Here is a 71,701-nt window from a genome sequence, read left to right as displayed (position 1 = left end):
CGCTCCGTCAGCTAAGCTGAAGAGCTAGGGCGCTTACGGTGGGCGTATTCCTCACTGCTTTAGATTTATTCAAATTTATTTTTAGTCCCACTGCCATGCTTTTTGATTGCAGTTCCTCTAGCATTTTTTTCAGGTGTTCTATAGTCTCACTCAGCAATACTATGTCGTCTGCAAACCTCAAATGACTCAAGTATTCTCCGTTTATTCTTAATCCTGTATTTTCCTACTCAAGCTTTCTGAATACCTCCTCCAGACATGCTGTGAGCAGTTTTGACGAAATAGTGTCTCCCTGACTCGCCTCCAGACATGCTGTGAACAGTTTTGACAAAATAGTATCTCCCTGACTTACTCCCTTTTGGATGCGGAATTACTTTGCTTGTGAAGTTTTATCCTGCCCGTACACCCCTTATACATGTCGTATAAGGGGTGTACTGTAGGTCTCTTCTACTTATTGGTTTGTGCTGCGGTTTGTGCTGAGTCAAACACTTCCCCGTGTTCTATAGGCGCCCTGTAATAAAGAGGTTTAGTGTATTCTGCGGATTTTTCTATCACTTGAATGACAGTTACGTGACCCACGGTTGAGTGCCCTTTCCTAAACCCAGCCTGCTCTCTGGGTTGTTGGGAATCCAGGCTGTCACCTATGCGGCTAACTATAACTTTGGTAAACAGCTTGTAAACAACTGAGAGTAGGCTGATGGGTCTGTAATTCTTCAGGTCCTTGGCATGTCTCTTATTACGAATCAGAATAACGTTGCTATTTTTCCAGGCTATGAACACATTTTGAGTCTTCGAGCATTCCGAAAATAGTTCAGCAAGATTTCCCACTACTATATCTCCTACCTCCTTCAAGAAATCCACGGCATCGCCATCGTCGCCTGCAGATTTTCCTCTTTTCATGTCCTTAAGAGCCTTTCCTACTTTCTCTTTAGTAACTAGTGGTACATCGCAAGTAAAACTTGTACTCTCAGTAGTGTCCCCCGATCTAAAGTCGCTTCCGTATACAGTCTGGTGTAGAGTCGTTCTGCTACCTTTGTTATCTCGTCTATATGTTGTGTGTAATGTTATCCTTCTCGTCTCTGAGTGCGTGCATTCTGTCTTTGCCGATGGTAAGCTTCCTCTTCGTTGCTTTCAAACTTCCTCCAGTTTCCTCGATGAGTGCCATGTTATGTGCATGAATGTCGTTTGTTTTACTTTTGTTAATTTAGACAGCTCTGTTAACTCAACTTGATCCACCGCTATTTAAATCTTCATGTTCTTACGTTTCGCAAATTAGTTCTTTCGTTTCCTTAGTCATTTTTACCGCTTCTTTCGTACATGCTGTTTCTCCCACAGCTTCTGCAGATTCTCTGAGTGACGTTGTTAGGTTGTCATTTAGCATGTCGACACTGTCCTCCTTCTCACCGTAAAGAAGCGCAAGTTTGTTTTGCGGGGTTACCTTAAAATCATCTGCCCTGGCTCTGACTGTCTCCAAGCAGGGTTTCTTCCTTTTAACGAGTTTCGTTCTTTCTCTCTGGAGATTCAGGCTTACCTTGCATCTAACCATCCTGTGGTCGCTGCTACGAACCTTACTTAGAACCTCTGCGTACTGCCCAATACCTGGGCTGTCCCTTAAAATGAAGTCGATTTCGTTTTTTGTTGTACCATCAATATACTTTTCCAAGTCCACTTCCTATTATTTCGTCTGTAGAAGAATGCCTTTATCAACCGCAGGTTATTTCCCCCTGCAAATCCAAGCAGTGTATCTCCTCGACTGTTGCGATTGTCTATTGCAAAGCTTCCCACTGACCTTTCTCCCAGTTGCTTCTTACCGACTTTTGCGTTAAAGTCAGCCACCACATACATGAGCTGTGTTGCTCCCTTCTTCCTTGCTGATTCCACGTTCTCTTAGAAAATGTCTGCTGCTTCACCATCGCAACTAGTTGTTGGCGCATAGGCCTGCACTATCTTTAACCTGTGACGCTTATTTAACTTGGTCACAACGGCTGCGACTCTTTCGTTAATTCTGAAGAATTCTTCAACCTTGCCTGCTAATTCTTTATGGATTAAGAATCCCACTCCATGTTCTTTCTTCTCGTGGAGTGCTCTGTAGCACAAAATATGGCCGGTAGTGAGTTCTATCGAGCCTTCTCCCGTCCTTCTAACTTCGCTTAACCCTATAACATTCCACTTAATCTCCGAGAGTTCCTCTAGCAGTACAGCTAAGCTCCCATCGCTAGACCGGGTTCGTGCGTTAAACGTTGCTCGATTGAGTTCCAGAGGCGGCCTGTTCGGACCCAGAGATTCTTAGCACCCTCTCCCTGGCCTGACCGCCGCCATGGTCGGGTGCTGTACAGCTGCTGGGAGCTGAGGGCCGAAGTTTGCTTTGGCAAGACAGAAGGAGGTTGGGGCCAACTACTACACCAGGGTGGTCAGATCCTTTTCTGATCAGGGAGTGCAGCTTATGACCCCAAGAGCCTTCCTAGCATGGTTGAACCTTCCTAGTGTAGCTAGCCCCTTAGGTATCCGGGATGATGGTTACTTCCGGAGCAGGCAGCACTCCGTTGGTTAGGCTCAGGGAGCCAACCGTAGGTGAAGTTACACCTGGAAGAACTTGAGTTCCCGTACTGTGGTGGCGGTCGTCTGGGGACGAACGCGTGACGCCTGCCCGCCCGCCCTCGAAGCCCCGATTTATCTGTACATGCGCTGGCCGCTGCATCTGACACTGTTTACATTTGAACTTTTGGCTTTAAATTTACCAAAACTGCGTCTAGCGAGCTGATTTAACTTGTCAAACTACCGGAACAGCAACGCTATAACGCGACTATGGCCTTTAAGGGGTCAGTCACCCTTTCGCGGAAGTTAGGTATGTTAGTTGTGCTTGCATGTGACTCAGCGCGCGCTGCTGCCCCGCCGCCGAGGACGAATAAAACATTTATAGCTGTAAACATATTCCTGCTACCAGGCTCAAATTTGGTACAAAGGTGCTTTAGAATTTCGTGAAAGAGGAGTGCGAAAGGATTAGAGCTTAGAACTTAGTAGCCGTATAAGCTTCGCTTAAAAAGTTCTGCCGCCACGGATGCTCGATCCCAGTTGCGGTCATTCTATTGGTATATTGACGATATGGTTGGCTTAGTGCATACTCAACGATAATGGGCACTTCGTCGTGAAAAGGTCATTATAAAGATAGTGACGATGAGTCCTAACATGCTCACGTGCGTAATATGTGAACATACGTAAGTACGTTTGTAGAAGATTGGTACAGCTGTCGCTTCAGACCTAAAAAGAGAACGTAGAAGGAAATAAAATTGCCTCTCATGTGATATAAACAAGAACAGCGGATGTAAGCTCCACGCAAGGCTCATGAAGCGTATCCTGAAAAGATATATACTTACCTCGGCAAAGTCAGTTGCTGCCGTTTTGCATGTCTGAAATAGCACACCACTGAGAAAAATGTAGTCTTGCCCGCCGTGCATAGCTATCGCAACAGCGCGCAGCTGGAACCGAAGTAACGTATATACTTCCCGAATAACAGGTCTCATGTGTGCCGTGTCTTTATTTCTAAATTGAAATGCGGAAAACGATTTCAATGTACGTTTATCTATTTTGGCGCGCAATCCTTGGCTTGTGCGTCTTGAGCCCAGAAACGCTGGTCGTTTGTCAGATGAAAAAGAGTCTTCGGTCTGTTGCTCCCGTGCCGGGAATACCTGCGGCACCCTAGCCGAAGGGGTCGTAACAAACGGTTTTTCCTTTGTGCAAACGTGGTTACGCGGACTTAGGGTTCAGTCAGGCGAGTTTCATAAAGGCATCGCTTCGATGAAACCAACGTTCATTAGGAACATTAAGTTCACAAGTGATGCCTTTACCCGAGACATCGCAATTTGTGGCGTGCCATTGCTATACTGTTTGTCTAACTGTAGTGTAGATGAGTGGATGTTATAGTATGAGTTGCTTGCACACGTTTTCAATGCGCTGAACACCTGCAAACGTGCAGGCCTGCGCGGCTCCGTCGAGCTGTTTTTCCTCAGCTTTTTCTGCAGGCGTCCAGCAATGTGCCCCTCGCGATGCAAAATAAGCGATTTTATTCTATTCTATTCCATTCTATTCTATCCTAAAACCAGCTCCGTCTTTGCCCCGCGACCACCGCAGTACAGTCGAACACGGATATATCGAATTATTGTCTATATCGAACTGTCTGAACATCCCCTTGGAAATCCTTTGCAAAAGTATAGCGCTGTTGTACGCGTATATCGAACCCTCGATCACGGGCAAAATCGATATATCGAACGCTGCGCCCCAGTTGCCCCTGAAAGTGCGCTTCTCCTGATGCGGTGGACGTGATGATGACGGCGACTTCTCCTGCCGCGTTCGGTTTCTGGCATGTTTTCTGCATGCTCGAGCGGTTTTCAGTGGTTGATCGCGCAGGGGGACCCATGTGGCATGTTACGTGTTTTTGTCCACGGCCCACGTTTCGGAGCCATGGTCACGGAAAAGCGGAAGACTGGATTTGTGAACTTATGACGCAGAAAAAGAAGCAAGCGAAGGTTACAGATTTTGTTTTTTTGTGTGTTAAATTGTCGTTATGTTAGCGGTGGGGCTTTGAATTTACAGGGGTAGAGGAAAAAATCCGTAAGGTACCGCTTGTAGCGACTTTGAAAAGCTCTGAGTGCTGTGCGGAGTTTTCAGATACGCTTCATATAGCCATATTTCATATTTCGAATTATCGATATATCGAACTATTTTATGATCCCCTTGGAGTTCGATATATCCGTGTTCGACTGTATGTTCTCTACGGCCGCCGCTCGGGAATTCGGCATCAACACATTATTGCGCCCGCAAGAATGTGCGATAACAGTTTAGCCGCCTTATTTGCGAGCCTGTATACGCTGCCACTGCAGACGCCCATGAGGGGAATTGTGAATCTCTCTTTATGTGGCCGCAGCCTACTGCAGGGTGGCTGCGCTGCCTGCTTCCGCTGCTGCTGCTGCTGTTGCTGCTTCCACGGCTGTTGGAGTTTTTCCTCGCCTGCACACCGCGGGGCCCGGGCGAGGCCGAGGAAAACGGATTTGTGTTCCGCTGCTCCTCCTGGCCGGACACGTCAAACGATTCAGAGAAGCCCACATGTCGCCAAGGTGCCGTGAATCATTCTAACGCGGTTTCTAAAGTGCAGACGTTCCCGCCGCACCTAACAAGTGCGGCTATGAGCAAGGACTACGAAACACAACATATGGCCGTCCAGCAGGTGTTGGACGCCCTCAAACGTCAGCGCCCCGAAAGTGCTGTCTCCACCGGAGGCGTTGCATGAGTAGGTGACTGACAACGAGCGGCAGTCCGACACGACGTAAGGCAGCGTCCAAGTTGCAGGACAAATAAAGATGTTTTCTCTCTCTCCCGGCCGGGATCATGAGAGCGGAGGCGCGCGCCTCTCCCCTAGCCCGGCCGCGCCTTCCTGAGCGATTTTATCGCTTTCTTTGGCTGTCGTACAAAGAAAAAAAAAGAGAGAGAGAGAGAACACTCCGACGTGTACTATTAATTAAGAGAATGGTGGTTTTGTCGGTTATATACTGACACCTCGGCTCAGGCACGCCTGAGGTGTTCATGACACTGCATAAATGGAACATATACGACCTAGGGGTCCCAGTAATCTGGAACGCTCTCGGTAAAGAATGTTGTCCACTTTTGGCCGGCCGGTTGAATCGAGGGACAGGGTTAACGTAGCCTAAGAAAGGTTCGTCTTTGAAAGGAATGAATTGCTTCGCGTTGTCACTGCTCGCATGAGGAATGCACGTTGCCGGCGTGAATGGGTCATATCAACGATGGGTACGTCACGCCATTGTCCGGTTTAAGAAGCTCTGGTCACTCCACGGTTGGATGGGCCTCTCCTCAATCGAGTGACTCCTCCGGAAAAGCTAGAAGGACACTGACGTGATTTGCAAACATTGGGAGTTACTTGCGCAAATTGTAGTCTGGAGCCCCTATATCCATGCTTCCGCCACTCTCGCTGTGTTTACGCGACTTAATTTATAATAATAGAACAACTAATTCGAAAGTGCTGCCCTCCTCTCTGCATTTTCCTTGCCGATTTCCTAGGACGTTTCGTATGACGCTAGGCTCGAGATTGCTTGTCTTGACTGCGCTGCTGCGTGGTTCGCCAACCCCTCCCACAGAGTCAGTCGGCCGGACGCTAGCCGGTCGTCGCAATTCGTTCGCTCAGTTGAAACAAAGCCACAACGCGATTTGTTGCTGGGAAGAATGTGCCTTTAGTTTGTTAGTTCAAACTAAGATATTATTTCCTCAGAAGTGCGAGGAGGTAGGCAGGGACTTAAAGCTACAAAAGCCTGGCAGAGGTGTACAGTACAATGAATAACCAAAATTGACAAGCTGGAAAATCTAATGTTTGGGTAATAAAAAATACAAGCGACATGTAGAGCACCAGACAATAAAGACAAATAAGTGAAAGGTACAATAAGGTACATCAGAGTAAAGTGAAATAAATTACAATTAAGCAATCAGACAAGAACTATGCGTGCGTTTTGAAGGTAAACACAACTACAAAACCAGCGCATTAAACGACAAGTCTAAACAACATCCACACTTCCAGCCATTGAAGTAGAAATTATGACTCGTTCACCTGTGTTTTAAATTTGTTTCTACTCTATTTGAAATCAATCCCGTCTCCAACTTTGTTTGGTATGTCGGTGTGTCGAAACATAAAAGCCTGCCTGCCATAGTTTGTTCGTAATTTCGGAGTATGTATTTTGGGATATCTGAAAGATTATATACTGCTAGTGTCGTTATATTTTCTATGAAGTTTTTCTTTGTGTATACCTTGTAAAAGCTTCATATTGTTCCGTGGCAGTAGAACAGATGACGCGAACCATGGTTGATTATCAAGCGATCAGATTTAGAGGGCGAGATGGTCTATTTGCATTATTTACAAGACAGCCGTTACAGAGCGTTCGCCCAGGCAGCACGCAGCTTCGTCGTCGTTGATCGTCGGGCCCACAGCCGCATGCCCTACTGCGGCCTTTTTGGTCTTCTCGTAACATAACCACCGCGTCGAAGTCGACCGTCCTGGTCGAGGTCACAGTAAATGTTCGGGTGCGGTAAGGATGGTAATGAGAGAAGAAAAGAGTGATGGTGGCAGGTCACGGCAGGTGGCAGGTCACGGCGAGTGGCAGGTCACGGCGAGTCACTGGCTGGAAAAACGGGAAATGCCCCGAAATGTTACTCAAGATCACTTACAGACGATGTCTTTATGCAATTCATTTATTGCATACTTGGCCTCCCAGTATGTACTCCGGAGATGGGATGCTTTAACTTCGTTTTTCAGTACGGTTCAGTTAAGACTCAAATTGCAGTCGCACACACAGCCTGGTCTGACGAACTCGCTACCTGCTCATATTGGCGCTTGCTAAAAAAGGAGATAGAGAGAGAGAAACAACTTTTATTGAACCGAGCTACTACGACGTCTTCTTAGACGCCGTCGATGGAAGTGGTTCCCTCTTCACGGGACCCATATGCTTCTCTAGCCGCCTGGCCCCTGGAGATCAGGACGAGCTGGTCTTCCAGGGCGGGGCTGGTTAACAAGGTCTCCCATCGCTCGGTTAGGGTGGATGATGGATGGGGTGGGGTAGTGGGAAAGGTAAGAAGTGGGGGGTTGGCTTGTAGAAATCGCCTCCAATGACGTGTTGGAGCGTGCCTAACTGAATCTTGCAGAAATTGCATTCCTTGTCGTACCTTTCCGGGTACATCTTGTTTTGAAGGTAAGGGTGCGGGAAGGATCCTGCTTGCATCTGCCTGTAAATCGCTTGCTGTTCTCTGCTAAGCGATTTGTGAGGATCGGGGTAACGTCGCCTCTCCGTCCTGTAGTGGTTCGTAATGTCCTTATAACTAATTATGGACTGTGGCTCACCTTCCTCTACCCGGTGTTCCATCTCTCGGGCGAACTGGTGGGAAAGTTCGTTGCCCTCCAGCCCAGAGTGAGCCGGCGTCCATATCAATTCAACTTTCCTTCCAGATACGTCGCATTTACTGTTGAGAATACCTAGTGCCGCAAGAGGCACCCACCCTTTTCTATAGCTGTTATACGCCTTTTGGGAGTCGGTGACAATTCTTCCTACGTTGGGCTGCGCGAGCGCCAGCGCTATTGCGGCCTCTTCTGCCACCTCCGGAAATGACGTCTTGATGGAGGCGCAGTTTACGGGCACATCCCGCGTCGTAACTGTCAGCGTGGCTTTCGAGGAAAACTTGGGTAACGAAGCGTCTGTGAAGAAAGTGACCCCCTCTTGCTCTTCTTCTATTTGACCCAGGGTCTCCGTCGAGGCCGCTATCCGAGATGTTCTGCGGCCGTCGTTATTACCCGGCCTCATGTTTCGAGGCAGAGGCTTACTATTGATTTTATGCGCTCATAACCTGGGTAACGGCCCAGTTTTCTTCCGGTCTGCCTCTTGCCAGCCCAACTTGGCAAGAACACGACGTCCCGCCGACGTTTGAGAGAGCCTCTTTGATTAAACAAATGAGCTTCTATCAACTTGTGTTTGTGTTGTGCTTCGCCATGCCGAGAAGCTTGTCGGTCGACGAATGCTTCGGCATGCCCAGCGCCATCTTGGTTGCCTTGCGTATTATGACGTTCAACTGGTCCCTGTCTTTTTTGAGTAGATTGAGGTACGGCGCAGCGTAAACGATGCGCGACGTCACGAAGGCCTGGACAAGCGTCAATGCATCGTCCTCCTTCAATCCTCGCCTTCTGTTCGTGACTCTTTTGATCATATTCGAAATTTGTTCCGTAGAAACCTTGATTTTGGTGATCGACGCCCCCCCCCCCTTGCCGTTGTTCTGGAAGATGACACCCAGGATACGTGCTTGCGTGGTTGGCGTTATGTTCGTCCCGTCGATGGTGATGCGGACGTTCTCTTGTTCCCCTTTCTTTCTTCTTGGCTTGATGACGAGCAACTCCGACTTCTGTGGCGAGCAACTGAGGCCGCACGATTTAGCGAACTCGTGCACGGCCTCTGCCGCTCTCTGTAGGGTCTCCTACATCCAACTCTCCGACCCTGCCCTCGACGTCCACACAGTGATATCGTCGGCGTATAGAGCGTGATCTGTGCCCTCTATGCCTTGAAGCAAGGCCGGGAGCGGGAGGAGTGCCAGGTTGAAGAGAAGCGGCGAAAGAACCGACCCTTGGGGGGTGCCTCTGGCTCCCAGGGCTATCGGTTGGGACGTCTCTTCTCCAATTTTGATTGTTGCTGTTCTATCACTTAAGAAGTCCTGTACATACTTGAATGTTCGCTTACCGCATCCAGTTTGACGCAGGTTACGGAGAATGCTTTCGTGTGTGACGTTGTCGAAGGCACCCTTGAGATCGAGTGCCAGGATAGCTCTTGGCGTAGGGGTCTTAGCTTTCTTGATTACCAGCTTATATAGTTGCACCAAGATGTCTTGCGTGCTTAGGTGCGCCCGGAACTCGTACATGGTTGGTGGCATTTGATCGGTGACGTCCAAATATCTCTGTAGTCTCTTGTAAACCATACGCTCGACCACCTTCCCCACACATGACGTGAGGGAGATGGGGCGCAGGTTGTCTACGTGGGGTGGTTTTCCTGGCTTCGGAATGAAACTCACCTCCGCTTCTTTCCATTCTTTGGGTAACGAACCCTTCTCCCAGGCCGCGTTGGCGAGGTTGAGCAGTTCCGCTCGGTTTTGGTCCCTCATATTTTTAAGCATCTTGTATGTGACGGCGTCAATGCCCGGTGCGCTGCCTTGATTACTTTCGTCGATGGCCGCAACCAGCTCTAGTTCCGTGAAGACTTCGTCTAGCTCGACGTTGCTATCCCCTTCGTACTCGAGAGTCGGGTTACCGCTCTTCTCAGTCTTGAGATACTTACTTGTGAGTTCACGAATGAACTTCGCCCCGTCCCCGTCGTAACTGTTGATCGTTCTTGTGATGTCTCGAGCGCTTACACCCTTGCTTTTCAACGGATCTATGAGGTGGCACAACAGCTTCCAGGCCTTCTTCGTAGACAGTGTGCCTTGTAGGTTGTCACACATCTTCATCCAATTTTCCCTGCATAGCTGCTCCGCATACTCGGCCGCCTGCTTGTTAAGCGCATGTATACGTCTGCGAAGCTTCTTGTTATGTCTTTGTCTCTTCCACCTTCGAGTAAGACCATGCCTGGCCGCCCACATGTGGCTAAGCCTGCTGTCTACGAAGGGAACTTGCGTAGTCGTAGCAATCGTCTGCGTAAATTTCTTGACAAACTCGCGTTGCTTCTTGGCCCACGCCCCATACGTCTTGCTGTCTTGGTCCTCGTCTTCGCCTTCACTGTCTGCGTGTCTACATAACCGGTCCCAGTCTGTGATGTTGGATTGACTCAATTTCGCCTTGATGGTGGTCCCCCCGAGGGTGACACAAATGATATCGTGATCTGAGCCAAGATTCTCCCCCGTGTTACGCCAAGTAACGTCGAGGTTCCCCCGAACTAACGTCAGATCAGGAGTGCTGTCTCTGGCCGTGCTAGTGCCTGTCCTGGTCGGTACGCCCGGCTCGTTAACCACCTCCATGCCGTGATTCTCTATGGCTTTTACCAATTGATTTCCTCTTTTGGACGAATATTTGTAACCCCACATCTTGTGGGCCGCGTTGAAATCTCCTAGCATTAAAATCGGTCTTGTTCTTGCTTCGTTGATGCAGTCCAATAGGGTGCCTTCAAAGTCAATGATCCTGCTGGACGGTCGACAATACGCATTCAGGATGAAAATGTTCTTGTCACCCCCCACTCTTCTGCTGTGAATTTCGACGAGGGTATGCTCGCAGCCTCGCTGAGCGGTCACGTGCTGTGTGGCCACCACGTTGCTGCGGACCAAGATCGCAGTACCCTTTTCGCCAGGGTCCGTATACGTAATGTATCCCGCGAGTTTGGCGCGGCCGTTGGTCTCTTGTAACGCTACGATATCCGGTTTCTGGTCCAATTTAGAAACGTAAAGTTGTAACTCCCCTATTGTTTCTAATACTCCTACAGTTCCATTGAAGCACCGTCGCAGTCTATTTCCGGTTTCCTTTAGTCTTCATTTTCTACTTTTTTGGGCGGTAGAACTGCGCGCGGAACCAACTTGTCGCGGCCTGACCTGTAGAGCAACTCGTGATGACTTCACCTTAGCAACCTTGTGATGCTTAATCCAACGTCATGACTCTAACGGAGAGTTGGCTACATTTGGCCTCCACATTATCCATTCTTGCTGTTAGACTGTTCACTTGCTCAGACAATTGAGAAACGTGGCTTGAGATTTGCATAAGCATGCTCATGACCGTCTCCATTGTCGGAGGAACGGCGGCCTCAGCCTTCTCTTCCTCCATGGCAACAACTGCCGTTTGTATATTTAGAGCTTGCGTCACTGGCTGTGTCAAAGCCGGTGGCGGGATCAGCGCTGGTGGCATGATGGGGTTCGGTGCGACCGGAGCAGCACAGGTGGTGTCTCTCTTGGCTACTTTCCTTTTAGCTACACTGACGTCATTACCGTTGTTCTTAGTTTTACTGGGCGCCTCAATACGCTCCATAATTGCCCCTATCTGATTGTTTTGCTTCTTGATTTGATTGTTCTGCTTATCTATCATTTGCTTGAGTTCCAAACAGTGTCTGCACTCTTTGTCTTTGGAAGAGGAGGAGGAGGGAAGGGAAGGGAAATTGCTATTGTTGAGAGCGACGGGAGACCCCGCTGCCCCGCCCACCTGTTTCTCGGCACCGTTGCCCTGCCGGGTCTTCGACTTGGGCCTCGGACGAGATTCACGCCTGCGAGCACCAGCTGCCGATGGTGACCTGGTAGCGCTCTTGCTTCTCCCTCTCTTTGTCTGGGAGCGGCTGCGACGTCCGTCCGGCGTCTGCCACGCTGTCTGCTGCCACGTTGACCCCCTCGGTTGCTGCTGCGGCTGCTGCTGCTGCTGCTGCTGCTGCTGCTGCTGCTGCACCTCTTGTCGTTGATGACGTTCCCAACGCCGTTTGCGAACGACGTATGGCGTCTTGAACCTTGCTTTGCACTTCTTGTCCGCGGTGAGGTAAAAAGGAGCCACAGCACTGTTGCGCTATACTCGGTGACAACTTAAGAACGGCACCGGAAGCTGCCGCTGTGCCTTATCACCATAGCAGGATGTTTCTCCGCGCGGCTCAAGTAGGGCGTTACTGGGAATATTTTGAACATGACGTGAGCCGTTCCCGTGATTTTTTGGACTTAATATGCGTATAAATGACTCCAGTGACGACAAGCAAACTGCATAAGACAAGGCAGACGATATCACGCATTCATAGCAAACCCCTTCCAAAACGCGCGCACACTGACGTCACGGGTCCGGCGCTTTGGCGGAGTGATACACTACATGAGGTGGTGCCGTTCTTGAGTTGTAACCGAGTATAGCAGTGTACGATGTGGTATCTCTTGACAACACTTCGACTGGAACGAGAAACAACATTTCGCGCCTTCGCCTTCGGCAGTTTAAAGCAGCTTCGCATGTTAGAATAGTTTTTCTAGTGAGGTCGTACTTCATTGAAGCATTCACCTTCACGTGCGCCGTAGGTCCGACGGCGGAGCTGGTGGTCTGCTCGAATTGTTCGGCGAGTCATGGAGCACGGGCAGCGAGAAGGCCGCTGGTCGGTCGCCTGGAGTGGCGCACGGTGCAGAACTCCTCCTCCTCCCCCTCCGGCGACGACGCCCTGTGGACGTACCCGGACCTGTGGTTCGACGCACTGGCTATGCGGAAGCCCTGTCCGAAACTCACCGTCCTGGTCACCAGTGCGCCGGGCCGGAAGGACTGGCGGGACGCCATCCGCCAGACATGGGGCAGAGCGAGCCACTACCCCAACTGCACACTGCGCGTCATCTTCTTCATGAGCATGGCCAGGCAATACCCGAAGCGACAAGTCATCAAAGTGAGCGCTGCGCCACTCCTCGCCCGGCGATGTCCGTAACCGCTTGCGCGGCTGCAGAGCGCGATTCGCTTATAAACAAGGCCTCGGGAATACACGCTCTAGAGAACGGCCGCGAATATCATTCGCTACAATGCGAAGAGAAGGCCGATCACTGCGGTCAACACTCTGAAATAGGCAAGCGGTGACACCCAGCAAAAAGGTTTGGCTTGAAAAGTGTGGCCTGCCCTGTGACGTCGTGCAATGCAAGCATGACGCGATTTGAATGGCGTGGTGTCACAACGCAGATCACATCTCTGAATCAAATCTTATGGCCGGCCTCGATATTTGCCAAATTGGTTCTTGCGGACGCCCCGATTGGTCATTCAGGTTCATTGTGACAAAGACGGCCCCCGAACATTTTTTTTTATAAAATGTAGGGTTTGTGCGCTAACATACAGGATAGCAGAGGACCCCGGCTAGCTTCGCTAGAGAAAGTGCTACGCGCCGTACACTAGCCGCTGCGGAATCCCAAGGCTCACGCACCGGTTCGGGTACTCACATGCGGTAGACAGACCCAATCAATCCAAAGTGAGGCTCTATTACCTGGCAGATACAGGGCATATACCAGACAACACGGCTATCGCTTGAAGGGAGACAGTGGCTCCGTTCGCTCGCTCAATCCGCGGCATCAGACCTCGATATCCGTCATCACGGCAGCGGGAGCAGGGGAGGCATCCCTTGCAACCGATTAGGGCAGAATCTCTCAGCAGAGTCTCGTGGAGCCAACTGGGTTCACCGTCATCGGGGCATTCGGAGTAGGCACTACCGAGCCAACCGACTCCGACCAAATCGCCCAGTCGACTCCCGGCGGAATGCTCGTTCGTCCTCAAGCTCGGCGTGGGGGAATTGGAGTTTTCCCCGTGGTCGGAGAGAGGGTGGCGCGTAGGAAGGCGGCACGCTGGTCCTCCTTCCCCCGCGCCCTCGCGCACACGTTCGCGGCGAGTCGGTTCGGCGCGTCGCATGGGGTCACGAAGAGGTCACGACTCACGTGACGCGCCGGCTGCCCAAAATGGCGGCTCCCAGCTCGCGAAAACATGTGCAGGCGAGGCGTAGGGAAACAAGGGTCCCCACAGGTTTGTGAAGTGAAAGTTGTACTAGGCCTATATCTATTTCCTTTATTGCTGCTTTCATGCCTACCTTAATGTGACGCCTGACTCAAAATTCATACATCTATACATGCGATTATTGTTTATGCAATCAATTGTTCCCTAAAAGCATGCTCCAAGCCAGCCAAATCAAGAAAATTCCCTTTCACGGGGAATATTATTAACCATGCCTAAGAAGCGCGCCCCATTTCTGGCCAGGCGGCAACGACATGGACGGCGGAGGCCCATTTAGGAAAAAACAATAGAAGCTTAGGGACTTTTGTTAGTGATAAATTTAGTGGGTCGCATAATGCGAACCTACATCTGCATTACTGCGTACTCGATCTACCCCCGATATTTCTGACTGGGGAGCTCGATACTGCTCTTTGTTGGGCTTCACCTCAGAATTACAGAGCCATCAGGCCATCAGGCTCCACCAGGCTCCGGGAAAAAGTACGGACAAATATTTTCGAGGAAAAATGGGTTGGGGCGAAATGATCATTGGACAATTCGGTTCGGGATGATGGAGGTGCGAAGTAGGATTCTAGGATACCTCTATATATGAGCTCACAATGCCAGTGTTGCTACCCGGTGTCCCTAAACAAGGTTTTAGCGACACAATTTAGTGACGCTAGTGCTACTACCTACGAAGTCCATGGGAGAGATCAACGCAGAAGCATTCATCACCTTGTTATGGCCTTCCGGCCAATTTGCCAGCGCGGAACTTTGTTACCGCAATTGCAATGTTTCGGGCGCTCTGTTTGCTTCAGATGCTATTCCCGATCCGTGATATGGTTGTACGAGGAGTATAAACCGAGCTCGAGCCTCCGAACAACGAACCACACAGGTCCATGCATTTCTTCTCCGAAGCAGTATGCGGGGGGCAACCAGGCCGTAACCACGCTCAGCCAGCAGAGTGTCCGAGACATACCGGCGTATCTCTATTTCTGCACTAATTAGTGCGAATATTCGTGGCAAGCACCCAAGGCATGCCACATGATTTTCTCGTGCACGGGTTTGTTCTCTCTGTCTCCAGAATCGTGTGTGGATTGACGCAAGGAGATGGAGAGAATTTTCATTTGGTTGGAACCTATGTCAAAAGGACTGCTTTGCTTCTGGTACCCGTATACGGGGAGTTATCTAGACCCGGCGTACTTCCGGTGGGAATTAGTCGTGTGGTCCTCTTGAACTTCCTTTTAAAGCGCGAGACACATGGATGACTGGTACATGTGATTCGCATGCGACTGATCGTTACGACTGTCGCCACGACTCGTCGTATACGCGTGAATTTCGGACACATGCATGGTCCGATGCGCGCGTGCGACGTGTCGCCAGCGCCGCTCCGCCCACTGTTTTTGCCCCATGGTTGGCAAGAGATATGGGCAGGAGAAATCCGAGCAGGAAAAGAAAAAAAATGTATCAACTTGTTCGTAATTTGAAGAAAATGAATAGTTTTTTCCTTACACATTGCATTTTTATACTTTCAGTACAGCTGTGTGGAACATTTAGCACCCATGCTTCTGCTCGTCCATGCTATAGGCATAGAGATAACTATAGGTACCGCTGGCAGCATGTGTGTCTGTGTGTGCCAGGCGGAGAGCCCACGGGACGGCGGCGGCGGCGGCCCAGAGCGGGCTCCCAGATAATACTCGGAATTACCACTGGTGCCTCCTCTGGGTTTGGAAAGAAACTTTCTCAGCGGGCTCTCATTGACTGGGGCCGCACGACGATCGCAACGATGCCACGACTGCATCTGGCTTGCCAGTTGCACGTCGTGACTCGTGAGCCTCCTCCGACTTTACCTCCGACCAGCGAACGCCGCCAAAACCGGTCCTAACGATCAGACCTAAAGCATGAACCGCATGGAGCGTTTTCTGCCCTCGAAAACGCGCCGCGCACGCCACAGGCGCGCTGACGCCGCCGCGGAAACCACCGGCTCTAGTACACTCTACCTAGAGCCACTAAATAAGCTCATCTAGTGGCTCTAACTGCTCTAACTCTACCCGCGCGGTGTGCGCTGCGCGGCAGCCGGCGGCAACATGGCGGCGGCTTCGGCCGCGAAGTGGTGTCGGGAGCTCGAGCGACCGCTTCTAAGCGCTCTCTAAAATGCCGCGCAAGGAACGCACGAAGTTGCTTGTGCGGTAAAGGAGCTTATAATGTGGGCGAAAACGGTACTATAAAACATTATCCGCGCCGCTAGTGAAAGCGCCCATGCAATATCTGCTGGGGTGGTAAGCCTAAACATCCCCGGCGGGGCCAGCCGGCTGCCTCGAGAGCTTCGAAACCGCCGCCATGAGGCGCGCGCCTCCCCATCGGCGCAAGTCGCCAGGCTCCTCCCACTGCCGAGAAGCTGCCGCGCGGCCGCGCGCGCGGAATCGTCGACGCGGGCGTCAAAAAATCGCACGCGCAACGCCGACGCGCACGAATCGCGGGAAAAAACGCGCCATGCGATTCCCGCTTAACGATCAGTCGCATGCGAACCACATACACCAGTCGTCCATTTGTCTCGCACTTAAGGGCATAGAGTTTCATACTAATATATAGAGTCTATTCACAAGCGGCTCAGCCGCGATGCCGCAAGGCCTTATGGGAAGGGCGATTTGGCGATCCGCCATAACTGTGGCGGTAGTGGCAGTTCGCTGCAGCGTTACCCGCACCGTGTGCGTAGCGGTTTAATCATGGTACACTGCGCTGTGTACGGCTGCTACAACTCGTCAACGAATGCTGCAGGCGGGTGTGAAAATGCTCAGAAGGTGCGCTTCTTTGCGGTGCCTACCGTGCACATGCAGCAAGACGCAAGAAATGTCAACAAAGCGTCGCGCCGAGTGGTTTCGCCGGATCAACCGTGGGGACATCAACAAAGAAGCCACGCATTACAAGGTGTGCAGCGCACATTTCGTTTCTGGTAAGCAAATTTCGAGCTTTACATAACTGTGCGCGGTTTTGTGGGCGTCGGATGCGCTGGTTGGCGTGTGAAGCAGGCTCACTTCGTCGAGCTTGCAATTTTCTGTCTAGGTCGGATTCTGGCGTGTCTAACAAAAAATGCACCTGAATGTGCGAACCTATGCGTATGTGCGCTTTTGTTTTTTCTTTGTGTGATCCGGCAGTGTTGTCCTTGGCCGTGATCTTTGCTTTATCAACCTCGCTTTTCGTAAGCAAAGTGCAAAGCTACGGCAGCATGCATGTTTTCGTAACAAGGTTTCACGAGCGAACGTTTTGGTGTTTTCGAATGAATTGTACGGCTCGGCGGTTAGAGAATGAAATGGCTGGGCGTCGTAGTTGCTCTTCCTTCTACTATCGCCGTCAACTTTTCTTTGTTTATTTGAATTTTTCAGGGAAACCATGCTACCTCATGGACGACACAAACCCTGACTGGGCTCCAAGCCTTGACCTAGGCCACAACATAAAGGCTGCTTCGAATGAAAGGTGAGATGTTATCCATACTTTTTGGAGCGCAAGCCTTGACGCATAGTATCGTTGTTTGCTTAATGGTTGTGAGATCAGTGCAGTAGATAAGGTACAGCGATAGTACATCTCGTAAATCTTCAAATTTTTGTTTTCATTGGCTGACATGCAACAGCAGCCATGACTACAGAAAGTTGGTGTGTCTTAATTCAGTGGGGGCATTTTTCTGAATGCTGCCTTGGGAAAATGTCACCACCATTCCTGGTAATTGTCACCATGTTGAGGTCTTCCTTTTTTTTTTTGTTCCTTGTGCCAACGCAGGAAGTTGTTTTCGCCCTGCCGCTGTAAATTAAGCCACCATAGAAAGTTGTGTGAAGCGCTTCCAAGCTTCATATATGAAGCTAGCATAGTTTAGCACCTTTAATGGACATTTCACGTCCCTTACTCCCAGCAAATGTCTTTAGAGAAACTAGTTGTTAGCCCATCACCCAGTTGCAATCAGAATCTACCATGCTTAATGAAATTCCGTTGTGCCACAAGTATTCTAATTGCCCTTGCATATGGTGCAAGGTGATAAAGGTTCTTACACTTGTTTCAGGCACAAACGGCGCTCTGCGAGAGCTGACGCAAAGAAGCACCATGAACCTGCAAGCCCTAGTTCAGTGCTGCAACCTCTCGATATGAATACCCCAGTTACCAGTAGGGGAAGATGTGCTGATGGTAGTGACACAGGTAAATTTCATATTTTTTATTACATTCCACAGGTGCAATGCTGTTTTTCATTACATGGCCTTTTATTACAGGGGGCTTCGTCCGAGCTGCAACACCCCAACATGATGCCGAAGGTCAGGCTTCCGAGCCTTCAAGCATTGGAACAAACGCTGGTTTCACAAACAGCGATTCAGGTTAACATTGTTTTGTTTTCTACCTAAGAAACTCATAGTTGCACAAATTTTGAAATACATAGGTGCTACTGTTCATGTATTTTGCACTGGTGTTTGGATGCTTTTCCATGTAGTCGCAAAAGAATGAATAGCTAATGCTCATGGAAGGCCCAGGTGCTCTCATGATTAGTAATGGTGCAACTGTTGACCCCAACACTTCTAGAAGTTCAAAATGCAACGAAGTCCACGGACCCTTTGGAGGTGCCTGTTCCCCACGTGGTGGATGCTGGTAACACAGAACCATGTAAGTGTAACACTGCACGTACATGTATATTAGATAGGTTGGGCAAATTCTTTATCCTGGAAAATTCAACATCCCAGGTTCCAGAAAAAGTGCTGCTGCTGATCAATCTTCGGTTTGCCACATTGATGCTGCTGTCAACGCTGCCCCTTGTAAGTCTACCATTTTACACAAAATTTCATGCAGTGCGCTAAGTTTAAGTACAATGCAAAATATGAAGGTCTTAAAATTTGCTCCTTTACTTATGTTCATGTTCCAGCATTACAGGATAGCACTACCCAAACAGAGGAGAGTTCAAGCATTGTTGAGTGCCTGAAAAAAGACAACGCTGCCCTCAGAACACAGTTGCAGGAAGCAAAGGAGAAACTACAAAGGCTCGAGATCACGCAAGCCATGTTTGAACAGGACCGCAATCGGGTGAAATTTTACACGGGGCTCCCAAGTTTTGCCATGTTACTCGCACTTTTCAACCTGCTTGAGAAAAGTATTCCATCCGGACCAAGGAATGTGCTCACAAGGTTTCAAGAAATGCTCCTGACGCTCATGAGGCTCCGGCTTGGTGTACCACTGCAAGACCTGGCTTATCGGTTCAATGTAAGTGGTGTACACGCATAGCAGGAATTTAAAAACAAAGCTTCGTTGGGTGCAGTTGTTACCTAAAGACAAGAAATGTGAATGTCATTATTCATACAGTTCTTTCTTTCTGCAGGTCAGCCAAGCAACAGCAACGAGGGTTGTGGAACGATGGCTCTCCGTAATGCACGTGCGCCTAAACAAACTTGTGAAGTGGCCGGAACGGGAACACCTGCAACGCACCATGCCGATGTGCTTCCGACAGGCATTCGGAACAAGGGTAGCAGTTATCATTGACTGCTTTGAAGTGTTCATCAATAGGCCATCCTCCACACTTCCAAGAGCACAGACATGGTCCCGTTACAAGAACCACAATACTGTGAAGTTTTTAATAGGTATAGCCCCCCAGGGAGTCATAACTTTCATCTCTGAAGGCTGGGGAGGCAGGACAAGTGACAGGAAGGTGACAGAATCTTGCGGAATACTGGACAACCTGTTACCAGGGGATAACGTGCTAGCTGACCGAGGCTTTACCATTGGCGATGCAGTAGGCTTGCATTGTGCAAAACTAGAAGTGCCAGCGTTCACCAGAGGTAAGCCTCAGCTATCTGCCTGGGAGGTAGAGAGGACGCGCAAGCTGGCGAATGTCCGCATTCATGTTGGGCGTGTGATTGGTGTGCTGCGCCAGAAGTACGCAATCCTTTCCAGCACCATTCCCACAGATATGCTTGTGGTGCGAAATGGGAACGAGATCCCGCAGCTGGACAAAACAGTGGCTGTGTGCTCTGCATTAACAAATTTGAGCAAGTCCGTTGTGCCCTTTGAATAATGGTGCCATTGAGGGCAGACTGTCCTAGAAATCGAGGGATGGATATCTAGTCTTTATTTATAGGGACTGTGCAATAAGACTGCAGCACTGACTTGTGGGTGCTTCTCAAACTACAGCGCAGGCAGCAAAGCAGACAATGCTGGTGTAGGTATGCTGCGACAATGACTTCGGGGTGTGTGCAAGAAGTGTTATGTTGTGAACTGTGCAAACACTTTAATTCTCCTCTAGAAAGAAAGTTATTGCAATTTTTACCATGTTTGTCCCTTCATAACCAGTGAACAAGACGGATATGCAGTGTGCAGCGCGCTAAGGAGTGCTTGTTTACATTTCGTCGTATGTCCGCGTACGGGAGACGGTTTTGTGTGTATGTTTTACTTTGTGCCTCTGGAATGGAGCGGTAGCTGGCAAAGGCTAAGAATATGCAGTGCTCTTTCTTTGGTGGCAAATCGTGTACAGATCCAAGATCTCAGTCATGCGTGCCTACCCGCCGCGGTGGCACAGTGGCTAAGGCCTTGAGCGTGAGGACGCGGGTTCGATTCCCAGCCACTGTTCAGATGGAGGCGAAAAGCAAAAAAGCTCGTGTACGAGGTTTCGGCGCACCTTAAAGATCCCCAAATGGTCAAAATTAATCCGGAGCCCTCCGCTACGGCGCACCTCATTGCCTGCGTTGCATCGGCGCTTTAAACCCTACAATCATACGTGCCTGCAGTTTTCCCCATGACCTGTCGGCAAACACCCAGGATAGCGGAAGACAAACTTTGGTTATGAGCTGCCAGTCTGTTTTTTGTAGTTGCTGGTATCATGTAATTCCTTTATGCCTTGGCATCATGTGAGCCATGCGAACAGGGTAAACGAGAGAGCATTTTGTTAATGACTACGAACATTGATGTCACCTTCTGTTTTCGTGCACTGAGGGGCACAGCAGCCTTTTTAGGTGTCACCATTCTCTAGGTGTCACATGCTTCCCTATTGAAACTTGTACATATGCTTTTGCTCTGTTGCTTTCTTGTGATTGAAATTTACTATTGTAATAAACATTTCCTCCTCTCACACCTTTTTGTGTAGCTTTAACTGAAGATACACTTTTTACGCATGCAATAGGACTGGCACTGAATAGGTTGCTTCAATATGTGCAAAACAAGAAATCTATAAATAATAGAAACAACCTGAACCCTGCTACACACATTTATGAAAACGAGTGCCAAGAGAAGGAACTAGAACACCTGACTGGTTCAGGGCACAGCGCTCAATACAAGACTTCCTTCCAGTGGAAACTCTGGTGTTGACAGTTGCTGCCTTTTATTTACTCAATGAGGGCAAATTCCTGCTTTAAATACAAAACTGCTCACAAAAGGGCAATTCACTTTACAAACAGCAAGTTCACACCATCCTCGTGCTAAAATGTCAACAAAGAATATGCATCAAAGTGCCCTTCCAAACGTGCAGCAGTACACCTGCACCTGTTACAGCACACCGTCTATAACAAGTATGTCCTCCTGAAGGAAAAAAAAAGCTTCAGTAAAATTATAACAATGAGCACCACAAAACTATTCCACAGTAGTTGCACAATTGTATACTGATAACGCTGCAATTCCTAAAAATATTAAACTAAGCGTAGTTACCTGTAGCAGCAGTTATTTTGTTTTCCGGGGCTTGCAGTCTCTGCAGTGCCACACCTCAGCTTTTGGTGCCCGTTTTAGTTTCACACATGAAAAATGGAACCATTTGCCTATGCAGTCTTTGCCACTGCACTCAACCATGTCTCCATATTCTTCACCGCCACAGTAGCAGTATTGCGCAACACCCCCATCACCCTCCTCCTCCTCATCTACATCACTGGCTGTTGATTGGACAGGAAGTGCAGTCCAATGTTTGAACATCAGCTCTGGGAGCAGAACTTTTTCAAAAAAGCTCTTGCATGTTTGCACTACCTCCATGCAATACGCATAGTCAAAAAGAATGCGCTCTACGTGCCAGTCTTGTGGGGTCCACACCATGAAATCGCAAAAGGTGCGTTGGCATGCCAGCATCTGCACTTGCACCTGGCAAAAGTAAGCATGTGACCTTTTCAGATTAACTGCACCACTGTTTGGGCATTCTAAGCATCCATCTTTCTTGTTCAAAACATTCTGTACTGAGCCTGCTGAATAAGGGCACTTAATTTCAAGCAGCCCCTTACCACAACAATCACATGAAATGAGACCATCAGGGCTCGCCGCTATGTAAGGGTATTCTGTGGAAATGTGCACACCAGCAGCCTCACACTTAAAAGAACTGTGATGCTTTGAGATTTGAGCCACATATGCTTGTCTGGCGACATCCTCCTTGCGGCGTCCCCAGTCCGTGGAAGGAGAAAAAAAGCTGCTCTCCTCCGGGTAACAAATCCGCTTCACAATGGAGACGGATGGACGAGTCAAACTTGTCCGGCAGACAGCATGCACCATCGATGCAGTGATTCGCCCTGCTCTGAATCTGAACCACAATGCTGAGGCAGCCTGCTGCTTTGTCGCCTTCTCAACAGCAATGATTGCCTGCGTTGTAAAAAAGCAAATCAAGCATGGTCACAAAGCAGATAAGTTCACTCTGGGCGGCTGCACATCAACAGTGAAAAAGAAAATGATTTGGGAAAAAAAGACCACGGCGGCTGGCATAATTACACACAAATGTGCAAACAACAAGTGAGGTGGAAACACCCCCAAGACTCGGCACTTTAGGCTCCTTCAAATTGGAGCCTAAACACATGGTGCACCTGCAGACACTATTCATGTGTTTATTCAACCTTTGTGCACCCTTTGCGCATTACCTTCCAGAGGCACTACTAGGTGTAGGTTGAGCCTAATCTTTGCGTAATATACTCTGGCCATTAATGAGCTTGTAGAAGTTCAAAAGTACTAAAGCTCATCGCGATAACATTTTAGCAGGCACATTGATAAAGAGCAATGTGGGCTAACATTGCCACTGACACAGTATGCACCTCACTACCCTGCAATGTTGCACACACGTGAAGATGGGAGATGTGCCTAGCTTCTGACTGAAATCCAAAAGGTATTCCCAACGATGCACTTTTCCGACATGTTTCAAAACCCCTCTATTCAAGCCGTCCAACCTTCCGCGATAAGAAAGCTGGCTCTACTGCATACCTCTGTTTCCACCTTGAAAGCTTGTGCGAACATCCGACTCTCCTCCTGCACCTCATCCCACGTTGCAGGCTTATTCCTTGTGAGGTTTCCAAGGATGGCCGATGAGTATTTCACCGCAACAGGTATAAATTCATCACAGTAACCTTCTGTGACAGAAAGTATGGCAGGCTGTGTCCCGGAATCTTTGATTTCATCCAGGAATGCCTTCCACTCTTCGGCTGAGGGTTTATCAATCGGTGCTTTTGCCTTTTTTCTTGTTGTTTTGCTAGCTCCGTCAAGCCTTCGCTTCTTCATGGCTGCCGATGAAAAATCAATCTCTGAAAGCTTCGCAGGAGGCACATTACTTAAATATGGTGGAAGCCATCCGTTTTCCTTGTCAGTACATGCTTGGCCATCTCGATGCCTGACAGCTGCCTCCAAGTAGTACAGAACAGCACTGACATGAGAGCAGGCTTCCCCAAGTCCCGCCATGCAAGTGCAGTGGCCCACCTCTACTTTTCCATCTTTTTTCAGAAGCACCCATGGCTCCAGTGGCTCCGTAGACAGGGCCTGGGAGTGATTCACCTGCGAATGTAGATGTCGTGAAAACAGTGATGGAATCACATGTTTAGCTCAGTGCAGACAAACCCATCAACACTAGTGGCAGTTGTATCAATAACAAAACTTGTGTGAAGGCTACTACAGTCACTCAGACTGATGTTGATGGCATTAAGTTTCTTGGAGCTAGTAGGGAAAGCCAATGTTGGAGAAGGATAACGTGTACATTGTGCTCCATGCAAATTGTCGAATATTGATTTACCTAGCTGCCATCTTACTGTACTTTTTCCACTACAAAACATTTCAGTTGTGGTGCTGTGTTAAGAGAGTTCCCGTTTAACTGCGGTGTCATACTCGATCGCGGAAAACATAACACAGCTTCGTGGTGAAGTTCATTCGGGAATTTCGATGCTGTGGTTCGAGAACGCACGATTTTGAGCTTAAGGAGCATTTAACGTTTGAAACAGCGCTGAAACGTGTCAAAGCAAACAAGTTTAAACCGGCGTCGCTCCTCGCCCGGTACGGGGCGAGGAGCAACGGCGCTCTAAACTTACGCATGTCTCACACGTTTTAGAATTACAGCATCTCTACTTTAGAGGACCGGTGTTTCTGTCGTACGAAATTACAAAGGTAGTCGCAGCGGTTAGTCCAAGGTGACATTGGCAAGGCCACTTTAAAACTTAACAAAAGTGCGTACCTTTCCGCGCACAATGACGCGGTCGCCAACTTGCTTCAACCGCGGCTGCTGAACGAAGCCACTGGTCACATAATTGTGCGCCGCTAGCGACTTAGTGGCCTTAAATTGTTCGTGTGTCACGAAACTTGTCCCGTGAACGAGGTAGTCCTTTATGTCCGAGTCTTCCAATGTAGGCAGAAGCGTAGCGTCGGTACACAGGTCGGAGTCTCCAAGCAGCAACGGATCCACGCCGCCGCACATCGCTACTTTTTCTTCGTAACGCTTTTTGGCGCCTGGCCCCAAATTCAAGGCATAAGCACTCAAGCTCAACGAAGGCCCATCATCCATGATCAGACAACCGTCAATGCCGCGCACGAAAACAACAATGCTCGCGCATTTACACCACTTACACTATTTGGCTGTGGCTCGGCCGGCCCGGCTGTGCGCCCCTGCGAGTGCCGCCAACGTTATGGCGTCGGCCGCCCGGGAGCGTCGAACCTGGGTTGCCAACATGCTTTTTGGCCTGCTGTGACGTCATGTGAATAGACTCTATACTAGAGGGAAGTCTGTCGCTGCAGTCGCGGGCCGCCCTGGGCGACGCCATTGCCGCTAGCCACGTTCCTCGCCTACTTGGCTTAGCTAGCTATATGACCTCTTTTTTGTCTCAAAGCCAAAATCAACGAATAGGGGTAACATTTTTTCTTGTTCAGCGTGCATGAAGCTTCTACATAATCACTGACTGATTAATCTTTTTGGAGGTTCAATTTTGCGGTAACAAAGCAATTTTGATGAACCTTCTGCGGTAATATTGACGGTTTTTTGCAGCCAGAGACAATTTTTCAGCCTGTTCATGAGCCATGTCAAGGACAAGTGGAACGTGCCTGCCCGGTACATGACGCAACGCTCGCTGAAGCGCGGGCTCCCCTAGACAGTGGTGCCAGATTTCCCTCTAGTGCATATTAGTATGAAACTCTATGCTTACGGGGTGTGACCCATGCCTCCCCTCCCTGTTCGAAGAGCGGGTTTTCGCAGGGATTGGGTGGAGGGAAGATCTCAGGTTGTCTTGTATGCCCGGGGATATACAGTGCTGGCGACGGCCGCCATTTGCACGCTTGGCGCGAACACCGAGCACGTTCCGACCACAGTGCGCGCGTGGCTGCTCTGCAGAAGGAGCACGCAATTCACCGGGACACAGTGGCCCAGGTGGCACTGCCGCACGAGCCGACCTCGTCGATGGCCGCGCTGCTCGCCGAGTGGGTCGGGTCGCACGCGAGCGGCTCTCAGTTCGTGCTGCGCGTGACAGACGACGCGTACGTGGACGTGCCCGCTCTGCTGGCCCGCATAGACGCCTGGACGGGGCCGCCGTCGGCGCCGTACCTCATCGGCCGCGTCGTCTCCGAGGGCCGCCGGCGACACCTGGAGGGCTGCGCCTACATGGCCGAGCCGCAGGTCTTCCAGCGCCTGCAGCCTGCGTTCGCCGACGAAAGCCTGAGTCTAGACGAGGCCTCACTCCTAACGGGACGCCTGGCGACCAAGGCGGGGGTGGCGCTGCTCCACGCCGAATGGATCGGACCGTGCCACGACGACGGCGGCAGCGCGTATTCAGCGCATTTGGCAGCGGGCAACTCGTCTTTGGGACACGTGACGATGCGCCATCTCTCACCGCAGATGATGAGGGAGATCCACCGCAGCATCTCGGAGAAGTGATGAGCGGCATTATATTGCCGTGATTCGGTCTTGACGCCTGTTGCAGTTATCCACAAGCCATCTTGTGCTTATCAGTTCCTTACATGTGGAGTTATTTTAAGCGTAACTCTTTTTATTGTTTCATCTTTCAACGTCTCCACCCCCTATTCGGTTGTGATTCCCATGGACAGATTCGCCATGCATGTCCATGTTTGAAACGGGGTCGTGGGGTTAGCAAGCGTTGGTTTTCTGCCACTCTATGTTATGTTTACCACTTCTTGTTTAGCCTATTTTTGTGCCCTCAACATTAAAGAGAATTATACAGCTGACTAGTTTAAATATTAAAAAGTAGAAAAGCTTAATGTATTGATCAGTATACCTAGTAGTTGCAACCTTGCCGATGAACGAGAGGTAACTTTTTTCCCTTTCGTTTGGGCTAACAGAGAAATAAAAGCACTGGTTTATTGGCGGCGTCTGAAATTGGGCCGGGTTTTCTCTCACCTATGGTAGAAGTGTTAGAGAAAAGGAAAATTTCTCCTACAGTGTGAGGTAAGGAGCTGCCCCGTTGTAGTGACGCAACCTTAGCTAGACTCTTTACTTGGTTTCCTGTCGTCCTCGAAGCAGCCATGAAGACAAAACACAACTTGGGTCACTTTGAAATAAACAGCCTTCAGTAACTCACTCAGCTTCGTTACAGCCACGAAATAGGTTTTTTGAAGCAAAAAACCCAAGCAATAATAAAATCATTCATATTTCGCGCTACAGCGACGCAATATGGACAGGAGTGACATAACATGGGCAAGCACTAAAACTTAGTGATCAGTGTGTAAATGCAAGTTGGCATTCAAGTTATAGGATCAAACAACCAACGGCCCTCCTAAAATCGCCCAGGCGCGTCTCCAATTGTTGTCGTGGCAGCTGGCACTTATGTGTCTGTTTTATTTAATAACTCGTTTATTGTAGCGAAAGCTACAGTATGCTAACTCGGGCTGTCTTCGCGGGGTGACCAGTTTTGACCTTGAGAGCTAGAGGTCAAACCACGCCCCCTTCCGCAGAAGCCCGGACTGGAGCAGCGCTCGATGGCGGGGAGAGATAGGCGAGAAGGGAACGGAGAAGCGCGGGGTACCCGTGTCGCCACCTGGCGAAGGAAGACGAGGACGCTGCCGCCGCAGCGATAAGTGCGCGCGGCATGGAAGAACAGAATCTTCCCTCCGTGGCGCGCGGCAAAGGAACGTGACGTGCGCGCAGAGCCTTGTGTGATGGAGTAGGACGAACAACCAGCTGTGGTTGCTCGTACAGCGGCGACGCTTAAACAACGCCGTGAGGCGAAAAAGAGGAAACACGCTTCGTACCCGCTTCGCGTCCAGCTTCGTATACCTTCAATTCTTACGCGTTAATGTGAGCTTCCTTCATTTTTTGTTTGAAGTTTGCGATAAAATTTGTGTCGTCATTACCGGGACAAAACTATTTTTAACGACCCAAACTTGTATTTTGTCTTCATGGCGCATTTAATTGAACGTAGCGCATTTTCGTGCGATGAAAAATGCACTGTATGCAATAACCTTTTAACCTTTACCAGAGGCATGTGAGCACTGAGCAATTCATACTGGGCGATTTTGCAGTGATAGACGTTGATGGTAGGCGGCCGAGGATTTTTCACCGGCATATGCCGATGCCGTAAAGAAAGCTTCATAGCAGGAACTTAAAGGGACCATGCAGACAAAATACAAGTTTGCTTTATTCGAAAGATTTTGTGTTTTAGAGTGCCCGCAACGCTTGTCCGGCAGCAAACGATGGCGTGTTCACGGAGAAATTAATCAATTAATGTTGAAATTTGGTCCTCCCGCCAAATCATGTTTTCCGGACGTAAGCAATGCAGTCATAAGTGTGCGTTTTCAAACGCACTTCCACTGCGTCATTCGGCTGTGCAGCCATGCTTACCGTCAGTATTCCCAGATGGCGCTACCGTGTCAGCCGCGGACTGTTGTCCGCCGTTGCTTTGTATTTGACCGTATTTGCTCCTGGCTTGTTTTTGTTACGGTAGAAATAATCGTTTCTTGAAACATGGAGTATGGTCGACAAACAGGGTCAGGTAAGACAACGTCGCTTACGCCAATCGGCCAGTGTCGTGTAAGACAACTCCAAAGCGGCGGCCTGCTGTGCAGCTAAAAAAAAAGCATAGTGCGTCCAGTATCAACAGCAGTGCGCGTCGGTACTTACGTTTACGTGTATTTTCGTAACTTCAATTGTTTACCCCATCATTCTTACTGCTGCAAGATGAATATGCATTACATTTAAGCGCAAATAGCTCCTTTGGCAAGCTTATAAGCCCCGCTAAATTTGCGTTTGCTTTGGCGGCCTCAGCTAATCGCACAGTTGGGCATATGACGTCATAGGTTCTGCTGCGGTAAATGAGCTAGTGGGTCGCATGGCCGTTCCCTTTTTTCCCAATTATATAGCTTATTTCATCGAATTGTGTGTTAAAAATGGTATCAGTATGAATCTTAAGAGGCAATCTTTGGAATGATCCAAACTTGTGTTTTGTCTGCGCAGGCCTTTTAAGTATTAAAAGAAAACCGACTTAGTCAAGCAGGACACGATAGGGTCATCATCATCATCATCACCATCACCATCAGCCTATCTACGCCCAGCACGCGTATTTCCAAACGCTTCGCTGCACAGAGCGCCCACGTGACATGTCTGTTCGCTCTATGGAGAACGGTAATTCAACGTAGTGATTGGTTGCGTCCTGAACCTAAAGCGACCTAAAACATACCAAATAGCCATTATTGACAAAAACAAAGGGTAGATTTGAGTTTAGGAAAAAAAATTATGCTCAGGAAAATAATTAGGCAACGAAAAAATGAAGTTGCAGAGACATCTCCGTTTGCATCCTAAGATGTAAGGCGCGATAGGGATACTTCGACTGTCACGGAGCGTGTTCGTATGCAGCTGCGGCATTTGCGATCTATGCTTCACGAGCACGAAAAGTTGTCGAAGAGAGAAGGAGTAGCAACGAGGGTTTTTAATCACCGTGTCCCAAGAGAGGCAAAGAGTCTCAGCGCTTCTGTGGCCTAAAATGTGAACGTGAAAGGTTGCGAATGCGAGGTGTTGGTCTGTTTTAGCGAGTAGGAGTGAGTGTCCGTGCATCAAAACGTTTATTATGTGATGCCTAGGCCGGGCTGAACAATTTTGCTTTTTTCGAAGAGAGAGAGAGAGAGAGAGAGAGATCTTTGTTCAGGAATGAATAGTTGTGGTTAACGAAAAGGGGGTAAAGAGATGGCAGGGAGCTCAAAGGTGGATACTGAGCCTACGGCACCAGATGCAGCAGCTTCTTCCCTTGCCTTCTTAATCAGCTCGCGCTGATCTTGAGGTAACGAGTTGGTCAAATCTGCCTCCCATGTCTCAAAGAAGTGGAATATGTTATGTTTGAATTGTTCTCCCCTGGCTACCCCTGATATTTCCCATTATTTAGCAGGGTTCGAAGTTGATGTCTGATGTGCATGCCCACCGAACACCTAAACGCACAGGGATTTCCAGATAACTGTGTTGGTTTTTCGTCCACAGAGTTTGTGATTCTTCGGCATTGAGACCTCGTTTTACCAAGGGGAAAGTTTCTGTTACCAGGCATGGGTTGATGATTCGTTCTTAATGTTTTTCGACGGGGGCAATGTGGTAGTCGTGGTCAGAAGGAGCACGGTAGGCGAGTTCGTGTGCCTCTTGCATAGTGCGTCGTTAGCTTACAGACCATTGGATCCGCCTGTCCACGTGACGTTAACTTCCTGAATTATGGATAGGAATATCTTATACCCAAGCGCTTCGTATTCTGCCTCCAGAAAACTGTGTTATGTCCTTTGTGAGTCTGTAGTGACGTTACGCTTCTATTTGATACTTTCGCTATTCGGATTGCCAGAAGGATGGTTCCAACTTCGACTGCTTTGTTTATGTATGTTGGAGGGTCAATCAGTCACAAAGATTGCCAGAGTAGTCAACTACGACAATTGGGGCCTCGTGCTTTCGTACATCCTGGAGTCGGTGTATACTGTGGTCTCATGATATTGAAACTTTCCCTGAATGTATTTGAGCCTGCGATACCGTCTCTTCTTGTGTAGGATTGTATCCATATTTTTGGTAAAGGAGAGTTTTTATGCGGGGTCGCTGGATCGGTGCCATGTGTATCATGGCGTGCAGTTGTGTGCTTTCAAAAGGGCGGGGGGAGGGGGCGGGGCGGGGGTGCCTGTCTTTTCTTTCCTGTTTGGGAGTGCCTGTTTCTTTTCATTTCAAAGGATGTTTGATGGCCCCTCCCGATTTTGTTTTTACACCCGCTTTCTTGTTGCTAGGCGAGCGGTTTCTCCTATTTCTTGAAATGCGTTAGAAAGACACAACTTGAGGACCTATTCATCGTTATTACCATCGACATCCTATTCAGGACGAACGCAACGTGAAGGCCTCTCCTATTGACCTTCACCCGCTGTTGTCCTGCGCTTCCAGAGTCCATTTTTTGTTCCGAATACTGTTATTTCATCCCTCCATCTAGTAAATCGCCATCCCCTAATTCTTCTAGAACCGTCTATGCATGTCCATTCTGCTACCCTGGTGGTCCACCCTTCGTTAGTTCGTCTCACGGTCAAAACTGCGAGGTTCCGAACTGCCTTATACGCTGTGGTAATAATGGTGTTATTTTCACTTTCGTTGGTGCGGGTAAATTTGTGGTACGGGAGGCTCTGCAATATACTGGTCGTCATCTTATTGTTTCTTTTCTCTTTTTCTTGTTCTTTTCGTGGTTTTACGTTTTGCTTGCGAGCAATAATTGGTTAAAGATTTTCTCTTTGGCGATTGTGAGTTGGGAACTACCCACTCGTCTAGAACCCCGCCGGATATTTTTACGCGGCTGTTGTCTGGGAGGATATTCGTGCCTACTTTTAGGGTGATTTTTAGCTTGGCCGCGTGGCGCCATTGGTCGCTTACCAAACCGATCTTGCAGCGGAGACATAACCGTGGGAATGCTCAAAAGTATTTTGAAAACTAATGTGATTAGACGCTCGACAGTGCACGCTTTATCTTAGCTATTTTCAGATTACAATCTTGATTGCTGAGCCACCGGCCTAATCCTTTGTCCCCTGTTTTAATTAGGTCACCCACTGTTGGTGTCGCCTCGTTGGAAAACAGCGCAGTGGCTCAGTGGGTAAGGCGTTGCGCTGCTGAGTCCAAGGACGCTGGTTCAATTCTCGTACGCGGCGGTCGCTTTTCTGGTGGTGGCAGAAAAGAAAAAAAATTCCCGCGCCTTCCCGCGAGGGGAACACGAGTAAATGCAGAGCATTGGGGGTCGTTAATGCCGCGTAAAGTCGCGTTAGGGTGGGTAGTTGGGTCGTAGTTGTGTTGGTGTTGGTTTGGGGTAGAGAGAGGAGAGTAAAGTCGCAGTAGGGTGGAGCGAGCGTCAACCAAGGAGGGAAGGAGCAACGCAGTGACTGAAGCACGAGCGACCGCTAGCCGCTTTATATTTGCAGCGCGTGCAGTAGAGGGAGAGCAGTACGGGGGGGAGAGCGCGCATGCGCAAGCAGCGCGCGCCCTTCCACGCCCAACCGCGCTGCTATCACGCACCTGTTACGCCGAGACCGCGACGGAGCGAATGGGCTGACTACGACGCATGCGCGCGCCAGCTGCTGTTGAGAGAGAGGAGGGAAGGAGGAGAGGCGCACCTGCTGCGGACGCGGAGCTGTGGACGCCGTCCGACGCAGGAAGAGGCGAGGCTAAGAAATGCTCTGCATTTAAAACGCCAGTCAGTACTTGGAGATTTCGGCTCACGTTAAAGATACTAAAGTGGTCAAAATTCTTCCGGAGGATTAGACTACGACATGCGTCATAGCCCACGAGTAGCTTCGGGGCATGAATTACCGGAAATTTATATTTTTTATCCTCTGGTGGAAATACGCTTTGGTGTGATGGCGTAAGTTGCGGGCGCGGCTGGAGACCGTGCCTGCCGAGCATTCTACCACCGACTGGGCATAGCGCAAACTTCACCGCGCAGGCGCGGCACCTGGTGAAAGCGCGTGTCCTTTCTTTCATATCCGACGTTCTATCATTGTCCTCCTTTCCAAAATTTGGTTGCCGTAGCGCCACATTACAGCTGTTCAGCAGAGTCCTCGACTATGCTGCTTCAGTCGTAGCTTCCGGGCGGCAGCGGTGACGTATTTCCGTGGACGCCTGATGAGCATGGCTGATAGAGGACGGCTAGGAGCCACGGGGAATAAAAAAATGAGCCTAATAACGCTATCGCGTAAAAAAACTAGCAGAGACCTGCTAGGGATCGAACCCAACTTCGCCAGCGCCACTACTTAGCATTCCACATCATGTCCACAAAGCCTGAACGGTGGGCACGGTTTAGCAGATGCTCAAAAGAATAGCGCGTGCAGCGAGATCCATGTCACGTGGGTCCTCTGTGCAGCGAAGCGTTTGGAAACACGCCCACTGCAGGGCAAAGGCCTCTCCCATAGATCTCCAATTATCCCGGTCCTGTGCTAACTGCGACCAATACATCCCCGCGAACTTCTTGATTTCATCTGCCCATCTGACTATAGGGTAGCCACCGACTAAAAAACTCCTAGAGAGCATTGCGGTGGCACATACCTTTGCAAGAGATTGGCCAGAGATGCTGGGGATAAGCCAAAACCGAGAGCTATGAGCGAATTCTATAATGAAGGGTTATAAAGGCATCAGGATGCTACGGACGTGAAGCCGTGTCCCAGCGCGCGCGCACACGCGCACACACGCACACACACACGCACACACACGCACACACACGCACACGCACGCACACGCACACGCACACACGCACGCACACACGCACGCGCACACACACAGATTGCGAAACGAGTAGTTTCGGCTTTGTTAAGTCCGAAGGGATGGAGGGAAGTTAATCAGGGAAGCTATCTGTTGGCTACCCTAACAAGAGGGAAGGAGTAAGGGGGAGGGAAAAGATAAGGCGTATAAAAAAATGTATCAGGGCGAAAAATGGAAGGTAAACGGTAATTACATACGAAGACAAAATAACGGACAAACAGCTCTAAAACAGAGCGCGTAAACCGACCAAATGAGCGAACGAAGAACGATGCACCCCTCTAACTTCATACAACCGCTCTGACAAGCCTGTGACCTTCGAAAAGCGAAGAGACGCTGTTGTGGCTTCTTGGGAGAGCGACGCCTCCGTCACAAAAACGCTTGTGCTCAGAACAGGTGGTTCTCAAGTTAGCAGAGCGCGGCCGGGGGTTGCTGGGTCTGCATTATGAACCGCGTCCGGTTGCACAAGAGGTGTTCGAGTCTTCCTTCAGTACCACACACGTAACACGCAGGTAACGGAGGAGCAAGCGTTCGGGAAGGCAACTCCCAGCCACAAGCGACCAGGTATTCCGTGACGTGCGAGCGCGGCACGTTAAAAAAATTTGTTCTGCGGGGTGATGGGCGAAGGCAGCCGAAGGCGCAGGTAACCAGAAATCGCCGAACACAGTTGTAGCTGGGAATATGGTCATTGCCCCCCACAAGCGATTGCCTCAATTTCTTTTTATTTGCTAGGAATACTCGTACCTTTAGCGGCTCTTTTTTTTTAAATTAGTGTCCTCACAGATGCCGTTGTATGCCGATACGCCTTGCGGGAAAGCCAACTTTCTCTGACGATGTTGAATGATCGCGGGTGAAGTAAAAGAAAAAAAAAGGAAGCTTTGCATTCAACCATCGTCGTCGTTAGACAGTGTTGTGCACGATGTTTTTTAAGTGCGAATGCACTTCTTAAGCGAGCCTGAATCGTCCGCCGCCGTAGTCCGCATAGCAACAGCTGCGGGTGCGCGCGCTCCTCGTCTTCCCTAGCAACGGGGGGAGATGGGCGCGCGCTGCCTGGCCGCGTCCCCATGGCTCATTCTTGTTGTTCCTGCTGACATGGCACATACCCACGTGGGGGATTGGCCAGGAATCGGGCGTGAGAAGGGCTGATGCACCCGCTTAAAGGAGTACTGACACGAAATTTCAAAGCTGAGATCCGCTCTAGCAATCAAGTACAACGACAACACAAATAGGTGTCTGTGAATAAATGCATCTTTCTTTCTTTGTAGTTGTGTGTGTGTGTGTGATCTCTCTTTCGCGAACATTACCGAACCGCGCAAATTCAACTCGTGCATTCGCACTTTCACATTCTTCCCCTCGGGGAAATGCGGGGAATTTTTTTTTCAAGCTAACAGAGACCAATGCAAGCGAAACGTGCGTCACCATGGGGTCTAGTAACACCAAGTGTTCATACGCACCGGGGATAGGAATACAATTACAGCTTTCTCAACTACTCCGATAATTTATTCCCGCATGTCAACATTGTTCAGCGCAAGCGAAACCTTGGGCACGTTTCAGGCCAAGCATGCGCAAAAAGCAGAGGCTAGACTTTCAAACGAGTTTTAACGTAAAAGCCTCAGATTCGTGCGTTTTAAGCACGCGCGTTGTGTGGTACAGAAAACCTTGAGATACAAAAAATAGGAGCGGGAGCCGGAGATCACGTGCAGGGAAAGGGAAACAGCAGCCTTGGATAATGGTCGGAGGAAGGCTCTGAGAAAGGGCGACGGGGTGCAGCGTAGGAGGCTGCAGCAGGCTGCTGTCGCACGTGCAGTACGAGTACCCTTGTGAGGGTGAAGGTCCCATGGGGCGAACGGGAGCATTCTGGCAATGGCGAGCGACCGGAACGAGCTTCGGCGAGTGCTGTCTAGTGTTGATGGGTGCGGCCAAAAAATTTAAGGAAAAGTTCAGCAGCAGATCAACGGGACGTTCAACTAGGCTTTCGCATTCTAATTCTTACTAAGCATTACCAGGGTTCTTCGAAAGCATTGAAGGACTCTGGCATTGCCCTTAAGTTCTCGTTTGAAACAGGCGTAGGCGATCTCTTTCAGTTCTAGGCGTTCATACTTAGCCCGTAGTTAAGAGGGAACTCTAAGAGAATGCAGCGTACTTCAGAGTAACTCTCACAGATTTGTGGAAAGCCTTTATTCGAAGGTTACTGCCCGACGCACGCGGCGCTGCCTGTTTCGTCGCTGTTGTCCCCACAGTGGTTGACGCCGTCGCACGTCAAGTTGCTCGAGATGCAGAAGCTGTTGCCGCACTTGAACTCCCGGCACGGAAGCTCCTGCTCGGTATCTGCAAGCATAATTCGTTACGATACGAGCCGTTGAAATGAGCACTTTATCTAAATGTTTTTTTTAGAGCGAAGCTGTATAAGGCCAGGCTCCAGTAGATCGTCCCCGTAGACAGACCGAGTGTAGACCAACTATTTTCAGCGCGGGTACTACGGTGCTATGACGGTTTATATTTGTCCGTAAAAAAATGTCTTCGCAGCAAAGCACTAGAGCGTAGAGGTGAAGCCGACTTTTAAAAAAATCAATGTAAGCTCGGTTTTTGTAAGCAGGCTTTCCAACATTGTGTATTGCGCAGTGCAGCATGCCCATCTATGGAGGGAGCATGGTTACAGCCCCACTTAAACTCCTCTCCACTGCCGCCGCCTGTTCCCGGCGACCCCACGTGTGGCGTCTTTCTCCAACCTGCCATTGCGCAATGCCGTGCGCTCTTCAGTGGCCATGTGTGGGGCGCACCAGAGCCTGCGCCGTGATTGCCACCAATCGTGTGCGTCCTTTGTTTGTGACGTAAAGATCGGGCCACTGTCCTTACAATTCAACATAGCGAATCCCCAATGTAGCTAAATCCCCATATGGCAAATCTCACCAGAGCTCCAGCTTCGCTCTACTTCCCTTTTGACATGGTCGAAGAGCTCAGATTTTTCGTACATCCAGCAACCTGTTTATTTCGGGGGAGAAGAACAGGGCAAGTGGAAACTGTGGGGACCACATTCGCGTCACATGCACGCGTCGTGGATATATGTCGTCGGGCACCGTCGGGGTGGTCACTGCTGTCTCGTTTCTTCCGGACATCAGCGTTTACCCCAATAAATGTCCAATCTCTCTCTCTCTCTCTCTCTCTCTCTCTCTCTCTCTGGCGGCCCTCCTACGTCACATGTTCTAATGCGCCGGCGGAATTAGCTACTACTGTTCCCCACCGCGGGTTGTTAAGAGTCGTGTAGCATCCACAGCACTGCGCTCAGCTTGTCAAATGGACTATAGTGATCATATCGAACAAGCAGCGCGAAAGAGACTTGACAAAAGGATTATGAACGACGACACAGCGCTTAACTCTCAACTGGATTTCACTAGAAAATACAGACGTATATATACTACACTTTGAAGAGCCACGTGGCTTCATATCTTGGCAACCGCGATTACAACACAAGTTACGTCATTGACAGACTGCGCGTGCCAAGTACCACACTATGCGCACCGCGTCCAGAGAGGAAAACGAAATTCACTATCAGCTAATGACACTGAAGGAACACTGACGCTCTTGTCTCTATTTTTTTAAAGACAAGCTTTACAATTTCCTGTACACTTTCAAATTACCACAGGGCCTTCAAAGACAGGGACACACACCCACACTTCGCACAATGCTGAGCAACATGGGAAGGATAATTGTCCCCTTGCAACGAGCGCTTGTGTTCCATGAGTGTTTAGGCAGCGGCTCGTTTGTACGATATGCACGTTTTCGTAGCACGAAAACGGTGTACCAAACACACTACTGCCACACTGCAAGGAACTAACGGCGACACGTGTTTGACCTCGCACCCTATATACTAAGCGGCTCCTGATGTCTTCTTGTCAACGGTGTTGAACACTCGACCTAACTTGTTCGGCGCAAAAACAATGTCCATCCCATACCTCTTGGCTACATTTTTTAATCCATGTGACAATCTGTGTACCTTTGTTGTGTTGGAGAGAACCTCGGCCACGAGGACCACTCGGGACGTGTGCTGGAAAGCGAGCGTATATTGCACTCAATACGTTGGCGGGAGAGAAGAGAAAATGAGATACACGTGATCACCAGACGACGTGAGACGAAGTCGCCCGCCTGAGCGACGCCTAGCCCAGCATTTGTACGTTGGTTTAGCCGGGCAGCCGCGTTTGCCCGATATTAAAGACGGCAGTCATTCACTGCTACTAAACCCAGAAATTTTGTTCTGTCTGTCTGTCTGTCTGTGACTCGATTCAGCCGCCCGGCCAAAGTAAAACAAGGCCTTAGTGACAGCTAAATCTACCAGTCTAAGTCCGGCGTAATGTTCATACTTGTCAGCATTGTTGAAGAAAAACAAGACATTACGCAAATATACGACAACAAATTAATACGGAAGTGATATTAGCAGAGTTCTTTTATAAAAAATCATACATGCTTGATTTTTGCGAAATTAAGTACTTCATCAACTGCAGAAAAAAATTCACTCTGCCGTCGCCTGCGGTCGCCCGCGCCAATATAGCTTCTGGCGCCATTTGAAGAAATCAACCGGCAACAGTTACGAAAGGTTTCGCTAGATAGGTTCCACGTTCTGCTTGGAACGCACGTGGAGGAGTAGGGCAACGTGGTTCTATCAACGTCGAAGTAGGGCGCCTCGATTCAAGCGCGTCTCCGCCGTACGGCTGCAGAGTTGGCATCGAGACACCCGGCCTGGAGCAGTGGAACGAGGGAAATTTAAAATCATTTAAGCAAACCTTTGGCGTCTTTATCTTGGGAGGAGCGCGACGCAAGAGGAACAACATGAGAGTTGAGCGGGGCAGCAAAGGGAGGCATTTACTTGGCAAAAGTCGATAAAGACTATCGTCTTTTGTCGACATTTGCAACGAAAGGAGCAGATACGCGGCCAATTTTTTTTAAACGGATCTTGTCGCTTCTGAAGGGGGCTTCGTTCGCGGCGGCTTGATGGGGTTTGGGCGTGAGGTGGTAGGTGGGCACACCGGGTGCTCGGGCGTTTAAAAGATTTTCTCGTCCCGCGGGTCCAAGTCCAAGCCAGCCTTCTCGGCCAGGAAGGAAGGAATACATGTTTTTCGTCCATCGGGATCAGGTATTGGGGGTGGAGGAGGCCCACAGGGCCGCCGCGACCGCCAGGGCCCGGGAGGTGGGCAGGACTTGGACTGACTCCCCCGGGTCGCGCAACATCTGCTCCCAGAGGCGAGGGGAGGGAACGGGGGGCTACGGGTCTGGGGGGCATTCGCAGAGGGAATGGTAGTGAGTGTCGAGTGCCCCGCAGTCTGGACAGGTAGGGTCAGGGAAGAGGTGTGGATGACTGTGTATCAAATGGGTTTTGTGTGGGAAGGTGTGTGTTTGTAGGATGCGCAGCATGTGGCCTGCCTCCGGAGAGAGGTGTGGGTGCGGCGGTGGGTATCGGCGGCGGAGAAGGCGGTAGTGCAGGGCAATATTCCGTATTGAGAAACCAGAAGAACGTTCTCGGCGGGCGGCCACATACTAGGAGACGTAAAAGCTACCGCTGCCAGCGTGAGAGCGCCTAGCGCCATAGAGTTTCTCACTAGCTTACTATATGCCTAGCGCCAACCGTTTACACCCTAGGCCACACCGGTGCCTCGCTTCCTACTTTCTGACGCGACGGCTAGTACTTCATGAAAACATTAGTCGGAAAGGGAAGCGGGAGAAAAATTCCAGCTTTGTTTACTTATTTCTCAGCAAATAACGCATCGTTGCTCGTCGAACAAAAGCTGAGAGTGATACGAAACGTAGGATTTTTTAGCTAAAACGAAATTTTATTCAGCCTTTAGTGTCCCTTCGAGTAGGCGGCCGCCAGTCGCACGAACAAGATTCTGTGAGGTCATGCAGAAATCGCCACAAGGTGGCTGGGGAGTCGCCAGTGCTTTACATGTTTTCCCTAATATCTAGATCGTTTTTTTAAGTTTGTGATAAAATTTGTATTATCGTCATCGCTAGAAAGCGGTCTTTTTAATGAACCCAACGTGTTTTGACTGCTCATATGGCACTTCGCATAAGGTTATAAAGAAGCAATGGCATTACTCACGATGAAGCTGGCCCTCCTTGATGGCTGTTATGATCAGCTTGAACCCCCGATCTTGCGTAAGCGTGCTCGACTGATCCGAGGTATACTTGAGGGTCACGTAGTTCGACTGAGTGAGGAGGGTTCCCACGTCGGAGATCGGGGTCTCGCAGGTCAGGTCCGCCTGTAGGCACCAAGGAAATGTGAGCGCCCCGGTTAAAAGAAACGCCACCAACCAGTGCACCCACTGCACGCCTGCATATTCCCTACTGAGCAGTTGTTCTCAACCACGAGTATGCCAGGGACTCATTTCGTGCTGGCAAAAGTGGTGGGGGAACCCATGATTCGTGTTAAAATGTCAACCAGTTTGCCCTTCGAGCAAAAGTCGTCCACATACTTATTCAATTGGTACCTTTTGTGTAAGACGTTTTTCATTATGAGTGTCTAATGTCAAGCAATTTGCTCTTGCAGCTGAAAGTCACCAAACCTATATGCAGCCGTTTTTGTGTCCGGCTTTTTTGCGTATCTGCCGTGTTGCGCGAGAAGCCAACCCTGAAAAATTTGCTGCGTGGAGAAATTAAACGTACAAGGCATGCAGCGAGGCCACATTTTTGCTTACCCAGCAAGGTTTTGCAAAAAAGAAGAAAATTATTGGGGGAAGGGGGAAAGGAGACTTTTTAAGAGGGCTTCGCGGATCCCTAAAATCGCCTCGCGGTTCCCCTGGGGTCCGCGGACCCTCATTTGAGAACCATTGCTCTACTACATTCAGCCGTGAAGAAAGATTAGATTAGAAACAAAGGTTATTCTCTTTCATCCCCACAACAAAAAGCTTCACTAGATTTTCAAGTAATAATAATTTCTTATTACCAACGGTTCGCACTAATTACGGTAAAAAAACCTCTTGTTTCGCAGCTGTCACATTGTGGAATAATTTGCCTGTCACTGTCCAATCATCGTCATCTATTACGTGCTTCAAAAAAGTCTTAGAGAGTTTTTTTATTTAATTATGATCATGTTTTGTTCGTATTTATGATGGTTGTTCTCTTATGTTGTCTTATGCTTTTATTTCCTTTGTGTTCTTCAAATTGTTTGTATAACTTTTGGTATTTATTTTAGGATTACTTTTTGAGTGTATGTACATTATAGATTTATTTCACTTGTCTTTTATACCGCGTTCATTATATGATGAGCTCTCACGTCCATTTGCTGCTATTACGAATTTGTTTGTGCATTTATAATCGAGGGTCCCCTTAAGTATGTTGACTCTGGGACCCTCGTCTGTATATCAACATGTTTGTACTGTTTTTTATGAAATACCCCCCCCCCCCTTTTAAAAAAAGAATTGAGCTACTTCCAGTTAAATTAAGCGACACAGAAATCGAAGTGTTCAAATCTTTTTAAACACTTGTGGTATACTTTAATGAAAATATGATGTGGGATAACCATATTGCATATATTATTAGCAAATTGTCTACAGCGAACGGCATTATATGCCGCCACTGTTTTTATCTAATATCAAACAACATGCTTCTATATAATTCATTATTTCTGTCTTTGATTAACTATGGAATTCTCGTTTGGAGTACTACCAGTAATTAAAACTTGCACAAGCTCACAGTTCTGCAAAAACAGGTCAATAGTTTGTGCTGTAACCTTCCTCATCTCTCGCTGACTGCTGATGCTTTTCAAATATTTGACCTTGTTTTAATTAATTTATTGTATATCTATAAGTTATGTCGTTCTTGTAAATTGAAATTAATGAGTAATGACGACGCACTAACCAGGCTTGCCGGATACAAAAAGAACATTGGAGTCTATATAATACCCGTGAACCAGAAACTTGGAGCGTAATGAAGTGCCGCACAAACTACGGGACACAGATGGCCAGGTACTTATTGCATGCAATGTTAAATACTGTTTTCATTAACAGACAAGTCGCCGTTTCAGAGATTTCATTCAGACAGTTGCGTGCTATGATTTGTAAGCCCAATGCACCGTAGTGAGATTTGTTTTCCGGCTCTACCTGACATTTCTAATTGCTCTGATTTGTATCGAGAATTGCGCTGCATTTGTTTTGTACTTCGCTTGTTTCTGTACTAGTGGACTAGTTTTCGACTTGTTTTGTAACTAGCTTTGTAATTCCTCTCGTCGTGCTTGACTTGCTGCTCTTTGTCCAAGGTGGCCAGTGCCCTTCAAGCAGCTTCAATAGCTTTTTTCCTGGTCTTCCTGTGGCAGGGTTGTGAAATAGACTCAATTCAAGTCAACTGCCGCAGGTTCAGAAGAAAGCACTATTTTTCGTACTGACGTGACATGCATACATTACGCCGAAAATCTGTATTGTTGTAAATCCCCCCTCGTCAAGGAAGTTTATACGACAACGAAGCATCAGGCATGCTTAATGGTACGATAAGCATTACATTTACCGCTTATAAAACCCCGGTAATGTACTTTTACTGCTTAACTGGGCAAAAATGCGACACGTCGTAAATATGGCACGCATGGTTTGCATGTCCCTTCATCGCATGGTGAGAATGGTATCCTAGCACTTGATATTTTATCGTATAGATTTATTCATCGTTAATAGAATTCATGCAATTAGCAAAAAAGCTAAAGACAGTGCATAGGGATAGTGCGTTGGTTGTCTTTCAACACCTTAACGATTGTTTTCTTTCACTACTACCAATACTGGCTACTGCCGATTACATTTACGAGAAGAGATTAAAAAAAAAAAAAAAAAAACAAGTGCCAGAGCGGCCATTAACATCACCGTTTTCAGCATCAGTATTTGACAATTGGATATTTTGCAGTGCTCCTTCCCTATTTACTGCGACCATACAAGGTTTTCTTGGGAGAAAATGTCACTCGATCCTCGAAAAAACACTGTGACGGAACGCGAACTTTAAATCAACGCCAGCGTTGTCGGCTGGCTGGGGATTATTCTGAAGCAGCCGTCCATTCCTCCTCCTCCTCGCGCCAGAGATGGCACCTTTGAAGGGGACGCACGAGAGCGACTGAGAGGGTCACGTGAACCCTTCCCGTCACATGGCAGGTAGCGCTCGCTGCTCCCAGCCGGTGCGGGGCGAGGTGTTACGCCACGCGGCTTTGATCTTTCGATCACCCTGGCAGCGCGGATTGACAATGAATAAATGAATACAAGAATGGCATTCTGGCCTGCTGGGGAAACAGGGGAAGAGTAAGGGAAGTAGTAGTGCCGGCGTAACGTGTTCGTCTAGCGAGATGGGTCGGCCTGGCGATATGCCTGGGCAAGTGCGGCCGCTTTGTCCCGTTAACACTGCTACCACCGTTAACGCCCGTTAACTCCGTAGTTGCGCTGTCATTTCTCAACATGGTGTGTGATAGTAGCGCATTTTTAACTAAGACAACAGGAAAACAGCGTATAATGGTGCTGCAAGCGGCAGTGAAAGTGTTTCACGCTAACTTCTTCTTAGGCCTTCTCTCCGCCACTGCCTCAGTGGAGATGAAAAAGACTATGTTTATTTTTATTTCTATTCTTTGCATTTGTGTTTCACGCTAACTTCTTCTTAGGCCTTCTCTCCGCCACTGCCTCATTGGAGATGAAAAAGACTATTTTTATTTTTATTTCTCTTCTTTGCGTTTGGCAGGTAACTGGTGCGAAAGGCTGCAGCTGGGCGCACTTCGCTTACTCAATTTGTGCAGTTATTGGTCATTTACAGGTTTTTGAACTGTGACGTCAAAACAAACTCGTGGGCGGAATTTGAGCAGGCGCTAGGTCGCCTATTACATCAGGAACATCAGTGCACTGAATGTCGTGTGTCTAATTATAGGTGCAAGATATCGCGAATTGTTTTCTTAAGTTACGTCCACATCTGTAGGGATGACTTAGAAAGAACCCCTTAAAATGGACAGACATGTCGTGCTTCCGGCGTAAGAGGTCGTTGAATTTGCCTGCAAAAAAAATTGTTGGCAGCAATTGCGTTATAAATGTGAGAAATTAAGTGCAAACAGCATTAATGCCGGATCAGAGACTGCCGGGCTAGGGCTTTAGAAGTTTTCGAGATACAAAAGCTCTTATTTTGGCAGAACCCCACGCACTTTCAGACACGGAATGCTCATTTTTCACTCAACTGAGAGCGCTTGTTGTGATGACAAGTGAACCTGAACTAAACCATTCTCTTTCTCGTTAACGCAATAGAACTGAATGCGCCTTTTTACAATAGCCAGATTTTCAAAGTTTAGCGCAACAGCCCTTTTCGCACACCTTCTGTTCGTTTCAGTGGCACTTATAGCAGTTAGAAAAATTCATTCAAGGATTAACATTTTGTAGTAACTTTAAACACACCGAGCAGTTCTAGTATTACCCGCCGATCATTCGTACTCGTTACACTGAATGCTTTAACCTGTTAAGGCAACGCAAATATTTCTTTGTACTCTCCTCGCAAAAAAAAACCAAAAAAAAAACCACGTGTTCCAGTCAAGCTAGAGGTTGATTGTACCACGTGATTGGGTTGTGTCTTTAATACAAAGTTACTTGCTTAAATAAATCACCTGTTGGGAACTTCGAAGGCTGAAGCGCGAACAAAGGGAATCGCGTATAGGTGCCGCTAAACTGGCTTTCTTCTCGCAAAAAAACAAGTCAGCCCAGCTTCACTGACTTAACGTCGCGAATGCTGATGTTAACAGCGAAGCTGCCTGGCGTTCCCTAATCGCAAGGCTAAGCTTCATAGAACTTCTTCATAGAGAGCGATTCTTCATAAGCTTCACACATTGGCGGATCCAGAGGGGGGGTCCAGATGTCCTGACCCCCCCCCCTTAATATTTGAATTTATACTCCCAAGATGATGTCAGTTATGAAGATGTCTAGAAGATGTCTAGGAAACGTCTAGTTGATGTTTTTTTTCATTTTTTTATGAAATTGCGAAATTGCGGTAAATAGAAAAGGTTACTATCCTCGTCCTCCTCCTCATCATCATCACTGATAGGAGCTGACCCCCTCCCCAGAAAAATCCTGGATCCGCCCCTGGCTTCACAGCAGATCGATTCCCGCTCGCGCTGCGCTGCCGAAGGCGGCTTCTTCCAGAGAGCACGCCACTTTACCCATTTCCCGAACATTCGAGCAACGACCGCCACTAGCCCGTACTACATGGAGCGATTTCGCCTGCGAATTCGCTGATGCGGCGCCGCTCGTGCGGCAAAACCACCTTTTTTCGTTGCTGCGGCGAAGTGCCAAACATTTGAAGCGTTCGAGCAAACGCCGCTCGTGCGGCGTGTGCGGCGTAGAGGGGCCGGACCTGCGGCCAATAGGAGCACAGCTCGCCACCACTTGCAAGCTTGGAAACCAGATGGCGTTGCTTGCATGAGCGCGACAAAAGCGCCGGCACACCAAAACGTTTGTCTTCTCTGCTGTGTGTGCGTATATTGATAAAGAATTGGCGATTCTTATATAAAACCGCAAATAAACTTATATTTACCGCAAACCAGGCAGAAACCACTTGCCAAGAAAGTAAAATAAAACCACCCTTGTTAAAATCACAACAACCTTTGCTGGTGGCAAACTTAATTCAGTCTGCAAACAAGGCGCATCTGAAATGCGAAAATCGCGGCGTTCGCAGGCCCAATGTAGACGACAATTCCAGGCATTGCGAACTTCGCAAGTGCGAATGTTCGTTCCAGCGGATTCGCAGGCGAAATTCGCTCCATGTAGAACGGCCCACTCGCACTCATCTGTACATGCGCGCTCCTCTGAAGCGTCCGTTGGGGGCGCACTCGCCAGTTGGCTGACTCCTCTCCTCCTCTCCTTGACTCCGCCCACCTGCGCTCACCACCTTGGCTCCGCCCAAACGCTGCCCAGTATGCTGCGGCGCTTGCTCTCCCCCACGCGAAGCTATGTCCTCTCCACATCGCTGCGCCCGCGTTTCCACGTCTCGTCCCATGGAAGGCTCAAACAACAGCTTCCCTGTTAAAAACGTGCTTTACGTGTTTTTCAAACAGAAATTCCTTATTTTCCTCTCGAGTCTTATTCGTCTTATACCTGTGACACACGGAAACGCTAGATCTCCTTTAAAATAAACCCCCTTCCCCACGACAAAATACATTTTGTGGGAAGGAGTGGTGCTCCTGACACACAGTAACCCCCGATCTCCGTTATGTAGTTCCCGTAACTGACACATCATTAAAGTGGCGCTAGAAGTTTTGTGAAAAAAGCATGCACAATAACAAAATTAAAGTGCGGCTAACAGATCTTCGTTATTATTGAAAAGAGTAACTGTGCGTTTTATTGTTGTCTAGAAAAAAATAAATGTATAATTTCACATGTTTGCATTAAACAGCAACGATGTTGTGCTGTTTTAGCCTATATATGTTCTGTATGTTCTGTGCCTAATCTGGCAACAGTGGGCAGATGTTTACAAAATACATTACGATTGGGCCATTGGGCTTGTTTGGTGCAATTTAATTTCATTGCAATTTTAACAATTTATGAAAGTATTATTAAATCGCATTTGGTCTCAATACGTTCTGAGAAGCTTATGACTTGCAAGCGCCTGCTTATGAGGCTGCGCCGCTAGCTTCTCCTTTTCGTCCGGGAAAGGAGACAGGCGAACGAACACCCCTTACGGGAAATGCCCGCATCGGTGAAGGAGATTCTCCTTTGTCGTGTGTCACCGAGGCGAACGCCGTTTCGGTAGCAGTCCTTCCCTGCAAAGGCCTTTTAGGCGCCCGTGTGTCAGGGGTAGTTCGTTTGCAACATGTTATGAGTTAAAGTACGTCGTGCTTTGTACCATGTGCTGTCCTGTTGCGTGGGCGCCATCAAAAATGACCAGGTGTTCGTTGCAGTCCAGCGCCAGCCTGTCGAAACGAAGCTGCAAGCGTTGCACGATAGAGCGGGTCTGGAAGGTGACGGTGCAGTCCGGGTTTTGGTCTTCTTCGGCGGTCAGCACAGCACCGTCGATCTGCTTGTACAGAGGAACGACCGTCCGGTGTCCACCGCAGAGAGACGTGATATTAACTGGAAGTAGGAAAAGAAGCGCCACGTTCACAGCGTCTGCGAATAAAAAATGATCCCCCACCCAAGAAATTGCAAATTACCAGCCCTTGAAGTCGGTAACCGTGTTGACAGCAACCCCTTGGACACGGGAGTGATTATGAGCGCTCATAAGTGCCCTTTGCTGTCTCAATGACGAAGGCGTTTTTAACCCGTATAAATCCGCGGTTGTGGAAATTCAGCATACTGGAAATTGGAGTACTGCTCGCACTTCCCGCAGCGTCTGATCTGCCATTGAAAATTGCGAGGAAGCATGCAGGTGCAAATGTCTTATGCATGCGCTACTGAGCCTATATACCAAAATGCAGCAGTGGAGTGTGGCGGCTACAACACAGTCTCTCTCTCTCTCTCTCTCTTCAAGCTTTACATGCAAAATAGGGTTTGTGTACTGCCAGGGAATAAGCAGAGCACAAAACGTTCGATAACGCGAATTTTCTCTGGCCGCATGGCTAGCGTGCTTTGCAGTCGATTTAACAAAATGCTGAACAGACAAGTTCATACACAGCAATAACAAAGTAAATATGACAGTTGAAGCCTGTATACATTATCCCATTTACGCCATCACATAAGTACTGACACTCGTAAGCGCCATATTTGGGCGCGTGTCTGCTTGCTTCGTTGCAAATGCCGTCAAAAGACGCCTGCGGCCCCTGCCACATAATGCCCTCTCCTCTTCCCCTGCCAAAACTCACGCTCCTCTCCACCCCTCTCACTCTTCCCGTGATGAATGCAACGGACGTTTCCTTTTTACGGCAAAAGCCTCAAGTATCTCATTCTGTGAAAAAGCGCCGTAGTTGTGTGGTCAAGATGATGGCCGCCGCTGTAAGGAGTAAATAAATAAAACACATGCGAGATGAGGGAGATTGGAACCTGAGTGTGCACAACGCCAGCCCAGTGCTCAACCGACTGTACTATTCCAGCACTTTTTTCTTTCTATGATACATGGGAAATTTAAGCACACTCACGATCACACATAACGACTAAAACACAATACAAGGTCTAAGAGGCGTCGAGGAAAGTGTACCTAGTCCAACTAACTGCGGTTTGTCAACATTCAAAACTCAGGCAAGCACACACGCGTCCAAAAGATAGAGCCACTCCGGTGAAGCACTCTGCGCCGCAATAACACGTCTCCTCATCAACGCAGCCAGCGCTCGAAAAATGGACTAATACCTGTGCTACACGGCCGTTTCAAAGACCTTCCGAAAGCCTTTGAACCAATTGTCTATCGAGTGCCCCATTGCAAACACATAAGGTGAGTTTCCAAGGGCGCATTCAACTTTTTTTTTTAAACCGATATGCCGTCTGGATCGCCATGTATATGTGTGTTTGATTTTCAAAATCCCTACATGAAGGCCAAGTACCAGATGAGTGAAGGGTAGGCAGAGTCAAGCCTCTTTATAAGACTGGTAAAAAGCAGCACATCTCCAATTATCGCCCTATTTCGTTAACGTGAACTACCTGTAAGCTTCTGGAGCACATCATTCATACGTATATCTCTGAGTTTCTTAGTTAAGCACAACATCCCAACAAAACACCAGCACAGTTTTAGAAAAGGTTATTCAACCTGTATTCCATTTGTAGAGACAATACACGATTTTGCAACTTCAATTAACAATTGGACTCAAACTGATGTCATCTCCACGGACTTCGCAAAAGCATTTGACAAGGTCTCACACAAAAAATTACTTTTTAAATTCGAGAAAACACTTAAAAATCCGCGCCTAATAAAATGGATAGCAGACTACCTTATCAACCGTAAACAATTTGTTGATTTTAACGAATACTGTTCAGACGAGGCAACCGTTGACTATGGGGTCTCACAGGGTACTCTTCTGGGACCCCCCTTTTCCCCTCATTTTTATCAATTATATTGTGAATGAAGTTCCTGTAAAAATCAAGTTGTACGGTGATGGCTTTGTCATGTATTCTGAGATATCCAATGTCACTGATCAAAACCTTCTAAATAGTGCTTTTCAGAAAATTATTGAGTGGTGTGATTTATGGCAGATGTCGATTAACTCCGATAAAACACTATTTATGCGAATAACTCACAAGAAAAACCCCTTACTATTTAATTATTCCACCGCAAGCTTCACCCTTTCTGCGGTAACTAACATTAGGTATGTTGGCCTCTGCATTACAGGTCCGGCGAAGACCACTAAAAGTCCATGTAATGCCAAGTCCCAAACTCAGTAGATGTCACGTAAAAGCTTGTCAGGCTCGAAAAAAGTTGCGGTGCTAACACTTTATTCATTTATTACTGGCAGAGAATGCTTTGAACTTCATTTGAGACGTAGTACTGAACCCTTACGAGGCCGCGCGCTAACCGAGCGGTATACGGCGTCGTAGCAATGAACTGACTTCTTCTGAGAATGCATCGCGAAGCGTCTGCGCTGAACTTATCTCTTCGCAGCAAGTAATGTCAAAATGCGCTTCAGAGGGAGTGGGCCTGGCGGTCGGATGACGGTCTGTATAGCGTTGGGTAGTGTCGGGGGAGAAACAGCGATTACGCATCGAGGTCAGAAATCTGACACGCACCGTCCTTATGCGCACCATGCGAATGCGGCCAAAGACGCTACTGTTGTTTTTGCATGCTGTTGGCGCCAAATGGTAACATATAGGCAAAACATCCTGTTCGGCTGCATGTTCGCCGCTTTGCCGCTATCTTGGGATCGACACTGGTCTCTTATTTTAATAACCTCCCCACTGTCCCAGCCTGTCGTCAAGACTTGCCTTCCCCTTTTGTACATACGACAGCGAGGAAGCAAGCGCTGCGGCCGTATTTCAAGACCAGCCCTCTGACCCGGCTTGGCTGAAAAAAATGTTGAACCCCTTTTCTCACCCTTTAGTTGCATTAATTTAATTTAATTTCGAAAACGAAAATTTTGTCTAATTGAGCCTTTAAGTAATGGGAGAATAAATACACTTTCCAAATTTCGAGCACCTAGATTCAGCGGTTTTTTAATAACAGGCTGATTCTTCAAATTGATTGATTGTAGGGTTTAAAGCGGCGACGCGCCGTAGTGAATAGCTCCGGATTAATTTTGACCACCTGGGAATCTTTAACGTGCGCCGAAATCTCGTACACACGGGCGTTTTTGCTTTTCGCCTCCATCAGAAAAGCGGACGCCGCGGCCGCCGTGGCCGGGAATCGAACCCGCGTCCTCGTGCTCAGCAACACAACAACGCCTTAGACACTGAACCACCGCGGCGGGGGTCTGATTCCTCAAAACGATGCGTTTGATTTCATTACAAGTTAAATTTGTCAAGGTCCAGAAATTTGTTTCTAAGCATTTGTATCCGGGGGAAAAGGTAGTCTTTAGAATGCTATCACTGTATGAGCCTACGCAATACGGCACTCGTGAAAACAGGCTTACATTTTTAACATAGTTAAATGCGGAGTTTCAGAAAATGCTGACAAAATTTCAGGTGTACCAGTATGAGTATTGTTTAGAAAAAAAAATCATTAAGAGCATTCAGGGTATTTGTAAAACCGGATTTAACCTAATGGCCGTCGTTGGGGGTGAAGTGCTCAAAATTTCCAATTTCCTTTTTGGGAGCTGTATGAGTTACAAAAAAAAAAAAAAAATCGGTAAGTTTACGGGCCAGCGACGATTTAGTAACTTAGGAAAACATGTTATTTTTCCAGATTTTTGTTAGTTCTAAATAGGAGACAAATTTCTCAACATTCAGTATTCTTTTTTTAGACATTCATGTGTGCACATGCAATCTTAAGCTGCAAAAAAAAAAAAAAAAAAAAGCTTACACGGTTTTCCCCCTAAGTGAACCATGAGCGTACTTTCTCATTTGTGCCGTCATTGTTTATCTATCTATTCTCTGGTTGCTCATCCCATTGTTTATATATGCGCTTATTTTTTCGTATTTTTCAGCCCCTACAAGGAGCACAATTACGCACATTATTCCGCCGTCGTGAAGCGGCGTTGCGCGAACGGACAAGGCTCCATATACACGAGCATACTCACAGTTCTGGTTCGGTTCCGCGGAAGCACCCTGCCTCCAAAAAAGGGCCCAGAACATCAGGAGCTGGAGCACGATAGACTGGCGGCATCGCCGGGCGCTGCCCAAAGCCGCGGCCCCCAACAGCGGCGTCGTCGTCATATTGGTTGTTCCTCGCTGGCGCACAGCCCTATTCGACCCCTCTGCTCGCGTCCACGCGTCTGAGCGACGGCGTCTCACACAGCATCTATGTCATAGTAGCCGACGCCTTCCAGGAAGAGGTCACAAAGAAGAGCGACGGATAAGCAGCAGCGTGGCAGTCCGCAACGCCCGTCGACCTTGTGTACTATGCAGTCACAATCTCTTTTGTTTATGTACGAATCTCTCTCCCGGCTGCTGCTCCTGAGCGCTCATGCGGATCAAATTCAGCATTTTTAAGTGCGGAGCTAGATTCAGCATTTCTCACTGTAGTTGACGGTAATGTGTGGCGCGTAACGCGGAAGGCGTTAGTAATACATGTAAAATGCCTAGCGCTCGTGAGCGCGTGCCTCGCGGTGACTGCTCAGCGTCCCCGGCTCGCGCAGTGGCTTTAGAAAAAAAACTTGCAAAAACCCCGAGGAGCGCCTGGCGTTGCCTAGCAACCAACAACACCACAGCTGGCGCAACACCTGTTTCACGGAACCTCGGCGCGACCCTAGTAACGCCGCGCATGCGTCGTGCACGTACGCGCCGCCGCTGCGGCCCAGCTGTCATCAAGCGCTGCCGCGCATGTAATGCTTGGCATGAGGAACACGGCAATATCGATGCATATGACGATGTCTGCTACTAACACAGTGCAAGGCGAGGGCGCAACATGTACAAATAAACAATTTCAAACTTGTACAAATTCGTGGTTATGTGTCGTTCAGTGCTCACGTAGAAGAAACCCTGTAGAATTCGCTATGGTTCAAGCCTTGCGCATCTCAGTGCAAGCTACGCCAGTCTTTTTTTTTTTTTTGTTGTTGTTGTTGTCGTTGTTTAGGTTATTTCTCTGTCGTTCTTGACCATGTTTCTCTTCACTCAATCTACGCAGCCTCAACCCCCTTCTTTCAAGTTTATTTTTGCAGCTTGTTTATCGTGGTGATTTTGCTCAGCTAGGGTAACTTTTGCGGACCCGCTAACAGGACCTGAATGTTTACACTTCCAGATAAGTATCCGAGAGGGGAATCTCATTTAAGAAATTCCACACTGGTTTTACACTGCTGGATAACAAACTCCGCGATAACTTTAATAGATAGGAACAGGCAAAGGGCGTCTAAAGCGATGGCGGAGCACAAGAGCCCGAAATGGGGGATGAATATATTTTTTTATAAAAGTCAGTGCCCTTCCACTCTGGGAAGAAAAGTGTTCAGTGACGCTGCACGGGCGCAGTGCTAGGAGGGCATGGAACAAAACACGTTCGCTTGTAATTCGCGACTGGCCATACATACTTCCAGTAAAGAAAGGGACGGGAGAACAGGAGACGGTGACTGTAGGCCACCGTTCTTGTTGTTGTTATTGTTGCGCCTTTAGATATGAAACTACGGTGACATACCCAATCAGGAGATCGGCCGATCAACAGAGGATGGTTAAAATAAATGGAATTCTTATCTAATTACGAGACGCGTTTAGAAAAAAACAATTTAGACCGGTTGGAAAGAGTTTTGGTTCCATTTACGACAGAAAAAAAACTGAAAAATCGAGGCGATGGTGACCAATCGCAATCATAAAGTGAATATGTAAAGGAAAGTTTGACATCCACCTAAATGCAGCCATACGGCTACAAAGGATACGGCTACAAACTTTCCTTTACAGAAACTTACTCCACCTTGGGGATTTCCCCTAAATCTGGTCGATTAATAAAGTGAATATATTCGAATTTTTAATGAAGCGCAAGAAGGCAGAGCATACACATATGCCGGCGTTCAGAGCTGCTACTTCTTTTTTCTCTACTACTTCATGATCTTTTTCTACACTCCCTATAGCCAATCAGCTGAATGAAGCTTGAAACGAATATATATCTTTGCTATAGCTAGGGACAAACATGGGGCTGTCCGTTTCCCTCCCGCTTCGTGGGCATCTTACGGCCTGTGTAACACACAAACCCAAACCGCTCGAGCACTAAGGACGCCGGACAGGTCGCACTCGGCCGTGAGGCTTTTACGTTGCAATCTCCCGCTAGCACAACGGGCATGCCATCGGTGAGGGCATGACGCCTGGCTGTATACGCATGCACGTGCTTCGACAGCGGCGGCTGCATAATTTTAAGGACGATAGTCTTTCTCGGGTTACTTAAACGCAGAAATCTTGGTCTGTCTGTATGTCTGTCTATCTGTGACTCGATTCAGCCACCCGGCCAAAGTGAAACCGCATCTGCGCAATACTCTTATATACCCACAGCCAAACCTAAACGTCTAAGTCCGGTGGCAATTTTCTACTTGTCAACATTGTTAAACAAGAACAAGCCATTACGCAAATGTGAGACAGAAAACCAATTTATAAGTGATATTTGCAGTGTTCCTTTATTAAAAAATTATGGATGCTTGGTTTTTGCGATAGCAAATGAAATACTACATCAAGTGCAGAAAATCGGCGCCTGCTGTTGCCCGCGCCACTATAGATCTTGGCGGAATGTTAAGAAATCAAACGGCAACAGTAACGAGTGGTTCCACTAGATAGGTTCCACGTTCCGCTTGGAATGCACGTGGAGCAGGGCCACGTGGTTCTATCAACGTTGTAGTAGGATGCCTCGAATCACGCGCGTTTCCGCCGTACGACAGCGCTGGTATCGAGGCACCCTGTCTGGAGTGGTCTGGAGTACTAGAACGCGGTAAATTTAAATTGACTTGAGCAAACCTCTAGCGTGTTATCTTGCATGGGAGTAACGAGACAGGAGAGGAACGGCATGAGAGGTGAGCGGGAAAGAGAAGGGAGTCGTTTACATGGCAGGGGCGCGAGTTGTCGATCGTCTTTCGTCGACAGTTGCAACGAGTGGAGCAGATACGCGGCCTTTTTTCTGGGGGCTACATCTTAATGCGTGCCGCAAAGGTATAATGGTCGTCTCTTGCTCTTGAACTTCTCTGCTTGTTTCCCCGCGTTCGAGCGTTGACGTCCTCACACAGCATCTGTGTAACGCCAGCCTAACCTATCTAGTAACAAAGAAAATCCGCATAATTTGTAGGGCTGCGGTTCTAGCCGTCGTTGCTCTTCTCTTAGCCTTTTTTGGCACCCCTATCGCACGGCGTTCTTCCTGCGCGCACTCGCAATGCCATTGCCGCCCTCCCCAATTCGAAACTCTATCTCTTACCTTATTTAAATTTCCCCCTAATCTTTCCCGCTATCCACTCCTTTTATGTCCCCCCCCCCCCCCCCAACGGCATGATAAGGTGTCGGCACCCCACGCCAGATTCGGGCCCTTTTCACCCATCTATCCCCCCCACCCCCACCCCTTAAAACCTTGTAGCATAGCATAGCGTTTTTTAACAGCGCTAAAAAGACGCAGGCAAAACAGACGATACAGGCGCTGGCGACACTCAGCGGGATTCCGAGTCACCAGATCCAACGCGTCAGTAGATCCAACGAGTCATTACATCCATTCGTGGATCTACTGACTCGGTGGATCTAGTGACGCGTTGGATCTAGTGACTCGGTTGGATCTATTGACCTGTTGGATCTAGTGACGCGTTGGATCTAATGACTCGGATGGATATACTGACCCTTTGGATCTTATGACTCGTTGGATCTAGTGACTCGGTGGGGCGGGCGGGAGAGGAGGATAGTTTGGGCAGAAACCTTTTTGCCTCCACCGCGTATTCTTCGCGCTTTATAAAATGAACAAAAGGGGTGCCCCTCAGCTTACTGCTTTGGTAGCAGGTATGCTTTCTAGCTCTGCACGCTTTTATTTATTCTTTTACCACATGTCGTGGTGTGTTCGTAAGTGCACAATGCACTTTCAAAAGAAAGGGGCAAAGACTTTTGCGACTGACCATGCTGCGAGTGCTCAGCTATCAGTCAGGGAGTAAGGAAAATGTACAAAAATTAGGAAAAAAGGGGCGCTTTTTCCACTTTAGGTTATTCACGGGAAAGAGCGCCTTGTTACCGTGACATTCATGTGAAAGGTATGGGGGGGGGGGGGGGGGTGCGTGGCACTGCGGGACAGGGATATTTTGTGCACAGGTTCTCGGAAAGCAAGACTTTAAGGGGAAGGGTGCCTGACTGCTAATTTTAGTTCGCCGTGGCAGCCGCTAAGAGGACTGGTGCTGGAAAAAGGTCCATTCAGCCTTATAACGCAGGAGTCGTCAGTTTTCTCCCTCTTTTTTTCTTTTGCATTTTCAGATATGGTTATAATTTTCACAGCTTAGGTTAGTTTTCGGTGTCCTAACTTTTTTTTAATTCGTTAGGTTGTGTTAGAGTCGTTTAACTAACGTTACTTTAATGGAAGGCGATGCAGTGCCAGACTGTTTCATCAAAGCAACGCCGGTGGGCGTCGCTTTAGCGGAGGGCTTATAATACTGTCGGACCGCATATAGACACAGCCTCATATAAATGAGTAAAATATGCTGTTGGGCTAGTTGGTTCATTGTTTAAGGAAAAATGAGCGCTACAAACGAGGACAGAAAAACGAAGAACGACGAGACAGATGCGCTACTTGTTCTTGTGAAATGCACTTTTCTCTTGTGAAATGAACTCGAATTCCTTGATACGATTTTTTGTGTAATTATTTGTTGAGAATCGTTCCTCCATCCCGTTTTATTCTTTTTTTGGTATCTCCGATTTCATTGGGAAAAAATGTATTGATCCTGCAGTAAAGTCTGCATGCAGACTTCACACGTGGCCTACGCCGTCTTCTTGACCCCAACCGCGGCCTGAGCCCCGCTAGCCGTTCCCGGTCCGCAGGGCTTTTGATCTATTTCTCCGGAGCAGGGGTCTTCTACACGCTGCCCCATGGCCGCATGCGACCCTCTGACCTCTTGATTCGAACCTATTTATTACAAGTGTTCTTGTTCGCAATTCTGCGTTATTTTAGGCCAGCGGATGATTATGCGGCATGGTCAAAAACTTTTGTTTGTATGTTGAATATTTGCTGGAATATATGAACCTTCCGGAAGCTTCGCTTTAAAAACGCAGAAAGCCATAACGAACAACTTCCGCAGCGATGCGCACAATTGGTAGCAAAAAACGAAAGCTTCCTATAAAAACTGACCATCAGTCCTGCTCAGCTGATTAGACGGTGAAGTTGTTAGATAGAAATGAAAATGATGTTACGAAATGGGTTACAAAAGCGCTTTGAATTGCAATTGCGCAATACAGTTGGCTCTAATTAATACGAACTCCATGGGGACAGCAAAAAGCTTCGAAGTAACACAACTTTCAAATAAGCAGAATCCCGCCGTGGTGGCTCAGTGGCTGTGGCGTTGTGCCGCTGAGCCCAAGGACGCGGGTCTGATTCCCGGCCGCGGCGGCCGCTCTTTCGATGGAAGCGAAAAGCGAAAACGCCGGTGTGTTTGAGATTTCGGTGCGTGTTAAAGATTTCCATGTCTAATTTAATCCGGAGCCCTCCACTGCGGCGCGCCTCATCGCCTGCGTAGCGTCGGTGCGCTATACCTCACAATCAATCAATCAATCAATCAATCAATCAATCAATCAATCAATCAATCAATCAATCAATCAATCAATCAATCAATCAATCAATCAATCAACCAACCAATCAATCAATCAATCAATCAATCAATCAATCAATCAAACATAAAGTACCATGAAAGCATTGCCATAACTACGCTACACGTCTGCCTCCTTGATTTTGGTCACAACCTCGACATTCCTCGCCAATTCAAGCGCACGACATTGTTTTTCTGGAGTGTTAAGGCTCATCGCTAAAGTTGAAGCCTGAAGCGCCCAGCGCGCAAACTGCTTACACGGAGTTGTGTGCAGCGAAGAACGTACAAAGAACGTTGGGGATGTGTACGTTGGCGCGAGTTTCAACGGAACTGGCTGCACGCGGCCTCGGTTGTCATGGCGCCGACATAACACAGTGCACGGTGCACAGTGCACGGCGTAGCGCACATAACACGGCGCCAAAAAATCTGAATTTCATCGAAAAATGACGGCCACGTGTATGTTTTTATTCGAAATACCTTCCAATTAACCGACACAATTGGTTTTGGCTTCGAATTATCGGGTAATTTTTTCATTGAATTGCACGTATAATTGCCGAGAACAGCTAGAGCATCCCTTCAAGTTAACCTGAAGTTCTAATTATGCGAATTTTAATTATCGAGAGTCGATTGTATCTTGTTTACGAGCGTATTCACCGCACGTAGTTCGAACGAGCCCAAGGAACACAATACGATTGTTATTTGTGATTTAAGCTATTTCTCAGTTCAATACAGTAATCAAAGTTGAAATGGCTGCAGTTTTATTCTAACAGACAAACACGAGGTTGCCTGCTTTACGTTGTTTTCGAGACGCTAATGGAATGTCTTAGGACCAGCGGCTTTAGGTTCGTTCTATCACAACTGCGACTGGTAATTACCCGTGATATCGCCTAAGCTAAAACTCCCAATGATCATGTAGCCGCATCAGCAGTCAGACTTCATTTATATGTTTCGGGGTCTCCTTACCAAAATAAGAGCTACCGCGATTTTCTATAACCATTCTCATCCCGCAGATGTTCACATGTTTACAGCAAAAGAGAATTCCTCAACGCTTACCATTTTACTGTAGACCGCCTAATGACGAAAAGTAAATGAACTCGCGGTGTTGAAAGATCTGTCAGGCGGCACAACGATCTTTCCCGAGATGCCTACGCTGGATTTAAAGCTGCAGCAGTTTCCCGAATAAGTTGGGGTTTAGTCGCAAAGCGTAATCAGCTGAACGATCCTGCTGACGTAACAGGGCAAAGTAGAAATGCACACGGACGAGCGACTTATAGAAAAATAACTTCATTCCCACCTACTCGCAAAAAATTGGGTATAACAAATAGTTGAATAAAGAAAGACCAGGTGCGGCTTTCCGACTTACCGCAATTCTTCCAGATGTGATTTGTGCGCAGTTTCAAGTGTATAACTTTGTTCTCACAGGCTTCATGGCCTTTAGAATATCCTTTTGAAATGTTTGAGTGGTAACTTTTGATATTTAATGACACGCAAGCTATTCGGATTTTCATATCCAAGTCCACTCCTTGGTCAGTGCGAAATATCACTTTTCTCTTGTGAATTAACTAGGTTCCCGTCCAGTTATATTTCCAGCAGGAAAGTTGGGGAGCAATCAATACAGAGTTATAGCAGAGCGGAGAACCGGTTCCGGTACGGCACCCGGTACACCTGCGCATGCGCACAGCCAGTTTTTCGCCTCTCGGCACGCGCAGTAGCGCCGGTCGCCTAACGGGTAACGTACCGGAACTGGTTCTCCACTCTGCTATAACTCTCTATTAATAACAGAGTGATTGTTCTTTGATATTCCGTCTTGCACTCAAACTGTAGGTTGGGGTGGCTTTGCGCTCTCCGGGGGACTTATCGTTGTCAAAGTAAAATGAGGTCCATGAAGACGAAGTTTGCAACATGACAACGAAATTTATGCACGCATATTTACATTTGTGCAAGATAGTAAAACAGGGGAAAGCATCCATATTGACGACCTGGGATCAAATCCATGTTCGGCGAATCCGATAGTGCAGAGCGCAGTACACAAAAATACCAGAGTACTGAAATATTCGTCCACTCGCGGGGAAGGATTTTTCACCTTCCCCCTCGCGTCTCTCATCCCCCCCTCGTCCGCTTCGGCGCGTTCTTGGAAAGCCGTGCCTTGAGCTCCTGAATGGGTTGCCTTGGCTAGCGGACACTGCAGCGCGTACTAAGCGACACGAATGATAGCGGTGTCCTGATCCAAGTGCAAGAGTTTTAGGCACCGGCGCCATGCACACCCCTTCCCCGTTCCCATGTGGCGAGAGAAATTCGGGCAGGGACAGGTGCCTGACCCTTAGGGCGAACGTCCATCGGGATTCCGAATACAAAATTTGCGTACAAAAAAAAAAAAAAAAGAATAACGCGTATGTTTTGGGGGCATTTTTACAAGGCTTTTTCGATGAATGAACATTCCATTACACGCACTGTTAAGCACCCACACGTTCCAGTGCAGGGCGATATCGGTACAAACAGTTATGAATTCATGAAACGTTGCAATCAATTACATGCAATCATGCCTCACCTGATGTACGCTCACAGGATGCAGACTCCACCACAACTCGACGTCCCCGTAGGGAACGTGGACAGATGACAGCTCAGCCCGCGCAGCCTGACATTACTGGCATACTCATCCCCATGCTTTTTGCGGCAATCAGGGCACTGCTGCGCGCCAACCCCTCCTATGGCCATATTCCCGAGGTAGAAGCGGTACTGTCTTTGGAACCTTTCGTGACCTCCACATCATCATCTTCGCGGCATCGTTCTGGAGCCCAACAAAGTTGATGGCATCGGAGACCCACCGCCTGAAACCGCTTATTAACGCAAGTCTCAAAAGTTGTACAATTTTCCAATGGAATGCACGTGGCCTACGCTCGAAACTAGCTGATTTTCGTCAGCTTGTGCGGACATATCAATTTCCATTCATTATTATATCTGAATCTCGAGGTGAAGAAAATTATAAGTTAAAGAATTATCAATTGCTTCATTCGCAGCGCTTAAACGGCCCAAGTCGACTTTTTGTTGCCGCCCGTCATGATGTGCCAGTAGCAAGCGTTGCTGTGCCTGCTCATGAATCCGAAGAATACGTCGGTGCGAAAACCAGAATTGGTACCCAGTGCTTCACTTTAATTGCTGCTTACATAGAGCCAAGCAACCACTTTGACGCCTCGCGGCTAGAAAATATTATTACTGGCACGTCCCCGCCTTATCTAATTTGTGGTGACTTCAATGCGCATCATGAGATTTGGGGCAGCGCACATACAAATTCCCGGGGAGTGCGGCTAGCCGAGCTGCTGATCAAGTACTCTGTTCAGCCTCTTAACGACGGCAGCATCACTTACATGAAAAACGAGAAAGTGAGCAGCTGCATTGACGTCTCTTTTATTTCAAGCAGCTGGGCTGCAAAATTCTTCTGGTGCACAGACCTGGAAACAAGGGGAAGCGACCACTACCCAGTTTTGCTTTCTTACATTGACAAAGACGCACTCCGGGAAGGAGCGAAGGTCAAGTGCACTGACTGGGAGGCCTATGAAGAGAGCGTGGGTCATAGCATTACAGCATCAACTAGCGATGACGACATAATACCTATAATTGCTCGCTGCCTGCGGGAATCATCGCGTGTTATGAAAAGGCCTACAAATGTCAGAAATGATGAGGAGTATGAGAGGCTACGAGCCATTCGCAGGCGTGCAGAGCGCAAGGCTCGACGTACCAAAACTTTGGAAGACATGCAGCACGCACGTAGGGCGCAGAGACACGTGAGGCGCTATTTAGAGAAGTTAAACAGGCAGCGATGGCAAGAGTTTTGCGCGAAATTGGATGTTCGCAAGCCTTTGTCGCACATCTGGCGTGTAGTAAAGGGCATGCGTAACAACATCTCGCCACTACGCCCATTCAGCGCGCTGTCATTGCATGAGAATATTTCTCAGAGAGAAGCCGCTGAAGAATATTGCAAGCTGCTGTCCGCCACCACATCCGCAAGGACGCGCCCACAGCTCAATTATTTCCGTCCACCTCCAGCTGCTGTGCCTGCGTTAGATCACCCGTTCTCGATACAAGAACTTAATGCGGCTATTTCCGATGCCAAAAAACGCTCTTCTCCTGGTAACGATGAAATTACTTATGAGGCTATTTCGCATTTATCACACCACTCTCGCTTGCGTCTCTTGGAGTACTATAACGCTACGTGGCTGCATGGAATCGTTCCTCCTGATTGGAAGCTAGCGAAGATTACTTCCGTTCTGAAGCCTGGAAAGCCACCGACACGTTATGACTCTTTTCGACCGATTGCCCTACTCAGTTGCATTGGAAAATTAATGGAAAAAATTATATTCAAAAGGATGAATTGGTATGTCGAAACCAGGAAACTTTACCCCCCTGAAATGAACGGCTTTCGACAGAATCGATCGGCCATTGACAACATAATTGCACTCGTATCATCTTTAGAAGAAGAACTAAATTCTGGCCATATCCCAACTGCAGTGTTTTTAGACATCAAGTCAGCATTTGACTCAGTTTACCATGATGCTATCCTAGCATCTCTTATTGCACTCGGCTTAGGAGGGAGGCTATATGCATGGATTGCGAACTATCTCGACGGACGGAAACTTTTCATGTGCACAGAAGAAGGCCCCACACTATGCTACGACGTAAATAGAGGCGTCCCTCAAGGAGCAGTTTTAAGCCCGCTGCTGTTTAATCTTACGCTTATTCACCTTAAATGCTTCAAGATCGCGTCGGATCACACAGCAGAAGCTGCAGAAGGCTCTTTCAAGAATAGCGGCATACCTGTCGCCGAGAGGACTCCATCCTTCCTCCGAAAAAAGTGTCGCAATGGCGTTCACCCGCAAGAGAATGAACCGATACCCTCTAATCCTCAGTGGCCGGCCTCTGCAGTACGTACGCACCCAAAGATACCTTGGCATTGTCATAGACAGAAACCTCTCCTGGTCCCCAGAAGTAAAAAGATTACGCTCGCGAATTTTAGCAGCATCCCAAATTATTGGATATCTTTGTGGCACTCGCTGGGGCAGTGATTGTCGCTCTGCGGTGCTCCTCTTCAAGGCATATGTTGATGGTATCTTGCGATATAGCCTGCCCGTCCTGCAGACACTGTCCCCGACAAGTAGAAAACAGCTGGAAGCGGCAAGGAACAACTGTCTGAGGAAGTGCCTTGGCCTCCCTGCAGGCTCGTCATGTTGTGGGACCCTTGCAGAAGCTGGCTGCCTGCCCATGGATGTGTTACGGCTTCAAGAGACGCTACGAAATTACTTGAGGTACAGACTACATGCCACAACCCATTTCCTGGCTCGCAGTGCGGATCAAGACGCTTCAAGCTTTGGACGAACAATAAGGGCAATTGATGCTTCCGTGCCAAATCAAGCACCGCAGACCATGCCACTGGGTTTTCCGCCATGGACTTTGTCCCCTGTTACCATAAAACATTCTATACCTGGAATTGATTCAAAAAAGCGCATATCCCAAACTGTCCTACTTCAGGTTACACTTGCCCATATTCAAAAATTTTACTCCGCAACGACCCATATTTTTACAGATGGATCGGCAACATCTGAGCGCAGTTCTTCAGGAGTTTTTATTCCGTCAGCTAACAAATCACTGTCATGCCGGCTTGAGCGAGCGACTTCGTCCACGCTAGCTGAACTTTATGGAATTAAAGAAGCCATCCGGTACATACTTCCTCAGCCACCGACACACTGGACCATATTCACAGACTCGAAAGCCGCCCTACAAAGCCTCCGACGTGCTAGCTGCTTCAGCATCCACGACCACATCCAGCGCGAAGTAAAATACCTGCACCATCTCGCTTACGCTGCTGGCCATCGCGTAACCTTTCAGTGACTCCCTGGACACTGTGGTGTCCTAGGAAATCAGAGAGCAGATGAGGCTGCACGCAGGGGCCTAGAAATGAAAAACAAAAGAAAGATTTTCTTTACAAAAAATGATGCCTCAACTATGACCAAGGCCCTAGCTCTAGCAGAAAGAAACCGCTTATGGACCCTTCCGGAACATCATCATGATTTTCTGTACTCAATTGACCCACAGAGAAGACTGAGGCTGCCAGATCGACTACCTCGCCGGCGGGAAACACTGTTTCATAGACTGCGACCTAATGTGGCGTTCACTAATGCCTACTTACATCGCATAGGCCAAAGCACAAGCCCACATTGCGACAACTGTGGCGCCCCCGAAACCGTCGAGCATGTCCTGCTAGAGTGCTCCGCCTACATTGACGCAAGGAGTCGGTTAGAGCAAAGGATCACATGTCTTCACCCTGGACCAATTACGCTGAGCCTGCTACTTGGACCATGGCATTCTCCGTCATCTCAACGGAAAGTCCTGGATGCTTTATTTGGGTATCTTGAAGATATTGGCGTCACCGAGACTTTATAGCCCCCCTTAAGCGGTCAGTCTATGCTACGCCGCATGTCCCTTTATATGACCCTCTCTTTTTTTTCGCTCTTTCACCTACTACTCTTCATTTTACTACTCATCTGTCTTTTCCCCGTTCCCCTTCCTGCAGAGTAGCATGTCGACGTACCCATGTTGGCAAACCTCTCTGCCTTTCCTCCTTTAATAAAGAGCTTCTCTCTCTCTCTAAATTACAGATGTTTTTATGTTATTAATATTTTCTTTATCCCGGCAAAATCATAAGTGCACTAAATTTCTTCGAAACGATTTCTCCAGTAATTGTGTATTAAAGACGGTTCCTCAATCGCGTTCACTCTTAAAAAAAAGGTCGGAGCATTCACTAATGGAATACTAACAAGTTACTTGTCCCAGTATACACTAGGTACTTAGTAACTGGAGGTAGTAAATGTAGCACTTGTCAAAATTACTAACCGAAGCAGGCAGTAAGCACCACTACCCCCACTAGTAAAGTCCCAGCGATAGCACTGTTCTGAGCTACATGCGTTTACTAACTGGCCATGCACAACCTATAGTCCTTAAGTGGTAGCACGACCTTAATCTAGTGCTACCACTTCCTACACTCAGTTAATTTACTAACCATGCAGTTGTTAGTGCCAGAGCCTACGTACAAAACCGCGGGGTAGTAAGGTTCGTAAGGAGTTAGTAAATACGGCCGTTACTACCTTTTTACTACCTTTTTTATTAAGAGTGTTGTATTGATTTGTGTTTTGGCAGTATCTCAAGGACATATGTTTCTAAAAACGGCGTCTGTTCTCTTATTGTAATATTTACGCATAATTATGAATCGGCAAATTTTTTAAAGGATTGAAATTGTAGTTATTTATTAAGGATCGTTCCTCAATCTTCTTTCATATAATTACCTTTCTTGTAAATGTTATTTGAACAGTAGCGCTATAACTGCGAATTTATAACTGCAATAGCGCTATAAATTGCGAATTTATGACGACTTAGTTATGCCCTGTTTATTTTTTTATTGCGAAATGTATGAATATCTAATTCACGGTTAAGACCTAATTGTGGCCTGTACAAAATCAGTACCACTTCAATGATGAAAAAAGTCCTGCAGTCAATTCGTTTTTGGTTTCACACTTTGGAATTTAAAGAGCGCAAGTAGTTCATGAGCCGATTATTCGCGGAGGCTAGTAAACAAACGCAAACCTATAAACACAATGACCACCCAATCCCAAGAAACACAAGCACGCGCGGTTCCTCCCTTTGGATGTAGTGGCTCGTTGGATCTAGTGACGCGTTGGATCTAGGGACTCGGTTGGATCTCGTGACTCTTTGGATCTTCTGACTCGGGCATCACGTGACCCAGTGGATCTCCTGACTCGTTGGATCTAATGACCCGTTGGATCTAGTGACCATAAGCGCTCAGCGGCTGCATCGTCTATTTTGCCTGTGTTTTTTTAGCGCTGTTAAATAAATGCTACTTACGTGCCAGTGCCAGCCAACGCCTTTCACCAAGCGGAGACAGCCAAGTGTGACGGGCAAGCCAAGTTGCGGTCTGCAACGCCCATGTCTTGAAAGCCGTCGCACTCTCTTGCACGTATAAAGCACTAATCTTCCGCAGAGCCGTATACAACGGAGAGGCTCAGCTCTCCCAGCTGCTCCGGCGTCGTTCGCGCGTTTCAACATTTTCCACGTCTTTTGTTTTCTAACCCTGTCGTTTCCGATCATTCAGCCTTTACGAGGCACCCAACTGAGTTCTTTTGAAGAGCTTTGCGCAACCTCGTATTTCCTGCTTCCTTCCCTCTGTCTATTTATAAACAGCCAGGTTTGTACGTTCCACAATAATTTCATATATGAAATTTTCGTGGAAAGTACAAACAGTAATACTTTAAACTGAGCGATAGTTCGTTAACTTTGAGTTCTGCCTAAGAATAGTGTCGAGAAATCTCCATCGCGAAGCGGACTTGGCCGCAACGGCCGTTCACAGTCATAGCTCATCCGCGTTTCTTTTAAATCCGAAAGCGGGACTTGGTAGGTCGGAGACTCCGCGTTTTGGAGAAGGAATTAATGGCACATACTATGGCCGATGCATCAATTGAGGCACGAGGCAAAGGTAAAATATTGCTCGCGAAGGCATACTTTTCAGGGAAGCTCTGGTAAGCAAAAGTAGGGCAATCGACTGAGAAAAAAAAAAAAAAAAAAACATTTGGTCGACCTTGGTTTGGGAGAGAACTGAAATGCGAGGCAGAACGCAACTCAGCGCAACCACAGCTAGATGGATTCAGCTGTACACATGTGAACTTCATGAGTGCGTTGTGTCCTTCCACTTGCAAACGCGTGTCAGCGGAATGCGCTGAAGCTGCGGCATGACTAGTTTGAGCCCGGTGATAGGTCAGTGGCAATAAGGCGAGCAGCAATGTACGTTCTCTCTTAATGTCCACTTTGCTTGACGGTGTGAACACGGCTTTGTACCGAGTCATAGTAATGGAAGGAAGAAATAATACGCGAAGGGCAAGAGATGATGAGGATTATGAGGATGATGATAATGAGACAACACGTGCCTTCGGCAATTAGACGAAGATACCACACATCATAAACACTGATTCGAAGACAACCCTCCAAAACTTTATTCGCGGTACCATTTAGGCTATACGGCACTCAAAATTCTCCTCCAAAATACCCCAACCGAAACAGTCGACGTAGTCTAGGCTCCGGCCCACACTGCAGTGGGAGGCAGCGAGGCGGCCCACAAAGCAGCACGAGAATACACGGGTACAAGTTAAGAACGGAAACGGTGGTGGTGGGGGTGATTTATTAAGAAAGAAGGGAAGAGAAAAAAAAAAAAAAACTGGGGATATTTTTGAACTCAACGGGAGTTCACCCTCATACAACCCAACCCAGTCCAGGGAAGGGGAGTGGGGGTTTCAAAGGACCGGAAAAGAGGGAAGAAAGAGGAGAGAGGGAAGAGAGTGGGGGACAGTCTATGGCGCGTTCGTCTCGTCCATGGCTCGACGACTACAAAATCTGCGCTAGTCCTACCATGACCAGGAAGTTGAGTAGGTGCTGAAAGAACTCCCGTCGGATGGCGTCTGGTCCCGTGAGGAACAGGAAGTCTTCCAGCTTGTGGCTTGGTACACTGAGTCGCTGGGGTGAGGCAAGAGCGCAGTAAGTGCTCGAGCGTCTCGGACTCTGGGCAGTCGGCGCAGGTGGGGGACGCCCGGCGGCCCTGTTTGTGCAGGCTGGCTCCCACGTTGTAGCAGTTAAGCCGCAGGCGAAGCAGGAATGACCGGGCATCTCTGCTGATGCGTCCGGGCAGGACCTGTGGGGCCTGACCACTGACCACTCGGGCATATGGATTCAGGGCCTTCACCACTCGGGCCAGGATAGTCCTTGCAGCGTCGAATGACGCCACATCCCGGGAGGCTGGGACCCCTGCCTGGAGAGCAGCACCCCTGGCCAGGGCGTCTGCAACCTCGTTTCCCATGATGCCCAAATGCGATGGCAGCCAGTGAAGTCGTAGTGGACACCCCCTGGGCCTCCACCGCATGGAGCTTGGCCGCCAGCGACCGCCTTACGTAGCCGGTGGAGCTGCCTGGCTGTTCGTCAGTTCGCAGACGGAGGAGGGCAGACCGGGAGTCAGTCAGGAGGATGGCCCCCCGGACCTGGGTCCCCTGCTCTAGAAGAAGATCCGCGGCCAAGTGGAGTCCAGACAGCTCTGCGAGGGTGGATGAGGCCGGGAGTGGCCCCTGCGCTTCAACACTGCTGCCGGCTGTTACTCCGCGCGGCGCAAGGAGGGCGTTACTGCGAGTATCTTGGACGTGGCACGAGCCGTTTCCATGGTTTTTTGGACTTAATCTGCTCATATAAACTACGGCAGCGAAGCGACAACAAATAAACTGCGTAAGAAAAAGCAGCCGATATCACGCATTCAGAGCAATCTCTTTTCAAAACGCGCGCGCGCGCGTTGCCATCCGGGTCCGTCGCTTGGGCGGAGCGATATCGTACATGAGCTACTGAGTAGACCAACAATTGTTAGTTCTATTAGGCTTTCGCCTTGATTCTTAGCAAATTCTAAGCATCTCCCGTAATTTTTCATTTGAAGCCGGCGTTGGCGAATTTTTTCAGCCCCATAGGTGTTCATAGCATGTACATCGGAATAAAATCCAGATGCGCCGTGTAAGTGTTCAGAGGGCACGCTAAGAGAATGCAACATACTCCGGAGTAATCCCCGTAGATTTGTGAAAAGCCTTTATTGCACGGTTACTGCGGCGCTGCGGCGCTGCTGGTTTCGGCAACGCATGCGGCGCTGCCTGTTTCGTCGCTGTTGTCTCCACAGTGGTTGACGCCGTCGCACGTCAAGTTGCTCGAGATGCAGAAGCCGTTGGCGCACTTGAAATCCCGGCACGGAACTTCCTGCTCGGCAACTGCATCTGCAAGCATAGGCGTTGCGATACGAGCCGCTGAAATTGGCACTTTATCGAAATGGTTGTTTACAGCGAAGCGGTCTAAGGATATATGATCCAGCAGATCGTCCCCGTAGACAGACCGCGCGTATACCAACAATTTTCAGCTTATGAAAAATACTTCATAAAGTAAACAAAATATCCTAGGGCCTCCACATTTTGATATGACGCGTTGTATATTTGCCTTTAAAAAATATCGTCAGCAATGTATCTGTGTCTACAGGTGAAGCCGACTTTAAGAGCATCGGCCGGGGCAAAAGCATTGATCTTTGGCTTGGGCTTTGCAAGCTGGCTTTCCCAAATTGCGTGCTGCACCGTGAAGCCTACCCATATGCGCAGGGAGTATGGTTACAGCACCACTTTATACTACTCCTTTTCACCGCCGCCGCCCCTTTCCCGACCCCTGATATTGCGCGATGCCGCTATTTCCGGGGGCCGCCTCTGCGGCGCGCTAGAGCTGCGCCCTGACTGGCGTAGCCACGCTATAATAAACTGTCATTGTCTCTGCCCAGCAATCATGTGAGCTCTTTGCCTGTGACGTAGTGATCGCGCGACTGCCCTTACGATTCAGCATAGATACAGCTAAATCCCAACGTAGAAAACCCACCAGCGCACCAGATTCGCTCAACTTCCGTCATCACGAAGTGGACATGCTGTGATCTTTCGTATATCCAGCAACGCATTTATTGCCGGAGGGAAGAACAGGGGAACTTGAAAACTGTGGGGACCACATTCACGTCACCTGCACGTGTCGCGGACAGGTCGTCTCACCGACCACCGCCGGGGGCTCACAGCTGTCTCCTCAGATAAATGTCCAATAATATATATATATATATATATATATATATATATATATATATATATATATATATATATATATATATATATATATATATACACATACACATACAAAGTAGGAAACCTCGATAACAGCAACAGCGGAGTGTTTATTTCGACGTTTCGACTACGAGACAAGTCTTCTCGAAACGTCGAAATAAACCCTCCGCTGTTGCTGTTATCGAGGTTTCCTACTTTGTGTTCACTACGCCTTCGGACCTATATATATATATATATATATATATATATATATATATATATATATATATATATATATATATATATATATATATATATATATATATATATATATATATATATATATATATATATATATATATATATATATATATATCCCTCGCGGCCCTCCTACGTCACACGTTCTGATGCGCCGGCGGTATTAGCTACCATTGTTCCCCACGGTGGGTTGGCAGAGCCATGTAGCGTCCACAGCGTTGAGCTCAGCGTTGAGCTCAGCGTTGAGCTCAGACCCGGGCTACGAAGGTCGCCGCACGGCTCCGGCTGCCGGCCACCTCCCTCGCTTAGAGTTCTTTAATAAAGCGCTTATCTCTCTCTCTCTCTCTCTCTCTCTCTCTCTCTCTCTCTCTCTCTCTCTCTCTCTCTCTCTCTCTCTCAGCTTGTCAAATGGACTATACTAGTCCACTTTTCCACCACCGGCCTTCGTCATCATCTGTGGAGGCCCGGGCTTTCCCTCACGCTACAGGAAATTGGTGCAGCGTTGCTTGTCCCTATGTCTTTTTGCTGGAGGCGTACGAATATTCGAAGCTTCGAATACTTCGCGAATAGTGTTTGTTAGATTCAATTCGCAGCGCAGTTTTACCGTTAGAAGTTTTCTAAGCTTTCGAATATTCTAAATTTACCAATAATAGAGCTATAGATGTTGACTTTGCTGCATTACGTACAAACTTCACCGCACAGCATGCTTTTTTTGGGTTGGCGTTTTTGCACGACACCAAAGTTCTGCTAAAAAGCCTGCCACCTGTAAGCCTAGCACAAAAAGCGTACACGTGCACTTCTGATGTAGAGTAAGCTGACGTGGGCCACCACTTCTGTAAAATTTATAAGCCGAAAATGATATTTCTGTCAGTACGCTGGGATGGGTGAAGTCAAGGGTTATAAATTACTTGTTGGCAATGCTCGCAGTAAGGTTCTGGTCAAGCCAGCCACTAGCATGCCTACTAAGGGCAGCTTTGTTCAATGACTGGTGGGACTGCAGCGAGTCAAATGTGCTCACTCTATTCATGGCGTATGGAGGAACTCGCCATTTCTTTGTGGCAATAGATTCAAAAAATTTTGGTCTACTATTTTCTCATCGCGTTTTAATCCTGTATTTATGGATTTTTGCACGATTTTCTTGCCAAGTAATAGTGCACATGAACACTCAGATGTGTTAAGTCGCCACTGCCTAGTCTCCAAATGGTTTTAATTAATTTAACTTCACGCTTAGATCATTACCTTGGTAACCTAAGTCGTCTTCCTCGCCTCTAAAGAGTGATCAAGCAAATAAAATATCAAATCTGCAGCTAAGAAAATAAAAACCACAATTAATGCCTGCTCTATGACCACAGCAGTAAAATTCGGGACGCGCGTAACAAGAACTACTTTCTTCAAGAAGACTTCAGAAGGTGAAAAAAGCACACCATGTTGCTAACTTATGTGCCAAATGAGAGGGAACAAATTAACTACTGCAAACTCCAATTTTTTAACGCAACGAGAGTTAAATGACTCCACGTTAATGCTTACTAAGGTTGTTTCTTGAAATGCACATGAAGAGTCTACACTTAGAGGGTAGGTTAAATGTTCGAAGATGCAGCGACTACTGAGTGTCCATAATAAAACGACTGTGTTTACAACCTCCAGTTTAAAGAGGTCAGCGACCTTGCAACTGGTCAGGGCTTGGGAGATTGGGAGATTGTTAGGCCGTCCGTCACACAGAAAATCTCGAAGCCCCAAGAAAAAAATATGTTCATGGAGGTCGCGGGAATCGAACCCTGCCTTTACACCGTGAATCCGGCAACCTACCGTATAAACCGGAATATAGGTCGAGTTTTTTTCCAAAAAAATCCGCACAAAAGTCACCCCTCGTCTTATATAGCGGTCATTGGCAGAATGTAAATCGTTGTCTGGCAACAATGTGCAAGCGTAGTCCGTCGCCAATCGCCATCGCCATTCGTGTCGGACTGCTCTCTCGCTCTATCAGGCCTTTATTTGATTTCGCTTTTCTCTAGTTTTTCGTCTTTTACTCGTCTATTACGCGTGCGTGCGTACATTTCTGTACGTCTCTATTCCGAGATGAGTGGCGGCAGTCGACGCCAGTTCACCGCGGCGTTTAAGCTGACGGTGATTGAGTCACCGAGCAGAATGGGAATATGGCGGCGTAACGCCAGTTAGGCGTTTCAGAGAAAAGTGTGCTGTACTGGCGGAGCCAGAAAGCTAAGCTGTGCGCGCGCAACCCCCGAAACCGATCGTTCTGTGGACGTCAAGCGGTGCACCCCGAGTTGGAGAACAAAGTGGCGGACTTCGTCCGGGAACTTCGCTCACGATCGCTCCGGAGGCCATGCGCGGACCGGCTCCGCGAACTGTACAATGAGTGGATAGCCGGCGACAACAAAAAGACCTATACGGGCCGGTTGCGACCGTGTCAAGCTGGGTGTCCTTCTCTGGGCAGTCGCTGCCCGACGACATGGTTACACGAGCGTTCAGGAAGTGCTCCATCAGCAACGCGCCTGATGGCATGGAAGATGACAGTGCGAAGCAGTCATCCTCGGACGGCTCTGATAGCTCGGACGAGTGACTTCGGCAGGCATAGTCAGTGGCAGTGACGAACGGGCGTCGAAAATAAATATAGACATCGTGAGTGCGCTTCTGTGCCGAATTATTTTTTTTTGTCAACTTTTCCCACCTCAAGGTAGGGGGTCGACCTATATACCGGGTCGACCTATAATCCGGTTTATACGGTATTAACTGCTCCCCCCACCCCTTCACACACACACACACACACACACACACACACACACACACACACACACACACACACACACACACACACACACACACACACACACACACACACACACACACACACACACACACACACGCACACGCACACGCACACGCACACGCACACGCACACACACACACACACACACACACACACACACACACACACACACACACACACACAGAATCCGGCCCGGGTCCCTCGCGTTAATAAGAAACCGGCGTCTTTCCGATTGAGCTATCATCGCATTCCGGGCGCACAGCATTTCCTCTGGGTTCGTAGCGCGGGCGTCAATTGGCTTTGGACTTGGCCGCAGGTTCTAGCTCCTGCTAACGTAGTCCACTGTGGAAGAGATGTGAAATGCTGGGGACGAAAAGATCCGGGCCTGCCAGTCATGGAGAACTTTCAGCGGCAAGTACGGAAATCCATGTGAGGTGCAACAGCCGGGTCTCCGACGAAGGGAGAGGGACCGCCAGCTCTGCTGTTTCTCCAGCCTTGCAAAACTAGTGCAAGCTGTGCCAGTTTTCTTTTTGTTTGTTTGTCACGTCTTGTAACTTTTCCGCAAGACAAACACCCTGTTAGCGCCCTACATCACAAGAAGTGATTGCAGTGTAAGGACAGCGATTATTGCTCAACAACCATAGGAGCAGCGATCATGAACACAAAATACAAACTGCGTAAGTTTGGAAGAACTAGCTTTGGTAGCTCATTATATATTATATATTCTATATCCCAGCCAGGAAACACGTTTTTCAAATGAAAACAACGCAAGATATTGTTACGTGACGGCAACACGAAGGAGACACGAACCATGATAGCCGATGGGATGGATTTGAATGCGAGGCAGCCGTCTTGGCGCGAGCACGGCTGAGCCAGTATTTATGCGCCATCTTCCCCGCGGGTGAGTGAACATGGTGCTATGTTCCATAATGCGCTTCTTCTTCGTCTCATTACAACATATCTAAAAAAAACTTTTGAATTTCGCACCACAGTGACGAGCCCGAAATGAGCAGTAGGGACTCAGTAGAGGCCAGTACGAAAAAAAAAAAAACCAATTAACTATCGCAGTGATATGTCAAACAAAGCTAGATGCTCCTCTGCAATCACGCAGCCATTTATCTTTGCGGTGGCTTTGTCCGGCGGCCACTGCTCAAACAAGATTATGTGACGTCACATAAAAATCACCGTAATGTGGCTGTGGAGTCGCCAGTGCTGTTTTACATGTTTTCTCTAATATCTAGATGATCTTTTTTTGTTTGCAATAAAATTTGCATCATTGTTATGGGGACAAAGTAGTCTTTCTAATGATCTTCGTGGCCCCTTCAACAGTGCTAAGGCACTT

At 48.2% G+C, this 71,701-nt stretch overlaps 2 protein-coding genes and 1 long non-coding RNA gene across 4 annotated transcripts in view; 1 reads left to right on the top strand and 2 right to left on the bottom strand.

Annotated features, from left to right (window-relative positions):
- The first annotated feature begins 17,314 nt into the window (after positions 1-17,314).
- On the top strand, positions 17,315-18,497 carry LOC144167384 (uncharacterized). The gene is made up of 3 exons (XR_013321979.1): positions 17,315-17,446; positions 18,024-18,157; positions 18,229-18,497. It is a non-coding gene; the product is annotated as an uncharacterized LOC144167384 (long non-coding RNA).
- A 16,550-nt stretch (positions 18,498-35,047) lies between these two features.
- LOC144169229 (uncharacterized) lies at positions 35,048-50,191 on the bottom strand. The gene is made up of 4 exons (XM_077698284.1): positions 49,963-50,191; positions 45,714-45,940; positions 38,980-39,139; positions 35,048-35,216 (listed from the first exon to the last, which is right to left on the bottom strand). The coding sequence occupies exons 1-4, from the start codon at positions 50,096-50,098 to the stop codon at positions 35,077-35,079; spliced, it is 663 nt and encodes a 220-aa protein (XP_077554410.1). The 5' UTR covers positions 50,099-50,191; the 3' UTR covers positions 35,048-35,076.
- A 16,077-nt stretch (positions 50,192-66,268) lies between these two features.
- Positions 66,269-71,701, bottom strand: part of LOC144169228 (uncharacterized) — a 15,506-nt gene continuing 10,073 nt past the window's right edge. For both annotated transcript variants that reach the window (XM_077698283.1, XM_077698282.1), the window contains one exon: positions 66,269-66,467. In XM_077698283.1, the coding sequence (XP_077554409.1) occupies positions 66,298-66,467 (170 nt within the window). In that variant the 3' untranslated portion in view covers positions 66,269-66,297. The remainder of the gene's footprint in view (positions 66,468-71,701) is intronic.

Source organism: Haemaphysalis longicornis, unplaced genomic scaffold, assembly GCF_048455015.1.
Source record: "Haemaphysalis longicornis isolate Haplotype H1 unplaced genomic scaffold, Haemaphysalis longicornis Haplotype H1 scaffold_2, whole genome shotgun sequence".
Taxonomy (NCBI): domain Eukaryota; kingdom Metazoa; phylum Arthropoda; class Arachnida; order Ixodida; family Ixodidae; genus Haemaphysalis; species Haemaphysalis longicornis.
This window is presented reverse-complemented; position numbering and strand designations above follow the sequence as displayed.

Excerpts from the sequence above, each read along its gene's own strand:
- LOC144169229 (XM_077698284.1), bottom strand. The coding sequence starts at position 50,098 with ATGACGACGACGCCGCTGTTGGGGGCCGCGGCTTTGGGCAGCGCCCGG. Across the intron at positions 39,140-45,713 it reads ACGCAACAGGACAGCACATG|GCGGACCTGACCTGCGAGAC; the intron begins GTACAAAGCACG and ends TGGTGCCTACAG. Across the intron at positions 35,217-38,979 it reads CAAGGAGGGCCAGCTTCATC|ATACCGAGCAGGAGCTTCCG; the intron begins GTGAGTAATGCC and ends TTATGCTTGCAG.